We start from the raw sequence: 72089 nt of genomic DNA, 5'->3' as shown, positions 1-72089 counted from the left end.
TCCTGCTCCTCCCCCCTTCTCTCTCTCTCTCTCTCTGTCTCCTCTAAAATAAAAAAAAATAAAAAAAAAAGAAAGTACTAAAATAAAATGCAAAACCTTCTATTCATCAGACAGTAATAAAAAAGACCAACTATGCTTCCAGATAAGGACTCAAATTAGAAACCCAGAAAAAAATGTGAAAAAGTTTAAGACAAGCGTTAGTTCCTAGACCAATCCAAATGGCTTTCTAGTTATCTAAGGAACGTTTCCACATCATAATTAAAAAACTCAACTGTATTAACTTGACTATACTCTAAGCCTACAGCAATGCAATTTTAGACTGTATTATCTGTTAAACCAAGGCAATTGTCCAAACTGAAACTTACTTTAAAATGTGTATATACTGGCATTCAAAATCATGTTACAAGTGAATTACACATCATCTGTCTCTAAATGACATATCTTTACTATAAGGTTTCTGGATATTGTCTGGAAATAAGTTATAGTGAGGATGCACCATAATTGTGAGTGTACTGTGGTAGCAAGAAAATTATGTAGCCTATGAATGTGGGTTTAATAATTCCTTTTAAAAATGTTAACACAAAAATTACTTATAACAGTATGTAACTACACTTACTAAACAAAAAAAAGACTAAGTAGTAAGTAACCTAGTAAATGAAATGGGTCTGACCCTCACTAGCTAAATTCTGTACTACCTTTCTGTAGTAAGTTACCACACCTCATTGCCTTCTCAATCATCCTACATTTCCACATTGAAACTGCTACTTTATAACTACCTAGCAAAAATGTCCTAATCTTTTATAGATTGAAAACTAGCATGACTTCTAAAGTAGCTTTCCGGAGCTCTAAAAAAGTCCTTAATTATACCTGACCTGCTTAAACTAAAATTTGGATAGCTCAAAGGTTACCAGTGAATAAGTTAGCTATAACCCCTCTGAAATAAGAAACATTCTTTAAGGAGGAAAAAATCAGCCATGGTTTTAAAAAGAAATACCTAAATTCTTTGACTTTTTTTAAAAAAGAAATTTATATTCTTCCAAGCAGCATATATTTCTAATGTTAAACCTTTACCATATTCAATTATACACACCAATGGAGAGATGCAAGCAACAAAACAAAGTATACTTGTTTTTCTCTTTCTCTTTAAGGTTTGTCTTAAAATGCAATATATCTGATAGTAAGGGAAGGAAAAATAAAGGTAGGGGAGAAAGCTGTCTGAGGATTTTGTTTGCTTCAAATCATACATAAGCAAGGCAGATAAAGCAAATTTAATAAACATCCACCGCAGTAAACCCCTTACATTTCTTGGTTTAGAATTAACATTCAGCATCTTCAATTATAAAATGTAGAAACTTTAGTCACAGAGTTAAGAAGGATTATATAAGCTATAATTTCAAACATTAAAATTATTTTAAGTTGGAAAATGACTGAGTCCTCATCTAATATCTTGTATTTTTAAATCAAGTATTGCCACTCACCACAAAATCATTTCATTAACTAAAAATTTAGCATCACAATGTTTTCATGAAATATTTTCAAAAAAGGTATGGCCCAGATATGGCCACAACCTATGGGAGCCCTATTGACTGTAGTTACTCTCTTAAGCCTTTAAACATTCTTATGAATTTAATATACATATATACATACATATACCACACTAAGCCAGATGTTTCAAAGAATCAGGAATTCTGCCACACTACCATAATTATAGATCCTGAGTCTAGTCAACTATAAATGCAAAGTATACTGCTACAATGTGTACATAGAGAATGTGAAAGGCAGGCACAATAAGAAAAAAAAAGGCTTTAATGATAGTGAATGTAGAGTGAAGGAAAAAAACTTACCAGTTTAACAGCCTCCTGAGCTGCTTCTTTTGTACAAAAAGTGACAAACGCATAACCTCTATTGAGACCTGTGAGTGGATCCATCATTAGACGAAGATCCCATATAGGTCCAGCTTTCTCAAATAATGGAACAAGTTCATCCTCAAATAGATCTCTTGGGATCTTCCCCACAAATATCTGTTAATTAAATATGAAGCAAAAACCATGGAGAGTTTCTTTAGGAAACCAGACACCTGCCCATTTACTACAAAAAGTAAAAGTTTTTAGTTTCTTTACCTCAGTGCCAACAGAAGGCTGCTGACCTGAATAAACGGAATCTGGAGGTGGTCCCCCATACTTCCTCTGCCCAGTGGTCACATCAAGTGTGTAGCCTGTTCTTTCCAAGAGTGCCTTGAAGAATTCAAATGTTATTAATATATTTAATTCACAAGACCATACCTACACAGCAATTAAAAATCAAAATCAATCTTGTTCAAAATTTTCCATTAATCTTGGCAACATTCTAACAAACAGGTTTCTGGTGTCTGTTTTAGAATTTCCCTTTTAATGTACACTTGTAATAGCCTGAATTTATAATGAAAAATTTCAGGACGCTGTTCAAATTATTTGCTCTCTCTTAATTATTGAGTACTGCTTAGTGAACAACAGGAAACTTATATTAACCCATCAACAACTTTAAACGCACAGTGTATGTATCTATTCCGCTTATACCTTCCAAAATATGGAACCTAGTTTGGTTGAGTTTAATTCTCTCCTGCAAGAGGAGCTGGATAAGTCTGGCTTTTTACCCAATAAATTCCCTGTACCTCACACTTCAAGGTACACATTGTTATTGTGGACATTTCACAAACCTTTATAGAAATTATACTCATCAAACTTAAGTCCAGAAACTTAGAAGCTACAACTTAGAAAAACAACCTCTTATTCATTTGATATTCAAGTACTATGATTCACATGATAGCATGGATCATTCAGACAAAATAAGAGCCAAAATGAAATTAAAAACTATGAAATTGCAACAATGTGACATAATTTCTATATTTTTCTATCTCCCTAAAAAAAAAAAGTTAAAATTTACTCAACTCATATTTACTCAGAACATTAGCAGTTTCTCTTCATCCTTTATTATTTTTAGGGTAAGGTAAGTACTAGAAAAATAGTTCCATTAATAGTCCATGGTTAGCCTAAGGAAAAAAACTTAGGAATGATTCCCCTTCTCCACCATCTCAAAGCACAAAACAGTTTTCTAAATAATAAAACCAATCTAATATTAGCTAATAAATTCTGAAATAAAAACACACCAGGCACATAACTTATTAAAATTCAGTTAAGTGATCTGGAGTCACCTCAGTCTCTGAAAATAACCACACATTTTAAACACTTCCTACTCAAAGAACATTAATTATGAAAAAATACCATAAATGACAAAAATTCTTCCATTCCTAAACTCTAACAGAAAGGTCCACGAGGTGTTAAGCAGTCTAATGTTTAAGGGTATAATACTGGGTAACAAAAAATAAACTCAAATCTATTACTATCACATAAACTAAACCTTTAAATGACACATCTCTTTTTCCTCCCATATGTAATCCCTGTGTTTTTACTTCAATTTTTATTATGACCTCAATAATACCTGTTGTTCAATCCCTAAAAAAAAAACTTATTCCCTGTCGAACCACCTATAAAAATGCCTCTGTCTTCTTGCCATAATTTAAGTTACATTAACACTTTAAAAGCCACTCCCTTCTGCCTGACCTGTGGTAGCACAGTGGATAAAGCCTCAACCTGGAATGCTGAGGTGGCTGGTTCAAAACCCTGGGCTTGCCTGGTCAAGGCACATATGGGAGTTGCTTCCTGCTGCTCCCTCCCTTCTCACTCTCTCTCCTCTCTAAAAATAAACAAATAAATAAATAAAATAACTTTTAAAACTCTTTCAAATAAATAAAGGCCACTCCCTTCCAAAGACAGAACTGAAAGTCACACAAAAATTAGAATTATATTTCAAAAACATTCCACTGACAGCCGAAACTGTTCAAGTCTCAAATTTATGGTTGACATTAACAGCTAACTCCGTATCCAAGTTACACTCTTCCCATACCATTAACACAACACCTAACACCTAGACTGTCCTCAACTGATTTTCTTAAAACCATAACTTTTGGTTCAAGAGCAATGACAAACTGCATTCAGAGCAGGTTAAAACTAGTATGATCAGCATATTTTCTATGAACTTAACACAATTAAAAACCAACACAAAGATCATAACCTAGTTGACTTTGAAGCCATCTACTGTTTCATAGAACCTTAAAAAAACCTAGCAACTTCCACTTCTAGCTTCAATTTCCCCACTTACATTTCCATACTGCTTTTAGAAACAAACAAATTAGCCTTAATAACCTGTAATAATGAAGGGGGGGGTATCAAAATTCTAAATCCATTTTATTTGTGGGCTTGAGAATCCTAAGAAAAGCAGTCAATTGCTAAAAGTACACTCTCCACCAACACAGGGTGAACTGATCTCCTTTCATTTTGGTTCCATGTGCATTCACCTGAACTTGCTGATTTTCAAAAAGCATCTAAAGATACAGTGAATGTACTTCTCAAATCTTTTATTTAGAATACCAACAGCATAGGTTTAAACATCAGTATAGCCGAGTAACAAAAAACAGAAAAAGTTAAGAACAGTGAATTGTTTTAGAAACAAAGGCAGAAAACTTCTCAAAAAATGGCAATTAGAAAAGATAAGCAAATTATCTCATGGTCATTAATTCTTAACAACAGAAAACATTCATTTCATACTCAAGGAATGTTTACAAAAGCTATAAAACAGTTAAAAGAACTTTAAATCAGAAGGGAGCAAAATACATTTTTAAAGACATACCTTAATTTTTGCCTCATCTGGTCCTTTGCTAGAATCCGCTACTTTGGTCCCTTGTTTTTCTCTCTGCCTGTAAGTCTTCATGACTCCACATAAAAAGGCACTTTTGTTCTGAAAAGTAATTTTCCGATCCTATTTAATACTTATCTCATGTATATCTTATTAAACTTAAAGTATATCAAAACTATTCAAAACCTCTTTTTATGCTGACATTAATTATTATTACCTGAACATGAGAGAGATCACTGTCTTTAAACTGCTGAAGAACTGCCAATGCGCCGTCTTCATTGAATTCTTTTAAAGCTTCGATAGCTCTTTCATCTAAATCACTATGTGCAACCAGCCCTGGAGAAGAGAAAATTTAATTAGTTGTCAACTCTTAATATTTTTGGAAAAAGTTTTTAAAAGAAAACACCATGTTTACCAAAACAGGTAATACGTGTGCCAACTAAGTCTTCTCCCATTCCTCTTACCATCTATATAATGAAAGACACATACTGTAGCCACTCTTAACTGTACTGTGAACTAAAGGCCTCTCAACCACACTTAAGTCAATTTCTTTTATAATTTGTTCTGTGTCTAAGTCAGATAGTTCTGAACACTAAGTATTTCTACAGTAAACATATAGGCTTACAAATTCTAAAATCAACCAACAAAATACCAAGCCTGACAACTAAATCTCTGTCCATTTCAAATAACCACTAAAAAAGCAACAGCCACACCAAGACAGAAAGACTACAATCCTACAGTTACCAAATTATTTAACAAGAATCCTACTATAAAAATACCCCCAAAAGTCACATGGCCTGCTCCCAACAGTTAGCAGCTGTTGCTACCATCATATACATATCCTTCTGGTCAGCCAGCCTTTATTTACCTCCTAACCTTTCTTCCCGCCCTCTATATACAGCACACCTTAAATTCGAGTTCACAACTATCACAACAAGGCAAAACTAAACTCCAGTTCCCACACTTATTGGAAACCACAAAAAGTTGCTATTTTAGCTCAAAGCCAGAAATCCAATAAAAAAATCTCATAATTTTGCAAGTGTTAGTTCTTACCTGCAACGTAAATTTCATCTAGTTTTTCAGCAACTTTCTGTGGTAAACCAGCATCAAGCAATGTCTGAAAATTTTCTGAATGGATAACTGCAGAAGTAGTATCCATAGGCTCTTCAGTACCATTTCCATTAACATGTTCTGTAGCCATGTTTCCAGAGATCTGTTCAAACGCAATAAGCAAAATTAAACTAGGATCTTCAAAAAGGGTAGAGGACAAAATGAGAGCCCCATTCTTTCCTTTCTCTACCAATTTCTACACCAGCCAGCCTGCGCCTCCCTTTAAAGAAGCTTAAAAGTCACTATCACCTGACAAGCCGTATTTGGAGCAAGGGGCACAGGACAGAATCACTTAAGTTTTTCTTTAGCACCACCCCTGACTCACCTGCTAACACTCCCTAGGAAAAACCACATTACAAATGGAGCCCAATCAGCACGAGGACCATCGAGCGTGCCACATGCAGCTGTGCCCATACATAGACTGAGGTGTGTGTGTGTGCGAATAAAGCAAAGCTGGGCTTTTCCCTCTCAAAGGTAAACCCCTGAAGTGCGCGCTTTTCCCGCCTGCCGCTTATACATCAGTAGCAACAGCCAGCGAAGAACAAAGCGCTCACACAAGATACCTTCCCACCACCCAATTTCTCCACCCTTCACCCCCGCATCCCAAAGCCCGCCCCCGGCTCCGCACCCAGAGCGGCAACCTCGCCGCTAAGGCCACCAGGGGTCCATTAGAAACACGTGCTCTGCGCCTTCAAATGTCCTACAACTTCCTCCAACGGAAACCCACCGAGTCCCAGGCCGAGACGACCGTCACTGGCTCCCAACATCAACCTGAAGCCGCGGGCTGAGTTCCCGGAAAGCATCAGCAGCAAGACCTCACCCCTTAACACCGAGGCCGCGTCGGCGCCAGGCCACAGGCTCTCCCCGCCACCCCCATTCCCCCGCCCAGCGCCGCCGTCTCCGCCGTGACACATGGCTCTCCGCCCCGGGCGCCGGCGACCCCCGGCCGCCCGCCCGCCTGCCTGCCCCGCCAAGTCGCAAGCCGCGGCGCGAGGTGCAAGCCCCCACCTCTCCCTTCCGAACAGTGACCCCAGTGCTCCGGCCACCTGTCCCATCCCCGGACTGGGGCAGACAAGCGGCGGCGTGAGGGCGTTCCGCGAACTGCCCGACGCCGACCGGACTGCGAATACCACCCAAGCCCGCCTCCCGGCTGCGGGACGGGACCGGCTCCTCTCCGCCCACTCCCGCGCCGCGGCGACAGCCACGACAGCACCAACTCCGCCGCCGCCGCGAGCGGTCCGCGCGGGCCACGGGGCCGCCTCCTCCCTAGAGCGCCGCAGACAAAGCCCGAAAGGAGGCAGCACATGGAGTAGAGGAGGAAGTGGCGGCGCGGGCCGCGGCCTACTCCCAAGCAGCCTCAGTCAACGTGCTCCTTTCCTCCTTGGAATCCATTTTCCAGAAAAGCCGGTTTCTCCTCACACCGCCCTCCCCCAACTCACTCCACAATGTCACGGAGCTCCCCTCCCAGACCCGAGCCCGGGCGGTCGTTACCTCCCCGTTGGGCTGCGGCGGAGGAATCCTGTCCGAGGAGATCGGGTTGCGGGAAACGCGTGCTCGCTGCCCCCTGTGTCCAGCGCGAGTGGAGCTGTTGTAAAATGGCGGCCGAAGCTCACGCCGCTGGCAGCAAACCCGATCCAGTTCCACTCGCCTCCGAGCGCGCTCCCTGTGCGCGCGCGCCCCCGCGTGACCCCCCCCCCCGTTCCCTCCCCTCCCTCGCGCGTCCGCTCCTCTCAATCACTCCCTCAGCCCCTTCCCTCCCCCAGCTCCTCCTTCTCCCCCTACCACTACCTCCACCACCACCAGCCTCCGTCCGCTTTCTGCTCTTGGCCTTTCTTCTTCCCCTCCCTGCCTCCTTTCCTCCACCGCTCCCACTCCCGTCTGCGGCCGCTCAGGTATGACAGGCCGCCTTTCCCCTCCTCGCTCGCACGCTCGCTTGCTCACTCCCTCCCTTCCTCGCTCTCTCGGCCCCGTCTCCCAGTCCCTGCCGAGTCTGCTCCTCTCTTTCTCTCTCCCGCGCTGACGTGACGACGTAGCCTACGCCTCGGAACGCGCGCCTGCGGGCTACGCCCCCACGCCCCACCGCCTCGCTAGCTCCTCACTCCCGAGGGGAGCTACAAGACCCCGCCCTTCCGCTCCGGCGGCGGCGGCGGCGGCGGCGGCGGAGGGGATGCGAGTGAATGAAAGGCCCGCCCCTTCCCCTCTGGACACTCCTCCTCTGCTCCTCTCCAGGCTGGGCGGGGCGGCCGGCTCAGCGTGTCCCACTCGTTCTCCTTTGTCAGGAGACAGGCTTCTTCCCACCCCGCCCCACCCCACACCCTCCGCAGCGACTCGCGCCCGGCACCCGCACTGAGCGCACGCCCTCCCGCCGCATCCTCGGTCCCGGTCCCTTGCTAGCGAGGTACTGCATGGTGGGCTCGGAACGCGACCGCAGCTCCCCGGGAGACACCCACCGGCTGTGCGCGCCGGGCCCCCGCCCCAGCGCCGCGGTCGCGTAGCCGTTCCAGGCAGTGTCCACGCCGCCGCCGCCCTGCGCCCTCCTCGCTCGGGAAGCTGCAGGCGCACGTGTCCCCCGGGGCGGGGCGAGGCAGACAATGGGGTGGCGGGGGAGGGGAGCGGTACCGAGACCCGCGGACCTTAGGTCAACCTGACCCGGGGGACTCCAGTGCGGGAGTCGCTCCAGGGAGACCCGGTCTCCCCTGGTGGACAATAGGACCTCCCGGGGCTCCACGCTGCTTCCCTTTCACAAGAACCTTGGGTAGAGGGAGGGGCGTCCGAGGCTTCTACGAGGAAATCCCGGCTGCTTTTGAGTGGGAATGGGGCTGGATCCGGCGAAGCGAGGAGCAGCTCCCGTTTTGGGATGATATGAAGGCCAGATTTGGAAGCGAAACTGCCCGGTGAAGAGTTGTGCAATACTCCATTTCAGTCCCTGGCCTTTTAAGCAGTTAAGGGCTTTCTCATAACACAGTTTGAGCAACTTGAAGCCACACAAAGCTGCATGTAGGGCAGCTGTGAAGAACATAGATGTTACTTTTCAAAAATTTGGCAACTAAATCGTATGTGAAGTGACATTTCCTTTGAACCGCTTTACTAGTTACAAGAGAGACAAGACAAAGGCATTTGAATTTAAGACGCGATATGGATACTAATTTCATCCAGTGCAGCTCTACTGAAAAATAGAAACTGCCCTATTAATTTAAAAACAAGCTTACTTTTAAGAGCTCACTGGTTACCTAAATAAATTCTATGCTATGACAACAGATTGGTGGTTGGAGAAGAAATTTGGTGAGTACTCTTCAAAGTGTCTAAGCACATAAAATGCCAGATTATTTTCATAGGTTATTGGATCAAAACATGAAATACTTGACCAAGTACTAACTACACAACGTATTTAGTAAGCATCTGGTATCTCCACTACCTAAAATCACTAACATACTGTACCTGCTTTAGCAACAATTTAACTCAAAATCCAAAAGTCATAGATGTTACAAGTGAAAAATAGCTAAAATATTTAATTTTTTTAATTTTTATTTGTTGATTTTTTAGAGAGAGAGAAAGAGAATATCAATTTGTTGTTTCATCCATGTTTGCATTCATTGGTTCATTCCTGTATGTGGCCTGACCAGGGATCCAACCCACAACCTTGGCATATTAGCTGGAAGCTCTAATCAATGGAGCTAATCAGCCAGGGCAAAAAAAAAAAAGAAATGTTTAATAGAAAAATCTGATAAGGTGCTGGCCAAGTGGCTAAGTGGATAGTCACCCAGCATGCATATGTCCCAGGTTCCATCCCCAGTCAGGACACAAATGAGAAGCTACCATCATCTGCTTCTCTTCCCTCCCTCTCCCCCTGCTCTCTCTCTTCATGCAGCCAGTAGTTCAATTGATTCAAGAGTAGGTGCTCACACTTGTGTGTGTGTGTGTGTGTGTGTCTCTCTCTCTCTCTCTCTCTCTGATGGATTCCCATCAGGGTGCCTGTGGGAATCTATCGCCCCTCTTCTCACTTAAAAAATATATACGATAAAATAAAGTGATCCTGCAGATTAAAGAAGGAAAATAATAGATTTGAATAATTCAATGCTTTTTATTTAGACCTTGGGGAATCAATGTTCTTTAAAGAAGAAAAAAAGTGCTTCTACCTTGAGGCAATGTTATCTACCAGATGACCAAAGACTCCTACTAAAGAAAATTTTCTAGCTCTAATTCCTTTGTCAAACCACCTCTAGACCTTTATTTGGGCTTTCAGGCACTCCAAGTCAACATCTTTAAAAACTGAGCACATGATCTTCCTCTAATCTTTCCTCCAGATCCCATCTCAATAAACATCACCCACTTGCATCCAGCAGCAGTACCTGTAATCCAGAGAGTTATCCAGGATACTGCCTTCTCCCACAATGCCATGTCAGTTAATGAAGTCCTATTCATTTTGTGTCCCCAATATATTTTCACTTCTCTCTTTGTTGCAACCAGGGAACGAGGCACCGTCATTTACCATCTTGAACTAATGATAATTTCTCCTGAGTCATCAGTTTTACAGTTTTCCTAATCTGTTCAAAACTCAAGTGTCTCTGTCTCTCTGTCTCTGTGGTTCTCTCTCTCCCTCCTCTTTCTTCTTCCCCCAAATAAGACTCTATGGAGCAGCTACTTAAAACCATTCATTTGGCCTGACCTGTGGTGGCGCAGTGGATAAAGTGTCGACCTGGAAATGCTGAGGTCGCCAGTTCAAAACCCTGGGCTTGCCTGGTCAAGGCACATATGGGAGTTGATGCTTCCAGCTCCTCCCCACCTTCTCTCTCTGTCTCTCCTCTCTCCCTCTCTGTCTCTCTCTCTCCCTTTCTCTCTCCTCTCTAAAATGAATAAATAAAAAATTAAAAAAAAAAAAAAAAAAACATTCATTTGCTTATGATTCTACTTAAATCAAAAGCCAAATCTTTAACTAGATCAACAAAAACCTCCATGATCTGTCCCACCCATATCCCCAGCCACATCTCAGCCGCTATCCCAGTTTCAGCTGGCCTTCCTTCAGTTCTATCTTTTCTTAGGTTTGCACACACTGGAGTCCTCAATGGAGAAGCTGACGCCCTGAGCAGGCCTGAGAAAAAAAGCAATCAACCATCCTCTCCATTTGACACCTTTTAAATGGAGAAAAAAAAGTGTAATTTTCCTCCTGATGTACAGAACTTATTCCAGGCTTGACTCCTAGAATTACTACTATTACTGAAACATGGGGAATTCCTAATAATACTTAAAAAAAATAGCCAAACTAGTGGATTGATTCACTTAGTATACTCACACTGGGATAAACTGAAATGTGTGTATGAAGGATCTGGCACAAGACAGGTGTTCTATGAGTATGTTCTTCCTTAATCCTGTTAGTACCTAGCACAGGATGTGATGGTTAGTAAATATTTGCTGAATAATAAGCTGAGACCCAAACAGTCTTGGTTCTAATCCCAGATCTGCTACTAATTGATAGTGTGAGCTTAGATAAATCATTTCACTTCTTGGAATCTCTATTTACTCATCTATAGAAGAGCATTGAAACAATTTTTAAGATACCTTCTAGCTAGAATATTTTACAATGTATAAAAATTTTTTTCAAACTCTCTCTGGGCTTCTCATTTTGACACTTAAGATGGTCCCCATTTAAATCCTAACTTCCCTTTGTAGCAAAATAGCCTGCTCTTCTCATTATATGGACCCTTGCTCCAAACAAAAGTAGGAGCAATAACAAATATCGATAATATGTGACATTGATATCATCCCCATCAAGAATGTAAAGAATGTGACATATTCACTGTTAGTGAGAAGATAATTTTTTACAAGATAATTTGGCAAACTACTTGTCACAGTATTGTTTGTAGTGTGTGTATGTGTGTCTCTGTGTGTAAAAATAAATATAATCCAGTAATAGGGGACTGGCTGAATAAATTATAATTAATCCATATAGTAGATTATTCAGGAGCCTTTGAAAAGAAGGAAGTAGTTCTTGATGTCCTAACATAGAAAGATATTGAGGTTATATTCTTAGATTCTTTTAAAATGCCACCTACAGAACAATCTAGAATCTTTCATTTACTCATTCAATTGAGCACCTTCCATGTACCAAGCTCCATGGTATGCACTAGGTTTGCAATGATGTATGTCAAGATAGACATAGGTGATCCCCAACTCATGAAGCTGTGTGTATATGTATAACCAGGTATGCATGGTTATAAAGATTTTGTTTCTACAGAAAACAATTACAGTTAGAATATGGGGTAGAGGGAGGCCATCACTTTTTAATTCATTCATTTTGGTGATATTTAACTTGTTATAATAAATATTTATTTTAAAAGTTAATTATTTATATACCACATTACTGTTTTTCTATCCCTGTTACCTTTGAAATAGTGAAAAGTTGGAGACCTGTTGAGTTGCAATCAATGGAAAGCAGGCATACAAGCATGCCTATTTGGAATTTTGCTTATCATCCAAAATTCTTCTACCTTCTCAAAGGTAGAAGATTAAAAATACCATATCTTCCTCTTTTTTGTTTGTTTTTTGTTTGTTGTTGTTTTTTTTTATGTGCCTTGACCGCGGGTCTTCAGCAGACCAAGTAACCCCTTGCTTGAGCCAGCGACGTTGGGCTCAAGCAGATGAGCCCTCGCTCAAGCTGGCGACCTCGGGGTCTCGAACCTGGGTCTTCCACATCCCAGTCCAACACTCTATCCACTGCGCCACCGCCTGGTCAGGCCTCTTTTTTTATATATATTTTCTAACTTTATGTAATTATTGTATATTAATGACATAATGAGGAGAGACCCCTAGAAATAATGTGAGAAAAATCCACAATACACCATTATTCTTTCCTAAGACCCATAAAAACAACACCTAGAGTTAAAAGAGACTGTGGAAGTCATACTCCAATCATCCTATTAATAAAGTTTTGAAGCACCTCTCACATCTTATTTTCATAGTCATTTAGAGGTTGATGTGTTAAAATTGAGGCTTCTGCTCTTCAAAGACCCTGCTAAGAATATGAAAAGAAAAGCTACAGACTGGGAGAGAAATGTTTGCAAAACACCTATCTGTTAAAGGACTAGTGTCCAAAATATACAAACTTGAAAAGTTAAAACCCAACAGCCTGACCTGTGGTGGTGCAGTGGATAAAGCATCGACATGGAACACTGAGGTCACCAGTTTGAAACCCTGGGCTTGCCTGGTCAAGGCACATACGGGAGTTGATGCTTCCTGCTCCTTCCCTTCTCTCTCGCTCTCTCTTTCTCCTCTCTAAAATGAATAAGTAAAAAAATTAAAAATTAAAAAAATAACAAAGGAAAACAGCCTTGGCCGGATAGCTCTGTTGGTTAGAGCATCATTCAATCCCTGATCAGAGCAAATACAGAAACAGATTGATATTTCTATCTATCTACTACTCTCTCTAAAAACAATAAATAAATTTTAAAAAACCAACAATAAGAAATCAATGCAATTTTTAAATATGAGCAAAAAATCTGAACAGACACCTCACCAAAGAAAATGTACAGAAGGCAAATAAACCTGAAAAGATGCTCAACATTATATATCATTAGGAATTGCAAATTAAAATAGTGAATTACACACTTATTGTGGCCAAAATCTAAAACATCTGAGACTAAATGCTAGTGTGAATATGGAGAAACATGAACTCTTATTGCTAGTGGGAGTACAAAGTGGTACAGCCACTTTGGAAAACAGTTTGGCAGTTTTTACAAAACTAAACATACTCTTACCTTGTGGTTCAACAGGTGCATTTCTTGATATTTACTCAAATGAGTTGAAAACTTAAGTACACACACGCACATACATGCGCACACACACCTACCTATACATGGATGCTTGTAGCAATTTTCTTCATAATTGCCAAAACCTAGCAGCAACCAAGAGGTCCTTCAGTAGGTGAATGTATAAACAAACTTTGGTATCTATATAATGGAATATTATTCAGTGCTATCAAGAAATGATCTATCACACCATAAAAAGAAATGAAGGAATCTTAAGTGCATGTTGCTAAGTGAGAGAAGCCAATCTGAACAGGCTACACACTATGACTGCAACTATAAGACATTCTGGAAAAGGTAAACTATGAAGGCAATAAAAATCATTGGGCCCTGGTTGGTTGGCTCAGTGGTAGAGCGTCGGCCTGGCGTGCAGGAGTCCTGGGTTCGATTCCTGGCCAGGGCACACAGGAGAGGCACCCATCTGCTCCACCCCCCCTTCCTCTCTGTCTCTCTCTTCCCCTCCCACAGCCAAGGCTCTGTTGGAGCAAAGTTTGCCCAGGCACTGAGGATGACTCTGTGGCCTCTGCCTCAGGGGCTAGAATGGCTCTGGTTGCAACAAAGCGTCGCCCCAGATGGGCAGAACATTGCCCCCTGGTGGGCGTGCCGGGTGGATCCCAGTCAGGCGCATGCTAGAGTCTGTCTGACTGTCTCCCTGTTTCCAACTTCAGAAAAATACAAAAAAAAAAAAAAATAATTGGTTCTTAGGGGTTCAGGGAGTGGGAGAAAGGGAGGGAGGGATATATAGGTGGAACATGGGGAATTTTTAGGGCAATAAAACATTCTGTATGTTGAATATGTGTCTTTGTTTATTTGTCAAAACCCATAAAATGAACATCATAAAGAGTGAACCCTAATGTAAACTATGGACTTAATAATAATATATTGGTTTGTCAGTTGTAACAAATGTATGTGCTAATGCACAATGTTTTGGGGTGGTTTTTTTTTGTATTTTTCTGAAGTTGGAAATGGGGAGGCAGTCAGACAGACTCCTGCATGCATCCCACCGGGATCCTCCCAGCAGGCCCACCAGGGGGCAATGCTCTGCCCATCTGGAGCGTTGCTCTGTTGCATCCAGAGCCATTCTAGTGCCTGAGGCAGAGGCCCCAGAGCCATCCTCAGCACCCGGGCAAACTTTGCTCCAATGGAGCCTCGGCTGCGGGAGGGGAAGAGAGAGACAGAGAGGAAGGAGAGGGGGAGGGGTGGAGAAGCAGATGGGCACTTCTCCTGTGTGCCCTGGCCGGAAATCAAACCGGGACTCCTGCACACCAGGCCAACACTCTACCACTGAGCCAACCGGCCAGGGCTACAATGTTATTAATAGAGGAAACTGGGAAAAGGAGGACTGGGGGAGAAGTTACAAACTACTTTCTGCTCATTTTTCTTAAACCCAAAAATGTCTTAGATATAAAACCTATTGCCCTGGCCAGTTAGCTCAGTTGGTTAGAGCATTGTCCTGATACTCAAAGGTTGAAAGTTAGATCCCTGGTCTGGGCACCTAAAAGAATTAACCAATGAATGTATAAATAAGTGGAGCAACAAATTAATCTCTTTTTTTCTCTCTATAAAAAATCAGCAAAAATTTAAAAAATAAAATTTGTTAATGAAGCCTGACCTGTGGTGGTGCAGTGGATAAAGCGTCGACTTGGAAATGCTGAGGTCGCGGGTTCGAAACCCTGGGCTTGCCTGGTCAAGGCACATATGGGAGTTGATGCTTCCTGCTCCTTCCTCCTCTCTCTCTCTCTTTCTCTCTCTCTCTCTCTCTTTCACTCTCTCCTCTCTAAAAAAATTTTTAAAAAAATCTATTTGAGCCTGACCTGTGGTGGCGCAGTGGATAAAGCGTTGACCTGGAATGCTGAGGTTGTCGGTTCAAAACCCTGGGCTTGCCCGGTCAAGGCACATATGGGAGTTGAAGCTTCCTGCTCCTCCCCCCTTCTCTCTCTCTCTCTCTCAATCTCTCTCTCCTCTAAAATGAATAAATAAAATAAAAATAATTTTAAAAAAAATCTATTTGAAATGCTAGACATTTTTCTGTTGCTCTTAGATTATTTAATTTTTATTTTTAGTTATTTATTGATTTTGAGAGTTCATGTATTAGGCTTGGACAGTAAAACAAGGAAAGGCTCTGGACAGAAGAAGCAATAGAAGAGAGCCTAGGCAGGGCTCCTTTGGCTAGCTGGAGAGTCAGAAAAAAGAGGCCTTGGAGACCCGTTCAGGGAGTTAGCCCAGGAGGAGCTGCTGTTGCCCATTGCTCTCCTGGTTACAAGTCTCATGGGGATCCTTCGAGTTCAGGAGGTGCATGCCTGAGAGGGGAGAAAGGTGTGGGTGTGCTCCTGAGAGGGAAAGCGCACTTAGATTTTTTTTTTTTAATTAGGAGTTCTGTTTCATTTTGGCTGTCTACATTATAACTTTTTTTTTTTTTTTCATTTTTCCGAAGCTGGAAACGGGGAGGCAGTCAGACAGATTCCCGCATGCGCCCGACCGGGATCCACCCGGCATGCCCACCAGGGGGCGATGTTCTGCCCCTCTGGGGCGTCACTCTGTTGCATCCAGAGCCATTCTAGTGCCTGAGGCAGAGGCCACAGAGCCATCCCCAGCACCCGGGCCATCCCCGCTCCAATGGAGCCTGGGCTGCGGGAGGGGAAGAGAGAGACAGAGAGGAAGGAGAGGGGGAGGGGTGGAGAAGCAGATGGGCACTTCTCCTGTGTGCCCTGGCCGGGAATCGAACCCGGGACTCCTGCACACCAGGCCGACACTCCACCGCTGAGCCAACCGGCCAGGGCCTACATTTTAACTTTTAAAAGGAAAATTGATTACTTAAATTACAAGAAGCCACAGAGTTTACACAAATAACTACAAAAAGAACAAGTATATTATGGCTCTAGCCAGCTACCTTGGCTGGTCAGGGCATCAACCCAAAGTGCAGAGGTTGCCAGTTCAATCCTCGATCAAGGCACATACAGGAACAGATTCATGCTCCTGTCTCTCTCTCTCTCTCTCCATCTCTTCCTCTCTCACTAAAATCAATCAATAAAATTTTTTTTTAAAAGAACAAGGATTGTGTAAACAAACCCAAACAATGGTTTTATTAGAGTATTCCCACTCTACTCTGAATAAAGTCCTAGAATAAAAGCAACCTTTGGTTGTTCATATTTTAAAGACTAATCATGGAAAAAAAAAAAAGAATAATCATTATTTTATTGCATATGTCCATCATGGTGCATTTCAAATACTTTCCTAGGGTTAACTTACTCAAAACCCCCATTAAGGGAACAGCCTAAGCTGCCACATTTTTCTCAATCCTTGCCTTACCACTACTAATTGGACAATCATCATATACCAGACCATACCTAAAGAAGGACCAAAGATAGAATCAGTGTCATGAAGAAGAAGTAAGAGCTGGGGTATGAAAGTTTATGTCAATCTAAAATTATAAGGAAGCAAAAACCATAAGGAGAAACTAAGAATCCATTCACTATATTCATCATCCAACAAATATGTTTTGAGCATCATTACATACTAGGCACTTAATTAAGCACTAGATGAATATAGCAGAAATGTCTTTTGACTTCATGGAGATCACAGCTAAGTGATAAAAAGTAAAATAGGTAAACAAATTATTTATAAAATGCGATAAATACAAAGAAGAAATTAACATAGTAAAGTGTTACAGAAAACTGGGAGGATTTAGTTTGGTCAAGAAAGGCCTTTCTGCCTGACCAGGCGGTGGCGCAGAGGATAGAGCGTCGGACTGGGACGCTGAAGACCCAGGTTCGAGACCCCGAGCTCACCAGCTTGAGCGTAGGCTCATCTGGTTTGAGCAAGGCTCACTAGCTTGAACCCAAGGTCTCTGGCTCGAGTAAGGGGTTACTTGGTCTGCTGTAGCCCCCTGGTCAAGGCACATATGAGAAATCAATCAGTGAACAACTAAGGTGTCACAACGAAGAATTGATGCTTCTCATCTCTCTCCCTTCCTGTCTGTCACTATCTGTCCCTCTGTCTGACTGTCACAAAAAAATAAAATAAAATAATAATAAAAAAAAAAAGAAAGGCCTTTCTGAGGAAGTGATATTTAAACCAAAATCTGAAGGAATGAAGCAAGGAAAGTGAGGAATAAAACAGAGCTTCAAGATCATTTCAGGCACAATGAATAGTATGTGTGAAAAACATGAGAGGAGATAGCTTTGCCTTTCTTTAAAAAAAGCCAGTGTGGCTAAAGCAAATTTGGTAAGAGAAAGATTGGCAAAGATGGGTTCGAAGAAAACGGCAGAAGCCATATTATGTAGGACTAGGTGAGTAAGTGCAATAGAAAGTCATTGAAAATTTTTACATGTTTAAAATTGTTATTTTAGAAGCAAAATAGATAGTGGGGATTAATGATGGAAATGAAACCAGGTAAGAAATAGGAGTTACTTGGACTAGTGTGTTGCAGAGGAAATAGAAGTGGACATAGTCAATGTGTATTTTGAACCTAGTTTGCAAGGACTTAGTGATGGGCTGAAATAGGGAGTTAAGGGGATAATTGATGGATGTTGGTGCCTTTTACTGAATTGAGGGAGAGTGAGAGGCTAACAATTTTTTTTTGTATTTTTCCGAAGTTAGATGAGGGGAGGCAGTCAGACAGACTCTCGCATACAACCGACCCAGATCCACCCGGCATGCCCACCAGGGGACGATGCTCTGCCCATCTGGGCCATTGCTCTAATGCCAGAGCCATTCTAGTGCCTGAGGCAGAGGCCATGGAGCCGTCCTCAGCACCCGGGCCAACTTTGCTTCAATGGAGCCTTGGCTGCGGGAGGGGAAGAGAGAGATAGAGAGGAAGGAGAGGGGGAGGGGTGGAGAAGCAGATGGGCACTTCTCCTGTGTGCCCTGACTGGGAATCGAACCCCAGACGTCCACATAGCAGGCTGACACTCTACCGTTGAGCCAACTGGCCAGGGCCGAGAGGCTAACAATTTTTAAGAGTGCATCAGTTAGGAATCAATTGAGGAAGCAAAACTACCATGAGTATTCTGGAATAAAGAGTTTACTATGGGAATAAGTGTTTATGCCTGACCAGGCAGGCACAGTGGATAGTGTCAGACTGGGACACGGAGGACCCAGATTCAAAACCCCGAGGTCACTGGCTTGAGTGTGGGCTCATCTGGTTTGAGCAAAGCTCACCAGCTTGAGTCCAAGGTCGCTGGCTTGAGCAAGGGGTCACTCACTCTGCTGTAGCCCCCTGGTCAAGGCACATATGAGAAATCAATCAATGAACAACTAAGGAGCCGCAATGAAGAATTGATGCTTCTCATCTCTCTCCCTTCCTGTCTGTCTGTCCCTATCTGTCCTTCTCTCTGTCTCTCTCTGTCACACACACACAAAAAAAGAAATGGACAGGAATGTTATATATTTTTCATGGACATAGATAAAAGTGCAGTGATTACCAGGGGGAAGGGAAGGGTAGAGAGGGAGAGGGGTGGGGGAAGGGGAGGGGCTTAAAGAGAAACAAAATAGCCTGACCAGGCGGTGGCGCAGTGGATAGAGCATCAGACTGGGATGCGGAAGGACCCAGGTTCGAGACCTCAAGGTCACCAGCTTGAGTGCGGGCTCATCTGGTTTGAGCAAGGCTCACCAGCTTGGACCCAAGGTCGCTGGCTCGAGCAAGGGGTTGCTCAGTCTGCTGAAGGCCCGCGATCAAGGCACATGTGAGAAAGCTATCAATGAACAACTATGGTGTTGCAACGCACAATGAAAAACTAATGATTGATGCTTCTCATCTCTCTCCATTCCTGTCTGTCCCTGTCTATCCCTCTCTCTGACTCTCTCTCTGTCTCTGTAAAAAAATAAATAAATAAAATTTTTTTAAAAATTAAAAAAAAAGAGAAACAAAACATAGGGTGACAGAGGATGATTTGACTTTGGGTGATGGGTATACAGCATAATCGACTGTCCAAATGATGCAGAGATGTATTCTCTAAGTCTATGTACTCTGGTTGACCAATGTCACCCTGCTAAATTAGTCTAAATAAAAAAAATAAAAAAAAAAGAGTTTATATGATGAGAGAAGCTCAGGAAGCAGTGGTCCAAAAATGGAAAGTTGGAGAATTAGACCTGAGTCACTAACCAATGCACCTGAGGGCTGGGTGAATTAGAGGCCTTGCAGGGGAATCTGGAAAGCTGGGCACATCCAGTTGTTGTGGTGGGACCTTGAAGGAGAGCTGGTGGAAAGCTTTATGGAAGGCTGTTCTGTGGCTGGTGGCAGGCCTGGAGTCAGTGTTGGTTAGCAGGGCTGACGGGAAAAAAGAGCTAAATACAGACCAGAGCAGAGAGAGAGAGAGAGAGAGATCAAGCTGAAACCCACCTCTGCATATTTTTTCTCTATATTTAAACAAGTTCAAACATTGCGTTTTTTTAAAATCTAGAACCTATTGCACTTACTCACCCAGTCCTACATAATATAGCTTTTCCCAATTTCTCCGAACTCATATTTGCCAACCTCTCTAATACCATAGTCACCACATGTGAGTATGTTTTTTGTTTTGTTTGGTTTGGTTTTTAGCCAGGGGAGACCATGAATACAGTCCCACACTACCACACATTATGCAGTCGAGTTTCCCACATTTGGGGATATCACCGGGGTCAGCACACTGGAGTGCAATGGATTAGCCTCACTCTGGGAAAACCACCATTGTGATCATGGTATCTCCCCTGTCAGGTAAGTATCATATGTGGCTTCTTAATTTAAATTAAGATGAAATAAAACAATATGTAGTTCCTCAGTCACACTAGCCACCTATCAAGTGTTCAATAGCCACATATGGCTAATGATTCCGGTAATGGACAGCATCGACACAGAACACTTGCATCACTGCGGAAAGCTCTACTGAACAGCAGAGATCAAAGAACAATCCACTTACATTTTCAGTTGTCTTGTTACAAAAAGTATTTGAATGGATGCAATCAGTGAGGTAGAAGATTAGGAAGAGAACAAGGACAAGAATCTAAGGTCTGTGCTCTGGCAAAGTTCAATACATAGGGAATGAGTCAAGGAGGAGCCACCTGTAAAGAAGTGTGAGATGGAATAGCCCGAGAAGATTCAAGAGAGTGTAATGTTTCAGAAAAGAGCAATTTATTTAAAAAGGAGCAAACGATCAACTATGTTGAATGAATTCAGTAAAGAGTTTGAGTTAAGACTGGAATAGAGCCTGACCAGGCGGTGGCGCAGTGGATACAGCATTGGACTGGGGTGCCGAGGACCCAGGTGCGAGACCCGGAGGTTGCCAGCTTGAGCGCGGGCTCTTGTGGTTTGAGCAAAGTTTACCAGCTTGGACCCAAGGTTGCTGGCTCGAGCAAGGAGTTACTTGGTCTGCTGTAGCCCCACAGTCAAGGCACATATGAGAAAGCAATCAATGAACAACTAAGGTGTCGCAAGGAAAAACTAATGACTGATGCTTCTCATCTCTCTCCGTTTCTGTCTGTCTGTCCCTATCTATCCCTCTCACTGACTCTCTCTGTCTCTTTAAAAAAAAAAAAAAGACTGGAATAGAAAAGTGATCTTAAAATGAGCAGTTTCAGTAGGGACATGAGAGTGATAGGTTAGAATGGGATAAGGGAACATTAAGAGGGGAAGTGGAAGCAGCTTACTAGGAATGCTCTTTCAAGACCTTTGAGAGAGGGCCCAGAGAAATGGGTGATTACTTAAAAGAGATGTGGGTTCAGGATGGGTATTTTTGGTCTTGTTTTGTTTTTTAAGATGGGAGAAGCATATTTACATACCGCTATGTAAAGAAAAAGGTTGAGGATGCAGAAGAGAGAGGAGTTGAATAAAGGAATAAGGTTTTTGAGAAGACATGAATGAAGAGAATAAATGTAACTATTAAAGAGAAAAGGACTAGATCATCAGAAAGCAGGAGAAAAATACAGCAAATATTTAGAGATGGGCAAAGCTAGTTTGAGGAAGATCACACACACAGCAAGAGAAGAGACACAAAGTTGTCAGCCATTTGAACTGCTAGCATGCTCTTGTCCCTCCCCCTACAGTTCCCATGAGTGCTGATTGGACAATATTTCATCGCTCAGTCTCAGATTCCTTACTTCCCCCTTAATGCCCAGCTCTTTCCATATATCCTAAAAGTAATACTGTTTTTATTTGGCTAAATTGAGATCCTTGATCTAGCACAAAGGGCTCAATTAAAATATTCTCATTTAAAATTCAATGATTTATAGAAGTCAGTTGCATTATTGTGTCTATTTCTTCATTACAGCTGATAAAATGTGACAAAATTGACTAGTTCTTCTCACCTTGTATATGCATAGTGATTAGTGAAGTGATAGAAAAGTGTGAGGAGCCTGACCTGTGGTGGCGCAGTGGATAAAGCATAGGCCTGGAATGCTGAGGTTGCCGGTTCAAAACCCTGGGCTTGCCCGGTCAAGGCACATATGGGAGCTGAAGCTTCCTGCTCCTCCCCCCTTCTTTCTCTCTCTCTCTCTCCTCTAAAATGAATAAATAAATAAATAAACTTAAAAAAAAAATCAAATGCTTTTTAAAAAAAAGAAAAGTGTGAGGAAATAAAAGTCTTAGGGAACTGGATCATAGAATCTTTTAAGAAGAGAAAGATAATTATATAGTTTTTCAAACTATTACTTTATATATCTTCAGTCCCTTTTTTATTTTAAATATATTTTATTATAAAAATAATATACATTCCAAATAAAAGTTCAAGTGTTACATAAATATATAAAATAGAAGTAAAATATCCCATAAACTCATTGCAAAAGATGATTAGTATATAAAAGTACAAATGGTATATATGTCTCCAGATACTAATATTACATTCATATATTTGAAAATAGTGGTTTTGTTTCATATCATATATATAAAATTTTATTAATAAAACTTGCTTTTTAAATTTAATATGCATATTTTGGACACTTTTACCTATGGTCTCATCATTAATTATTGCAATGTTATACTCTTACAATAATATACTCATGCTTCAGCCTGACTAAGTGGTAGTGCAGTGAATAGAGTGGCAGACTGGGATATGAAGGACCCAGATTCAAAACCTGGAGGTTGCCGGCTTGAGCGCAGGCTCATCCAGCTTAAGCGCGGGCTCACCAGCTTGAGCGAGGGGTCACTAGCTTGAGCATGGAATCATAGACATGACCCCCTGGTCGCTGGCTTGAGCCCAAGTCACTGACTTGAAACCCAAAGTCACTGGCTTGACCCTAAGGTTGCTGGCTTGAGCAAGGGGTCACTCACTCTGCTCTAGCCCCTGGGTCAAGGCACATATGAGAAAGCAATCAATGAACATCTCAGGTGCCACAACTATGAGTTGATGCTTCTCATCTTTTTTCCTTCCTGCCTGTCTGTCCCTTTCTCACTGTCAAAAAAAAAAAATACATATATATATACTCACACTTCAATTGACATATAATTTTAACATCTAAAGATATCATAAAAATTTTTTACTACAAGTAATATCTAGAATACTTGTCTAGGTTCAGTTATTAAAAATATACCTAGTGCGCCTTACCAGGCAGTGGCGCAGTGGATAGAGCGTCGGACTGGGATGCGGAGGACCCAGGTTTGAGACCCCAAGGTCGCCAGCTTGAGCGCAGGCTCATCTGGTTTGAGCAAAGCTCACTAGCTTGGTTGGACTCAAGGTTGCTGGCTCGGGCAAGGGGTCACTCGGTCTGCTGAAGGCCCACAGTTAAGGCACATATGAGAAAGCAATCAATGAACAACTAAGGTGTCGCAATGAAAAACTGATGATTGATGCTTCTTATCTCTCTCTGTTCCTGTCTGTCTGTCCCTGTCTATCCCTCTCTCTGACTTTCACTCTGTCCCTGTAAAAAAAAAAAAATATATATATATATACATACACACACACACACACACACACACAAGAAAGCCCGGCAGTCATACGAAATGACCGCTGTTCTAGATATTATAAATTGTAATTAAAATGATTTGTGCAAAGGTGTCTGCTAATTCAAACTGAATTACCCAGGGCAGGCGGCGAGGACGCCCCTTTGCTTAGTGCCCCACGGGGTTTCCCCCTTCTACTTGCTTAATTGCTTAAAGTAGAGTGCAATGAAGGAAATCACTGGCGGTACATTTCTTAAGAGCCACCGCTAGCTCAATAAATAAAGGTGATTTAAATAATAAAATGTTAATTCACATGTCAAAGATCTCTGTGTACACAACATTTCTTGTGTAGATCTTTCCATCATTTTTAAGCTCACCATGCAGAGGACCATCAATTATTTTAAATTTTATGTCCGTTCTTTCACGAACTCTTAAACAGGCAACATAAAGTTGACCGTGTCCAAATGCAGGCTCAGGTAAAAAAAATGCCAACACGCTTAAGTGTTTGGCTCTGAGACTTATTGATGGTCATAGCAAAGGCAAGTTTTACAGGAAATTGTCTACGTCTCAATTGAAACAGCAACCCTGTTTGAGATGGAGCCAAATCAATTCTTGGAATGACATGTATTTCACCTTTAGAGGAGCCAGTCAAAGACTTAGCTATTATGACATTAATTTTCAATTGGAGAACCTCTAAAGAAATTATGTTAAGACGTAGTTTTTATGTAAAACAGATGATTGACAATGCAAACAAATGTTCACCTTCCCCCTGACCCGCTCAATTTGCGTTCAGCCGTGGCAACTTCACCCCATTGGCTAGTACAGTTACGTAAGCAACCAATAAGCTATCAGCGACAGACACTTAAGCCGCATATTATATATATATATAATCTACAGGAAAGTTCTGTCTGTTTTTGGAATAAAACAAAATACAAATTTTTCTTACCATCAATAAACTTTATTAAATAATAGATTTCCACACCAATCCTATCTTCCAAATATGGTCCAAAATGGTCTGCTGAGCTGAATTAAGCCTTTCTGCCATCTCCGATGTTGTCAGAAAAGGATCTTGCTCCAACATGGTCTTAACAACATCGTCATCGATCAAAGATGGTCGCCCAGAACATGGCTTATCAGAAAGGTCAAAATCACTTGTTTCAAATTTTTTGAACCACCTTCTGCATGTCCTATCAGAAACTGTACCTTTACCAAACACTTTCGATAAATTTCTACATGCTTCTTCCTTGTTGAAATTCGTATACAATACAGTGGCGTAAATGAACTTTATCAGTAGCCATGGGTACACCATCGCTTCACACATAAGACTAACGTGAATCAACTTTGTTTTAGTTAATTTGCTACATCAGTATGTATACATTAAGTGATAAAAATAGAGAGGCATACTTACCTGGCAGGGGAGATACCATGATCACGAAAAATAGAGAGGCACACATGCGCCAAATAAACGTGCTTACGTGTTGAAACTTGTGATAGAAACGGACAGAACTTTCCAGTAGACCTTTTATATATACCTAGTGCTGGCTGGATAGTTCAGATGTTTAGAGCTTTGTCCCAAAACACAAAGGTTGTGGGTTTCTCAGTCAGGAAACATACAGGAACAGGTCAATGTTTCTGTTTCTCTCTTTCTCTCTACTTCTCTCTAAAATCAATAAATAAAAAATTTTGCCTCACCTGTGGTGCTTTTTGGCGCAGTGTATACAGTGTTGACCTGGAATGCTGAAGTTGCCAGTTTGAAACACTGAGCTTGCCTGGTCAAATCACATATGGGAGTTGATGCTTCCTGCTCCTCCCACCCCCCTTCTCTCTCTCTCTTTCTTTCTTTCTCCGCTCTTTCTAAAAATGAATAAAATCTAAAATACATACATAAATAAATAAATAAATAGTTTTTAAAAGATGCCAACAGCCCTGGCTGGTTGGCTCAGTGGTAGAGCGTCGGCCTGGCGTGCGGGAGTCCTGGGTTCGATTCCTGGCCAGGGCACACAGGAGAAGCGCCCATCTGCTTCTCCACCCCTCCCCCTCTCCTTCCTCTCTGTCTCTCTCTTCCCCTCCCACAGCCAAGGCTCCATTGGAGCAAAGTTTGCTCGGGCACTGAGGATGGCTCTGTGGCCTCTGCCTCAGGCGCTAGAATGGCTCTGATTGCGGAAGAGCGACGCCCCAAGATGGGCAGAGCATTGCCCCCTGTTGGGCATGCCGGGTGGATCCCAGTCGGGCACATGCTGGAGTCTGACTGCCTCCCCATTTCCAACTTCAGAAAAAAAAAAAAAAAAGATGCCAACAATGGCCTGACCAGGTGGTGGCACAGTGGATAGAGTGTTGGCCTAGGATGCAGAGGACTCAGGTTCAAAACCCCAAGATCACCAGCTTGAGTGTGGACTCATCTGGCTTGAGCACAGGCTCAACAGCTTGAGTATGGTATCATCAATATGACCCCATGGTTGCTTACTTGAGCCCAAAGATCTCTGGCTTGAAGCTCAAGGTTGCTGGCTTGAGCAAAAGGTCACTGGCTCTGCTGTAGCCCCCAAGTCATGGAACATATGAGGAAGAAATCAATGAACAACGAAGATGCCGCAACTACGAGTTGATGCTTTTTTTAAAATTTATTCTTCTTATTATTTTTATTCATTCATTTTTAGAGAGAGAGTAGAGAGAAAGAGAGAGAGAGAGAAGAAGGGGAGGAGCAGGAAGCATCAACTCCTGTATGTGCCTTGACCAGGGAGGCCCGGGGTTTTGAACCGGCGACCTCAGCATTTTCCAGGTTGATGCTTTATCCACTGCATTACCACAAGTCAGGCAAGTTGATACTTTTTATCTCTCTCCCTTCCTGTCTGTCTGTCCCTACCTGTCCCGCTCTCTGTTTCTCTCCCTGTGTCTGCCTCTCTTGCTTAAAAAAAAATGCAAACAATGCCTTTGTTATATAAAAAGTAAATAAGTAAATAAAAATATATCAAAATGACAAGCCTTGTTCACATTACTGATATTCTCTGATTTGAAATAATGGTAATATATATGACCACATGGTCATTGTTTGCACATAAATTCAGAAATGCCTTGAATTCTTTTGAAGTCAGCATTTAACAGTTCAGTCTTCTACGTGCTAAAGATGATATGTAATATGTAACAGCAGGTTTTTATCTTAATTCCAAAATCAAAGCCAAGTTTCAATGTAATACTTACAGCAAACTGTATAGACTATAGCCAAAGCTTTATTTAAAGACAAATTTATAATTATATACATGTTTCCACTTTGGAAAAATGTAGAATGAAAATAAATGAATAAATGCCTGCCCTGTGGTGGCACAGTGGATAAAGCTCTACCTGGAACACAGAGGTCACTGGTTTGAAGCCCTGGGCTTGCCCAGTCAAGGCACATATGGGAGTTGATGCTCCCTGCTCCTGCCCCCTTCTTTCTCTCTCTCTTTCTCTAAAATGAATAAATAAAATCTTTAAAGAAAAGAAAATAAATGAACAAGACAACATTCCAATTATAAAAAAAGAAAAATGAAATACAAAGTGTAATTTTAAAAAGAAAAAATGGGGAAAACAAAAAATTAATTGAAAAACAAGAGAAAAATGTAATTGATTTATATACTTCAGAACTATCTTTTCTTTTAAATGCAAACAAATGTCAGACAGTGTAATTGGGGAAAGAGTGTGAAAACACAGTTCAGAAAATTAGAATGATAATAGAATGACCATGATTAATTTTTAAATCTTTTTTTTTAATTCATTGAGGGGACAGGAGCAGAGACAAACTCCCGCCTATAACCAGGATCCACCCGGTAAGCCCACTACAAGGTGATGCTCTGCCTATCTGGGGCGTTGCTCCTTTGCTCACCAACCAAACTATTCTTAGTCCCTGAGGCAAAGGCCATGGAACCATCCTCAGAGCCTGGGGCCAATTTACTCCAATTAAGCCAAGACTGCAGGAGGAAAGAGATAGTTGGATGGATGGATGGATAGATAGATAGATAGATGATATATTGCTCACAAATATTAGGGGATATTTCAAAATGAGTATGAACAGATAAAAAAAGAAACATTTGATTTTTTTTTTAAACAAGAACATCAGAAAAGCAAATGACATGTCAAAGAAAATTGTTTGATTATACAAATGAGATGCAAAACCAACTTTTATTTCATTGGTGAAAATGCACTATACAAAAGGCTGAAAGTACTGGAGTAGCTGCATGTTCCTTGATCCCCTAATTTTTGTGAGCAGTGTAGATGGATAGAGAGAAGTGAGAGGGGAAGAGGTGGAGAAGCAGATGGGTGCTTCTCCTTTGTGCTCTGACCAAGAATTGAACCCGGGACATCCACATGCCAGGCCAACACTCTACCACTGAACCAACTGGCCAGGGATAAAATAATTTTATGTAATACTTCATACTACTTTCTGGATATGAATGTGAAAATATTGATAAAATTAAAAATTTCTGGGAAAGCATGTTATTAAAAGTAAGTGAAGTAAAAAATAGATGGAGACTAAAAACTATGGGAGTACTTGCAAAAGATGTTAAAGAATTAACTACTAATGGGTTTTGGGCCTGGATAATTTGAAGGTTTTTTTCCATGGAAAATATAATTATCGTGTTATATAAAGTGTTACATAAAATAGAAAAATATGGACATTTTCTTAGTTCATTTAAAAAAATCAGCATAAGCTCTGATATAAAATCTTACACAACGTGTACACAGACACATAGACACACAAATTCAGACCCATTTCCATTATTAAAAGAAACGTAAAAACCCTAATTAAAATAAATACTTGCAAACAAAAACAAGTACTTGCAAGTTAATTAAAAAAAAATTTTTTTTTAATTTATTATTGATTTTAGCAAGAGAGGGAAAGAGACAGGAACATTGATCTGTTCCTGTATGTGCCCTGACTGGGGATTGAATCAGCAACTTCTGCACCAACTTAGCTATCCAGCCAGGACTAATTTTTTTTTATTTAAATAATTTTGCTGAAGTGAGAAGCAGGGAGACAGAGAGACAGACTCTCCCGCATGCACCTGACTGGGATCCACCCAGTATGTCCACCAGGGGGCGATGTTCTGCCCACCTGGGTTGTTGCTCTGTTGCAGCTGGAGCCATTCTAGCGCCTGAGGCAGAGGCCATAGAGCCATCCTCAGCACCCGGGCCAACTTTGCTCCAATGGAGCCTTGGCTGTGGGAGGAGAAGAGAGAGACAGAGAAAAAGGAGAGGGGGAAGGGTGGAGAAGGAGATGAGTGCCTCTCCTGTGTGCCCTGGCTGGGAATTGAATCTGGGACTCCCACACACCGGGCTGACCCTCTACCACTGAGCAAACCAGCCAGGGCAAGCCAGGACTAAATTTCACAATTTGTTATAAAATATATTACAGTATATCCCCAAACACCTGATCTAATACATCACATCAATAGCTCAAAGAACCTGACCAGGTGATAGTGCAGTAAATAGAGCATTTACCTGGGACATTGAGGACCCAGGTTGGAAACCCTGAGGTCACTGGCTTGAGTGTGGGTTCACCAGCTTGAGCGCGAGGTCATTGGCTCTTGAGCGTAGGATCATAGACGTGACCCCACAGTCACATGCTTGAACCCAAGGTCGCTGGCTTGAGCAAGAGGTCACTGGCTCAGCTACAGCTCCCCAGTCAAGGTACGTTTGAGAAAGCAATCAATGAACAATTAAAATGCTGCAACTATGAGTTGATGCTTCTTATCTCTCTCCCTTCCTATCTGTCTTTCTCTCTCTCTCTCTCTCTCTCGCTAAAAAAAAAAAAAGTAGTTCAAACGGAGTAAGCTATATATTCATTTAGATAGATGCTAAAAAGGCATCTGATAAAATTAAATTTACTTTTTTTTTTTTTTTAACAGAGAGAGAGAGTCAGAGTGAGGGATAGACAGGAACGGAGAGATGAGAAGCATCAATCATTAGTATTTTGTTGTGCATTGCAACATCTTAGTTGTTCATTGATTGCTTTCTCATATGTGCCTTGACCACGGGCCTTCAGCAGACCGAGTAACCCCTTGCTGGAGCTAGAGACCTTGGGTCCAAGCTGGTAAGCTTTTTTTGCTCAAACCAGATGAGCCCGCGCTCAAGCTGGTGACCTCGGAGTCTCGATCCTAGGTCCTCAGCATCCCAGTCCGACGCTCTATCCACTGTGCCACCGCCTGGTCAGGCTACTTTTTTTTTTTTTTTAATTCAGTCAGCCTTATTTAGGGTTCTTCCTTTCTGTCTGTCTTTCTATCTCTCTCTGTGTGTCAATAGTTCCTAAATAGATTTAGGACAATAAACATCTGGAAATTAATATAGCAACATATGTGAAGAGCTTTAAAATAATCATATTTGTTGATCCAGTATAATTTTGCTTCTAGGGCTTTATGCTAAGAAAATAATCATAGACCTTAAAAACATTTAAGGAAAAAGGGAGGTATATATAATAGTGTAATATGCTTTACATAGAAAATAGAAAATATATATTTTAATTTAATGCAACCTCAGTTCGATCCCTGGTTCAGGACACATACAGGAACAAATTGATGTTCTTGCCTCTCTCTCTCTCTCTCTCTCTCTCTCTTCCTCTCTCTCTAAAATAAATAAAATAAAATAAAAGTACATTTAATGCAACTTTATTTATTGAGCACTTGTTATATGCTAGATTCTATTTCCAGCAGTAGAAACACAGATGAACAAAATAGTCGTTCCTTCACTCAGAAGACCAAAACTCAGCTGAGCAGTTATTTTTATTTATTTATTTATTTATTTTTTTACAGAGCCAGAGATAGACAGGGACAGACAGACAGGAACGGAGAGAGATGAGAAGCATCCATCATCAGTTTCTCGTTGCGCGTTGCGACTTCTTAGTTGTTCATTGATTGCTTTCTCACATGTGCCTTGACCGAGGGCCTTCAGCAGACCGAGTAATCCCCTGCTGGAGCCAGCGACCTTGAGTCTAAGCTGGTGAGCTCTTTGCTTAAGCCAGATGAGCCCGCGCTCAAGCTGGTGACCTCGGGGTCTCGAACCTGGGTCCTTCCGCATCCCAGTCCGATGCTCTATCCACTGCGCCACCACCTGGTCAGGCTGAGCAGTTATTTAACATGGTGATTAGTTCAAAGATAAGGGAAAGAATGCTGTTGAAGCCCTTAGAAATAGTGACTCACCTAGCCTGACCAGGCGGTGGTGCAGTGGATAGAGTGTCGGACTACAATGCGGACGACCCAGGTTCGAGACCCCGAGGTTGCCAGCTTGAGCATGGGCTCATCTGGTTTGAGCAAAGCTCACCAGCTTGGACCCAAGGTCGCTGGCTCGAGCAAGGGGTTACTCGGTCTGCTGAAGGCCTGCGGTCAAGGCACATATGAGAAAGCAATCAATGAACAACTAATGTGTTGCAACGTGAAACGAAAAACAATGATTGAAGCTTCTCATCTCTCTGTCCTTGTCTATCCCTCTCTCTGACTCTCTCTCTGTCTCTGAAAAAAAGAAATAGTGACTCACCTAGACTTAAAAGTCAGAGAAGGTTTCCCGAGGAGGTGAGGCATACACTGGGTTGTCAACACTGCCTAGGTGCTAAGGGATTCCTTAAGATTCTATGCTGGGTCCTTTTCTTTTCTTGCTTTATACACTCTTTCTAAGCAATCTCTTTCATTTCTATGGCTTTAGTCACAATCTATATGTGTATCACTTCTAAATCAATAACTCTGGTTCATGACCATCACTACCATGTGATACATATACCTCAAACTGAACATTTTTTGTTTCCTTTCCATCCCTCCATTCCAGTTTTTTCTCTAGCATTCCCAGTACAGAAAATGGCATTTTCATTTCTCCCATTACCAAAGCCAGACTCAGACGCATTCTTTTTTTTTTTTCTAGACTCATTCTTAATTCCTCTCTTCCTTTTTTTCTCTATAATCATGCAATCTATATACGCTACTGGGCTGGCAGCTCAAACGTTCAAATATTTCTTGAAACCATCCACTTTCCTCCGTTTTCAAAACTACTCCTTTAGTGTCAGTCACCATTCTCTCTCACTTTGATTATCGAACTACCTTCTTTATTGGTCTTCTTGCCTCCGGTGTTGCTCTCAGGGCCAGTTTCAGGGGCAGATGACCTGTGCAGTTGCACAGGGCCCTGCACTCAAAAGAGCCCCTCGCTTGATGTTATGCTCTGTTGTCACATTCTTGCAATTATTAATATTTTTATCTTTGAACGAGTGTTTTTGTAAGGGAAGTCCAATTGGACAAGAAAGCACGTGTGGCCTGACCAGGCAGTGGCGCAGTGGATAGAGCATCGAACTGGGATGTGGAGGACCCAGGTTCGAGACCCTGAGGTCACCAGCTTGAGCGCAGGCTCATCTGGTTTGAGCAAAACTCACCAGCTTGGACCCAAGGTCGCTGGCTCGAGCAAGGGGTTACTCTGTCTGCTGAAGGTCCGCGGTCAAGGCACATATGAGAAAGCAATCAATGAACAACTAAGGTGTCACAACGAAAAACTGATGATTGATGCTTCTCATCTTTCTCAGTTCCTCTCTGTCTGTCCCTATCTGTCCCTCTCTCTATCTCTGTAAAAAAAAAAAAAGAAAGCATGTGTGTGAATTAAGGAGATAAATGCAATATGCATGTCTGCCATTTCTTGTTATTATGTGAAAGAAGCATCTTCTAAAGAGTCTGAGAAGGAGCAGTTAGAAATGTGTGAAAAATATAAGAGAGAGGCCCTGGCCGGTTGGCTCAGCGGTAGAGCGTCGCTGGCGTGCGGGGGACCCGGGTTCGATTCCCGGCCAGGGCACATAGGAGAAGCGCCCATTTGCTTCTCCACCCCCCCTCCTTCCTCTCTGTCTCTCTCTTCCCCTCCCGCAGCTGAGGCTCCATTGGAGCAAAGATGGCCCGGGCGCTGGGGATGGCTCCTTGGCCTCTGCCCCAGGCGCTAGAGTGGCTCTGGCCGCGGCAGAGCGACGCCCCAGAGGGGCAGAGCATCGCCCCCTGGTGGGCAGAGCGTCGCCCCTGGTGGGCGTGCCGGGTGGATCCCGGTCGGGCGCATGCGGGAGTCTGTCTGACTGTCTCTCCCCGTTTCCAGCTTTAGAAAAATAAAAAAAAAAAAAAAAAAAAAAAAAAAAAAAAAAATATATATATATATATATATATATATATATATATATATATATATATATATATATATGAGAGAATAATGTTATAAGACACCAAAGAAAAAGAGTATTTCAGGCAGGAGGAAACAGTCATCAAGGTCAGATGCTGCTGAGAGGTCAAGCAAGAAGGGAACTCAAAGCTCCATTGGATTTAGTAACAAGGTCATCTGGTAACTTTGGAAAGGGCAAATTTAGTGGAATGAAGAGGACAAAGGTGAGAATGCAAAAGGGCTGAAGTGAGGAAATCAATATCTGAAGAGAGTTATAGACAAATATTTCAAGAAATGTGGCTGTAGAAGAGGAACAACAGATAACCCATTAGTTAGAAAGGGACATTAAAGTAAGGAATATTTTAATTTTTGTGTGAAGAGATACAGGACACTTAAAGTTAGGAGGATCCAAAAAGAGAGAGAGAAGTTGAAAATAGAGGAGAAAGAAGGGATTATCTTTATACTTAGGTTTTTAAGAGGGCACGTAAGCTTCAAGAACAAGGGCAGGAGTCATTGTTTTGTTCACTATTTTGTGTCTAGACAGTATATTTGTTTCCTAGGGCTGGTGTAACAAGCTGTACCACTGAGGTATAGTTGGTGGTAGCACAAACTGGGTGGCTTAAAACAACAAATTTATTCTCTCACAGTTCTGGAGGCTAGAAGTCTGAAATCAAGGTCACACTCCCTCTGAAACCTTCTTTGCTTCTTTTTAGCTTCTGGTGCTATGTAGGCAATCTTTGGCTTGCAACTGTATAACTCTAATTCTCTCTGTATTTCTATCTTTACGTGGTCATCTTCTTATAAGGACACCAGTCATATGGATTTAGGAGCCCACCCTAATCTGGTATGACTTTACCTTAACTAATTATGCCTGCAAGAACTCTATTTCCAAATGAGGTCACACCTGAGATACTGGAGGTTAGGACTTCAATATATCTTTTTTTTTTTGGAGGGGGACATAATTCAGTCCATAACAAAGATAAGAAATCTTGAATGAATGAATGTAATTTGAAGAACTGAGGGAGGAATTTGCCTTAGACCAGAGGAGGGACACCATTCCATTATAGTGAGAGGGAAGAAAGAATAGTGAATACAAATAATGGCTGGTGTAAGGAAACTGTGTCATCTGAAATCTTCAAAATTCTCCATGAAGAGGGAGGTGAAAAGAGGTAGGGGAGGGCTCTGCTGTGTGATTCTGCTGCAAGGCAGATGGTAGGGTTCATTCATAGTTGGAGTTTTGCCAGGTAGTAGCCAAAGGAAGACAATAAAGATGAAGGAGTTGGGAACATTGGCATGAGAGGGCCACTGGTAAGTCTTGAAATTAGGCTAGATAGGAAGAGAAGTTAAAGACAAGTGGGTTTTTTATTTTTAATTTTTATTTATTGATGCTTAGAGAGAGAGAAAGGGAGAGAAACAGAGAGAGAGAGAGAGAGAGAGAGAGAGACATCAATTCATTGTTTCATTTATTCATGCCATCATGATTGATTTCTATGGCACCCTGACGGGGGATCAAACCCACAACCTCGGCATGTTGGGATGATATTCTAACTGAGCTAAATGGCCAGGGCCTGGAGCTTCTTAATTATTGTGCTACGGAGTACTTGGCCACTCTGATACAGACTATGGACCTCTTCTCAAAAAATATTTTAAATGCATAAACCAAAATATATAGGAGTACATATAATAAACCATACGATAAAATATACTATCGTTGTCAAAACATTTAAACAAATCAAATGTGTGCTACAGTAATATATATGTATTACAATCTGGATGTTTGTGTACCCCCAGAGCTCACATGTTGAAATTCTAACACCAATGTGATGGTATTAGATGGTTGAGCTTTTGGGAGCTGATTAGGTCATGAGGGTGAAGTCTACATGAATGGAGTTAGTGCTTTTATTTATTTTTAAAATATTTTATTAATTAAAAAAAATTTTTCAGAGAGAGAGAGGGATAGACAGGGACAGACCTACAGGAACGGAGAGAGATGAGAAGCATCAATCATTAGATTTTTTATTGCGCGTTGCAACACCTTAGTTGTTCATTGATTGCTTTCTCATATGTGCCTTGACCACGGGCCTTCAGCAGACCGAGTAACCCCTTGCTGGAGCCAGCAACCTTGGGTTCAAGCTGGTGGGCTTTTTGCTCAAACCAGATGAGCCCGCGCTCAATCTGGCGACCTCGGGGTCTCGAACCTGGGTCCTCTGCATCCCAGTCCAATGCTCTATCCACTGCGCCACCACCTGGTCAGGCTATTAAAATATTTTATTTATTGATTTTACAGAGAGAGGAGAGAGAGGGATGGGGAGTGAGAAGTATCAACTCATGGTTGCTTCACTTTAGTTGTTCACTGATTGATTCATTGTTGTATGTGCCTTGACTTAGCAAGCCCAGTGTTTCAAATCAGGGACCTCAGCATTCCAGGTTGGTGCTCTGTCCACTGCGCCACCACAGGTCAGGCTGGAATTAGTGCTTTTATTAAAAAGACCCCACAGAGCTCCCTTAACCCTTCCACTGTATGAGGAAGATACAAAAGAAATCTTTGACTAAGAAGAGAGCCCTCACTGAACCATGCTGTACTCTGATTTTAGACTTATATCCTCCCAAAGTGTGAGAAATAAATTTGCTGTTTATAAGCTACTTTTATATAGTACTTTGTTATAGCAGCCCTAATTGACTAAGATAATGTGCCTCTTTGCATTAAAAAACAAGGTCTAGTGGCAGGCTTTTAAAAATCATAATTTCCAGATAGAAATAAAAATAAATGAAAAATTTAAGTATTTATATGTGACATGAACTGTAATGTATATGAAAATAGCTACATTTTCTATTGGTAGCAAAGCCACAGACACTGTTAATCACCCTGTAGTATATTGCTCACTTTTATTATTGAAAGAAATGCTAAATTTCAGTTAGTGCTTAGTGAAAATATATAGGTTTTTCCTTTCTTTTTTTTTTTTTTGTATTTTTCTGAAGTTGGAAATGGGGAGGCAGTCAGACAGACTCCCGCATGCGCCCGACCAGGATCCATCTGTTACGCCCACCAGAGGGCGATGCTCTGCCCATCTGGGGCGATGCTCTGTTGCAACCAGAGCCATTCTAGCTCCTGAGGCAGAAGCCACAGAGCCATCCTCAGCGCCTGGGCCAACTTTGCCCCAATGGAGCCTTGGCTGCCGGAGAGGAAGAGACAGACAGAGAGGAAGGAGAGGGGGAGGGGTGGAGAAGCAGATGGGCGCTTCTCCTGTGTGCCCTGGCCAGGAATCGAACCGGGACTCCTGCACGCCAGGCCGACGCTCTACCACTGAGCCAACCGGCCAAGGCTTATAGGTTTTTCTTTATCCAAGTTTATAGACTCCCTGAATTCTATCCATGAATACTTGGAGGCCAGTGGCTCCCAGGTAAGAATGCTGTGTGTGGAGGAAGAAAGTAGAAGAAGTCAAAGAACTGATAAGCCAAATTGTTTGGACATTGACATGTGGACATTGGAGACAGATGATATAGACTAGGACAGAAAACTTGGCCCCCAAAGTTTTCAAAATTAATAAGGACAAGTAATTGGAAAGTTGGAAAATAATAGCCTTTAGGCAGGACAAAGAGTGGCAAACCAGGTGGGATAAACATGAAAAAATCAGGTGGTTGTACATAAAGATGGAGGAATAATTGTCAAGAGTATCAGTGGGGAGGCCCTGGCTGGTTGGCTCAGTGGTAGAGCGTCGGCCTGGCATGCAGGAGTCCCAGGTTCAATTCCTGGCCAGGGCACACAGGAGAAGTGCCCATCTGCTTCTCCACCCCTCCCCCCCTCCTTCCTCTCTGTCTCTATCTTCCCCTCCCACAGCCAAGGCTCCATTGGAGCAAAGTTGGCCCGGGTGCTGAGGATGGCTCTGTGGCCTCTGCCTCAGGTGCTAGAATGGCTCTGGTTGCAACAGAGCGTCGCCCCAGATGGGCAGAGCATCGCCCTCGGGTAGGCGTGCCGGGTGGATCCCGTTTGGGCGCATGCGGGAGTCTGTCTGACTGCCTCCCCATTTCCAACTTCAGAAAAATACAAAAAACAAAAACAAAAAAAAAAGAGTATCAGTGGGGAGACAAAGAAGATAATGACTGTAACTCCACCGCTGAGGAACATAATTTAAGAAGGCTGCAAAGGGAAACAGTGCCCTCAAGGGAAGACCAGATTTTAATTAGGACAACATGGTAGATGTAATGCACAAAAATACAGTTCAGGATGTGTGGTGGTTTCTTACCTCTGTAGACTGGGCAGTAGAAAAGTTTGGGAGAGAGGCCACCTACTTGAGTATTATGTACTAGAATGGCTGCAAAAGGATGTGAGAAGATAGCATATCGTTTAATTATTTTTTTTCCAATCTGTATATCTTTTATTTTTCTTATCTTTTTCTATTAGTTAATTTTAATGGGGTGACATTGCTCAATCAGGGTACATAGGTTCAGAGAAAACATCTCCAGGTTATTTTGACATTTGATTATGTTGCATACCCATCACCCAAAGTAAATTGTCTTCCATCACCTTCTATCTTGTTTTCTTCCATTGAATTCTTGATTGATAGTATAAACATACTATCCAGAGATAAGCAGTATAGTATTACCATTTGGAATATTTATTGTAAAATTTGTCATCATGATAAAATTCAGAGCTATCAAATTTTCTATTCTTAGGGAGTTCGTTAAATAATTATTGACTATCCATAAAAATAAAATGTTCTCAGTGTTGCAAATAAGAATAATGAGTAGAAGAATTTTTAATGGCACTGATTTGCCTGTATAGAATATTAAATTATAAAAACAGAATAATAAACTACATACAGTATAATTAAATTTGATTAAAGCTTATCTCTGTATAGAAAAATACATAAAAATTTTAACAATAGTTATCACTAAATGGTGCAATTAAGAGTTTAATTTTGTTCATAATATCTTCCTTATTTTATATTTGTATAAAATATATTTTTATTAAGATTTTATTTATTGATTTTTAGAGAGAAAAAGGCAAAAGGGAGAAGTGGGAAGCATCAACTCATAATAGCTGCTTCTCTTTTGTACCTTGACCAGGCAAGCTCGGGATTCTGATTCAGCAACCTCAGTATTCCATGTCGACGCTTTATCCACTGTGCCATCACAAGTCAGCGTATAAAATATATTTTTATACTTTTTTCAGGTCAGGATATAACTTTTTTATTTTTTAATAGGTAAGAAAGAAAAACAAAAATATAGCCTTTGGGAAATTAGATACTTAAACACCCAAAAACCTTATGCCTAAAATTAAAAATGTATATTTTACTTACTCTGGAAGTTTGTGTTCTACAGGTTATTCTTTATTTATGTTAAAAAATAATAAATAATTTAAATACCAATTAAATTAATAAAAAATTGCATAGGAGATAGTTTCTTATATAATATTTGGATTTCACTGTATATAAGTTTAACTTTGTACTAAGAATGTTCAAGAATATTTGAAGTTTTATTTTTTTCAAATTGTTTTGAAGTTTTTTTTTTTGTTTGTTTGTTTTTTGTATTTTTCTGAAGCTGGAAACGGGGAGAGACAGTCAGACAGACTCCCGCATGCGCCCGACCGGGATCCACCTGGCATGTCCACCAGGGGCGATGCTCTGCCCACCAGGGGGCGATGCTCTGCCCCTCCGGGGCGTTGCTCTGTTGTGACCAGAGCCACTCTAGCGCCTGGGGCAGAGGCCAAGGAGCCATCCCCAGCGCCCGGGCCATCTTTGCTCCAATGGAGCCTTGGCTGTGGGAGGGGAAGAGAGAGACAGAGAGGAAGAAGAGGGGGAGGGGTGGAGAAGCAGATGGGCGCTTCTCCTGTGTGCCCTGGCCGGGAATCGAACCCGGGACTTCCGCACGCCAGGCTGACGATCTACCACTGAGCCAACCGGCCAGGGCCTGTTTTGAAGTTTTATTATATGAAGTATCTAGTAACCATAAATCTTGAATAAACATTAAGGTGATATTGGGCTTATTGTACTTCCTGAGATATGACTGTTTAGCAAGATAGACAATAATACTATCAGCAAGATAGTATTATTATCATTAGTTGATAAAAGTGTTTAAAGTGTTTGTAACAAACTCACTTTCCAAGATGCCACTGAAGCTGAAGTAATAAATCCCATGTTATTTTCTTCATGTCAATAATTAGCTTTTCTAGAGTTTTGTTTGTTAGACTCACCTGAGGAATTCTTTTTGGGAAGATGGATTAGACATCTTGCAGACATGTGACATTTTTGTGTGAGAATGTGAGAATGAAGAATGGTAATATCTTAGGGCAGGGGTCCCCAAACTTTTTACACAGGGGGCCAGTTCACTGTCCCTCAGACGCTTGGAGGGCTGGACTATAAAAAAAACTATGGCCTGACCAGGTGGTGGTGCAGTGGATAGAGCGTCGGACTGGGATGCAGAAGAACCCAGGTTCGAGACCCCGAGGTCGCCAGCTTGAGCGCGGGCTCATCTGGCTTGAGCAAAGAGCTCACCAGCTTAGACCCAAGGTCGCTGGCTCCAGCAGGGGGTTACTCGGTCTGCTGAAGGCCCACGGTCAAGGCACATGTGAGAAAGCAATCAATGAACAACTAAGAAGTCGCAACGCGCAACGAGAAACTGATGATTGATGCTTCTCATCTCTCTCCGTTCCTGTCTGTCTGTCCCTGTCCATCTCTGCCTCTGTAAAAAAAACAAAAACAAACAAAAAAAAAACTATGAACAAATCCTTATGCACACTGCACATATTTTAAAGTAAAAAAACAAAACAGGAACAAATACAATATTTAAAATAAAGAACAAGTAAATTTAAATCAACAAACTGACCAGTATTTCAATGGGAACTATGAGCCTGCTTTTGGCTAATGAGATGGTCAATGTCCGGTTCCATATTTGTCACTGCTAGCCGTAACAAGTGATATGACGCGCTTCTGGAGCCGTGATGCGTGCGCTCTGCCTCACCGGAAGTAGTACTGTACGTGAGCGATGCTGAGCTTTGCGGTGCCGCCACATACAGTGCTCCTCTCACTGACCACCAATGAAAGAGGTGCCCCTTCCAGAAGTGCGGTGGGGGCCGGATAAATGGCCTCAGGGGGCCGCATGCAGCCTGCGGGCCGTAGTTTGGGGACCCCTGTCTTAGGGTAAATGTATTATCTTTATTGGAAAAAATTATTTAAAGCATATTTCTGGTGGAAAATATATCTTTAGCCTGACCTGTGCTGTTGCAGTGGATAAAGCATCAACCTGGAATGCTGTGGTCACCAGTTCAAAACCTCAGGCTTGCCTGGTCAAGGCACATATGGGAGTTGATGCTTCCTGCTCCTCCCTTCCTCTTTCTTTCTCCTCTCTCTAAAATGAATAAATTTAAAAAAAGAAACTATATCGGCCTGACCTGTGGTGGCGCAGTGGATGGGGCGTCGACCTGGAATGCTGAGGTCACCGGTTCAAAACCCTGGGCTTGCCTGGTCAAGGCACGTATGGGAGTTGATGCTTCCTTCTCCTCCTCCCCTTCTCTCTCTCTCTCTCTCTGTCTCTCTTCTCTAAAATGAATAAATAAAATAATAATTAAAAAAAAAAGAAACTATATCTTTAAGTAGCAGTATGTTGTTCATATGACCCCACAATATCTAATTAGCCACTTACACTCAGGTTGCCTCTGTTGTTTATTTTAGCAGCCATTGATAATTGTTGCTTAGATACATTAATTCATTAGGTACTACAAAATGGTGATATTCTGTCAATCTTTTTCAGTTATTAATTGGGATGTATCAATAGAGAGAAACTTTCTCACCATCTATTTGATTTTCTGTTACTACAGTTGGTGCTGGAAAGTCCTTTTATTGCCAGTTCTGAAATTGATAAGTTGGTTTTCCAGCATCCTCCCTCTAACAGCATCAATATCAGGGGTTTTTGTGGGTTTTTTTTTAAGGTATCATTATGAATGTATAGATTCAAACATACTTTATGTATTTCAACCTATTGTAATTATTATCCTTAATAGCCAAATTTTCCACCTTTGGAAAGTAGGAAATGTTGCAAGTTGGCTCCTGAGGTTTTTTAAGACAACTCTAGCAGTTTTTGATAATTTCCTTCTCTCTGCTATATAGCAAGATGCACCAGGCTCATCTTAAATGTTTATTTCCTAATATCTATAGTCAGTTATTTTTTCAATGAGCTTGGTTTCCTTTTAATGGTAAATGGTGAGGACCACAATCTGGGTTCTAGGGTTAGGGCTCACAGGTTTTGATGTATCTGAATCATAACTTCAAGTGTCTGTTTATTCTTTTACAGTGGTTCCCATTTTACTCAGAGCAAGAATCCTTTCAATGACATATAAGGCCCTACATGATCTGCAGGCCCTGTTTCTTCTCTTAGCTTATCACACAGGCTCTGGTATTTGGGCCACTGCCATGGGAATGCCCTGTTCCAAGATAGGTGCATAGCTCAATCCCTCTGTAAGCCTTTGCTTATCTTACCTTCTCATGGAAACCTATCCTGTTAACTCCAGTTAAAATCACAGCCCTACTTACTTCCCCAAACCCACGACCAATCTCTTGTTTTATTTATTTTCATATCACTTCTCATTTTTTCATATACTTTATAATTTATCTATTTATTATGTAGCATTCTTCTGCTAAAATGTAAGCTCCACAAGGGCAGGGATTTTGGTCATTGGTTCACTGCTGTATCTTCAGCGCTTAGGACAGTACCTGTACATGGCAGCTATTCCACATCTATTTGTTCAGTGAATAAACAAATGAAAGCTTAGAATATTTCTGAATTATCACACTCTTAACCTGTCAGTGTGGCTCAATGTCCAAAGGAAAAGATTTAATTTAAAGCAAACATTCATCAAGAAACATCTGTCAAGAGACTGAGCTATATCCAGATCTGTGGAGACAAGTCCATGAATTACAAAACTGTCCTGACATTTCTGTGTATGTGGTCAGACTCAGACCAAAGTCTGTACATTCACCTTTTAGAAATAAATGCAATACAAGCTGAGGGTTCTCATCAGCAATGAATGCAAAAAAAAAAAATGAGAATTGAGATGTACCCTAAAGAATACACCTTACAATTGTCTGAGAGAAGCTGCTAATCAACTATTAGCAACCATTCCCAAACTGTACTTTTGTATAAAAATAGCTCATTGAAGTTTTTGGCTTGTGTTTTTATTACTGTGAAAGTACATATTTTAAATACGTGGGCACCATATCATTAATTAAACAATTGACATACTGCCATAGCAGAGCTAGGACTAATCTAAGATTCAAATTTGTCTGGGTTCTTGAGGCTGAGCCTTCCAGGTTTTTAGGATGAACTGCAGAGTAAAAGCCCACTAGGAAGTGACAAGAGATGGGGTAGATGAGAAGGATAGAAAAGTACTCAACCCAAGCCTGACCCCGGAGAACAGGTCTCAGTGCCATGGAAAAATGTCTGTGAAAAAAAAGGTGGAAGGGTCAGTTTTCTGAGGGGCTGTGAGAGGGGAGGTGCAAGCAATGTTCCACAGAATTCTGCTTTATGAGGCATAGCACCAGGAGGATTTGAGAAGCCAACATTGGACCATGATAAAAGTCAGCACCAGCCCGGGCTGGTTAGCTCAGTTGGTTGAGTGTCCTCCTGAAATGTAAAGATTGTGGGTTTGATCCCTGGTCAGGGCGCACATGGGAAGTAACCAAACTGAAGAATGCACGACTGAGTGGAACAACAAATGAATGCTTCCTTCTCTCATCCTTCTCTCTCCCTTCCTCTCTCTGTTTCTATTTTTAAAAAGCACCAAAGGAGACTTTGATGTTCAGTGAGAGTCATGGCATGCGTGGTGGTACACAAACAAGGAGCCACAGTACTAGGCAGAGTATCAGGAAGGACTTCATATAAGGCCTATTTGTGAATCCATGTGAGATACTCTAATGGGGACAACAGAACTCTCCAAAAAAATTATATAGGGGTTACAGCCCTGTGTCAACAGATGAGTAGTTAGCCAGTACAGTTTAACCCTTTGAGTACTACGAATGTTCATATATGTCCTCATGCCTCCTGACCATCCAGAGTATAATTGTAACAAAATTTTTATTTAAAAAACGTGTAAGGCGGCCCTGGCCGGTTTGCTCAGTGGTAGAGCGTCGGCCTGGCGTGCAGGAGTCCCGGGTTTGATTCCTGGCCAGGGCACACAGGAGAAGCACCCATCTGCTTCTCCACCCCTTCCCCTCTCCTTCCTCTCTGTCTCTCTCTTCCCCTCCCACAGCCAAGGCTCCATTGGAGCAAGGTTGGCCCGGGCACTGAGGATGGTTCCATGGCCTCTGCCTCAGGCGCTAGAATGGCTCTGGTTGCGACAGAGCAAGGCCCCAGATGGGCAGAGCATCGCCCCTGAGTGGGCATGCCGGGTGGATCCCGGTCGGGCACATGCGGGAGTCTGACTGCCTCCCCGTTTCCAACTTCAGAAAAAAAAAAAATGTGTAAGGCAACATTGAAAAAAGGCAAATGTATGTTCTTCTTGTTTCCATAAGTTGGTTATCAAACAAACCTGATTTTAAGTTAATAAAAATGTAACTGGGACTAATTTTATTTTTTGAAAAAAAACTCACTCCCTGGGGTCAGCGAGCATGAAAAAGACTCACGACTCAAAGGGTTAATGTGATCTTATCCATTCCCAGAGATTAATGAATTCCAAGGAAATTTAAGTTTTCACTGGGGAAAAAATGGGGCACCACCTACACTATCAGTGGATTGAGAAATGGATTGAGAGAGGGGTAGAAAATGTTGGTTATCATATTGATTTTTTTTTTTGTATTTTTCTGAAGTTGGAAACAGGGAGGCAGTCAGATAGACTCCTGCATGCGCCCGACTGGGACCCACCTGGCATGCCCACCAGGGGGCGATGCTCTGCCCATCTAGGGCGTTGCTCTGTTGCATCCAGAGCCATTCTAGCACCTGAGGCAGAGGCCACAGAGCCATCCCCAGCGCCCAGGCCAACTTTGCTCCAATGGAGCCTTGGCTGTGGGAGGGGAAGAGAGAGACAGAGAGAAAGGAGAGGGGCAGGGGTGGAGAAGCAGATGGGTGTTTCTCCTGTGTGCTCTAGCCAGGAATCGAACCTGGGACTCCTGCATGCCAGGCCGACGCTCTACCACTGAGCCAACTGGCCAGTGCCTCATATTAATAACCCATATTAACTAGCTGGGTTATTTTGGGCAAGTCAAGAATCTGAATTTAGACTTGGAAAGGACTTTGAAGTTGATTAGGATGGGAGTCTATGATATGAAACCAGTATATTCTTTTTTTTTTTTTTTTTTTTTTAGAGAGGAAAGAGAGAGAGAAAGAAGGCAGGGAGGAGCAAGAAGCATCAACTTCCATATGTGCCTTGACCAGGCAAGTCCAGGGTTTCAAACTGGCAACCTCAGCATTCCAGGTCAACATTTTATCCACTGTGCCACCACAGGTCAGGCAGAACCAGTATATTCTTAATGGTAAGTTCATTTTTGGGTTGAGTTGCGGTTTGCCTCTTTTTATTTATTATATTGACTTTCTTTGTGAGAAACACTATTGATCTCCTTCTAGAGAAATACTAAACTACTCCTCTGGGGATGGTATTTAGTGGGTAGGAACACCATCCCTCTCTCTCTCTCTTTTTTTTTTAAATTTTTTTAATTTTAATTTATTATGTTAACATGGATTCAAGTGTCCCACTCAATATAACACCCTCGCCCCCTTCTTGTGTCCCCCATTATACCCTCTTTGCCCCCTCCCCCTAACTCCCTTCCCCTCTTTCCTCTGGGATTTGCTGTCCTGTTATCTGTATCTATGTGTTATGTATATATAATTTCACTAATCCCTTCACCTTCTCTGATCCCCTCCCTTCATCTCCCTTCCTTCTGACAGCTGTCCCTTTGCTCTCTGTGACCCCACCTCTGCCTCTATTCCGTTCCTCAGTTCACTTTGTTCATTAGATTCCACATGTTAAGTGAGATCATGATATTTGTCTTTTTTGCCTGGCTTATTTCACTGAGCATAATAATCTCCAGGTCCATCCATACTGTCGCAAAAGGTAAGATTTCCTTCTTTTTCACGGCTGCACAGTATTCCATTGTGTATATGTACCACAGCTTTTTAAGCCACTCATCCACTGACAGACACTTGGGCTATTTCCAGATCTAGGCTACTGTAAACAATGCTGCAATACATATGGGGGTGCATTTCTTCTTTTGAATCAGTGATTTGGTGTGGGAGACAGGCTGTAAACTGACGAAATCCTTACAGCCTAGGGCTTAGTTTAAGACTAAGCTCTTCTCCAGCCTTCTAATACTAAGATCTTTTCAACACCCTTCTCAAGCCTAAGCTTTTCCCCACACCCTTGACTGTTGCATGATGTGGGATGGTGCACTCTTATGAGGAATCCCATTTATGCCTTAGATAAGTGGCTTTGTATCAGAGACTTCCTTATTTGTATATTGGCTTAAAGGTTTTAATTGTCTACGCTATATAATAAAGCAAACCAGGGGCTCTCTCTCTCTGATCTTGCCATCAGCATTGCAGAGGCCTCGCATCCCATCCTCTTTTCTCGGTGAGTCTATTTTCTTAATTCTGCACCGTTCTCCCTCAGGACCTGAAATTACTAGCTGCGCTGGTTCGCAGCAATTTGGTATTCTTAGGATATGTTCCTAAAAGTGGGATAGCTGGGTCAAAAGGCAGTTTCATTTTTAATTTTTTGAGGAAATGCATACTGTTTTCCACAGTGGCTGCACAAGTCTGCATTCCCACCAGCAGTGCAGGAGGGTTCCCTTTTCTCCACACCCTTGCCAGCACTTGTTGTGTGTTGATTTGTTAATGAGTGCTATTCTGACAGGTGTGAGGTGGTATCTCATTGTGTTTTTTTTTTTAATTTTTTTAAAATTCCTTTTAGAAAGGAGAGAGAGAGGGGGAGAGAGAGAGAGGAGAGAGAGAAGGGGGGGAGGAGCTGGAAGCATCAACTCCCATATGTGCCTTGACCAGGCAAGCCCAGGGTTTCGAACTGGCGACCTCAGCATTTCCAGGTCGACGCTTTATCCACTGCGCCACCACAGGTCAGGCCCTCATTGTGGTTTTAATTTGCATTTCTCTGATGATTAGTGACGTTGAACATTTTTTCATATGCCTATTGGCCATCCGTGTGTCCTCTTTGGAGAAGTGTCTATTCATTTCTTTTGTCCATTTTTTAATTAGATTGTTTACCTTCCTGGTGTTGAGTTTTAGAAGTTCTTTATACATTTTGGTTATTAACCCCTTATCAGATGCATTGGCGTATATGTTCTCACATTGTGAGGGAAGAACACCATTTCTTTTTTTTAAATTTAATTTTATTTTTTTATTTATTCATTTTAGAGAGGAGAGGGAGAGACAGAGAGAGAGAGAGAGAGAGGAGAGACAGAGAGAGAGAAGGGGGGGAGGAGCTGGAATCATCAACTCTCATATGTGCCTTGACCAGGCAAGCCCAGGGTTTTGAACCGGCGACCTCAGCATTTCCAGGTCAATGCTTTATCCACTGTGCCACCACAGGTCAGGCAGAACACCATCTCTTGACTTAAGACTGCCAGATTTAAAATTCCAATTGCCCCACTTTTCTATGGATCTTCATTATGTTACTTTTCTAAATCTGTTTCCTCATCTATAAAGTGGGCATAACAATAGTACCTATCACATGGTATTATTACCATTATTATTATTTTGGAGAGAGAGGCAGAGAGAAAGAGATAGACAGGAAATCGACCTGGTCCTGTATGTGCCCTGATCAGGGAGCAAACCAGCAACCTCTGCACTTCAGGACAATGCTCCAATCAATTAAGCTATCCAGCCAGGACTTAATTTTTTAACTTATTGATTGATTTTTAGAGAGATAGAGGAAGAGAGAGGGCAGGGGAAAGGGAAGCATTCATTTGTTGTTCCACTCAGTCGTGCATTCATTGGTTGGTTCTGTGTGTGCTCTGACCCAGGATCAAACCTGCAACTTTGTTGTTTTGGGACAATGCTCTTAAACAACTGAGCTAACTGGCCAGGGCCACATGGTATTATTTTTATTACTATTACTCCATATGACATACTTTCAAATATCTAAAAAATAATCATGATGCCTTACCTTTTCATTTCTTCATGTTAAATATTTTCCATTTTTATTTTTTTGAGAGATAGCAAGAGAGGGAGAGAATGACAGGAAGGGAGAGAGATGAGAAGCATCAACTCATAGTTGCAGCACTTTAGTTGTTCAATGATTGTTTCTCATCTGTGCCTTGACTTGGGGGGGGGGGTGACTCAAGCCCAGCCAGTGACCTCTTGCTCAAGCCAGTGACCTTTGGTCCCAAGCCAGCGACCATGCAATCATGTCTATAATCCCATGCTTAAGCCAGCAACCGGGGCTCATGCTGGTGATCCTGTGCTCAAACCGGATAAGCCAGTGCTCAAGCCCAAACCGGCAACTTAGGGGTTTTGAACCTGGGACCTCAGTATCCCAGGTCAATGATCTATCCACTGTGTCTCCAGTAGAGGGTTGACCTGGGATGCTAAGGTCCTAGGTTCAAAACCCCGAGGTTGCCAGCTTGAGCATAGTATCAACATGATCCCATGGCCACTGGCATATACTGCAACCTCTGTGTATCAGGATGATGCTCCAACCAACTGAGCTAGCTGGCTAGGGCCAGGTTAATTTTTTTCAGTCCTTAAAGTATTGTTTAGTATGACGTGGTTTCCAGAGTCCTTGTCTTCTTCCTTAGGATACCTCCTATGTAGTTGGTCACTGTTCTTAAATATCCAATTTAAATTAAAAGAGTATTTTAATATGCAGAGGATGATGAAATCATGCTTTCTAGTGATCTAGATCCAGCCCATATTTTAAATCTCTCAATCTTAGCATACTCACATTAAATACTAAATAATGCCTACTTTATCTACCTTCCAGGGTTACTACAGGAGACATCAAGATCAGATATGTCAAAGTACTGTGAAAAATAAAAAGAACTATAAGTGTCAGTCACCATTTTATACCAAGTTCATGAAATAGGGAAAAATAAATCATGATAGGTATAACCTATCAGTTATAAAAAATGTTATTTTAAAACTTACTGCAGCCTGACCAGGTGGTGGCGCAGTGGATAGAGTCAGACTGGGACGTGGAGGACCCAGGTTTGAAACTCCGAGGTTGCCAGCTTGAGCGTGGGCTCATCTGGTTTGAGAAAGGCTCACCAGCTTGAGCCCAAGGTCGCTGGCTTGAGCAAGGGGTCACTCGCTCTGCTGTAGCCCCCTAGGCAAGGAACATATGAGAAAGCAATCAATGAGAAACTAAGGTGCCACAACGAAGAACTGATGCTTCTCATGTCTCTCCCTTCCTATCTGTCTGTCCCTATCTGTCCATCTCTCTGTCTCTGTCACAAAAAAAAACACCAAAAAAAAGCTTATTGCAGTGTTATTTATTTATTTATTTATTTATTTATTTATTTATTTATTTATTTAATTTGTTTTAAGTGAGAGGAAGGGAGATACTGAGACAGACTCCTGCATGTGCCCCAACTGGGATCCACCCATCTGGGACTGATGGTCGAATCAACCAAGCTATCTTCAGCACGTGGGGCGAAGGCTTGAACCAATTGAGCCACTGGCTGCGAGAGAGGAAGAGAGAGAGAAGGGGGAGAGGGAGGGAAGAAAAGCACATAGTTGTTTCTCATGTGTTCCCTGACCAGGGATCAAACCCAGTACATCCACATGCTGGCCGCTGGCCTAATGCTCTATTCACTGAGCCAACTGGCCAGGGCCACTTACTGCAATCTTAATGTTCATATAGAAAAAGGAAATTTTATACTGTGAAATATTTAGTAAGACCAAATAATTTTTTGTTATATGAAGTAGTTATGAAAAGAACTCATTTCACTTGTTAAAATGTTTTTCCTATGAAGCATAAGACTTCTATGATAGTTTGATCCAGTTTCAATGTAATAAATACAAACCTAAAGGGAAAATATATAAAGCCAGAGAGATTCTATTGTATGAGCTTTAAAAATTTTTTTATTGATTTTAAAGAGAGAATAAGAGAGAGACAAAAACAATGATTAGTTCCTGTATGTGCCCTGACTGGGATTGAACCAGCAACCTCTACCAGGTGTCCCAAATTACGGCCTGGCCTGCAGGCTGCATGTGACCCCCTGAGGCCATTTATCCGCCCCCCCGCCACACTTCCGGAAGGGGCACCTCTTTCATTGGTGGTCAGTGAGAGGAGCACTGTATGTGGCGGCCCTCCAATGATCTGAGGGACAGTGAACTGGCCCCCTGTGTAAAAAGTTTGGGGACCTCTGCTTGGGATGATGCTCCAACCAACCAAACTATCTGGCCAGGGCTTGCATGGGCTTTTAAAAAATTATTACTGTATTTTGCCTCACCAGCAGCAGTGGCACAGTGAATAAAGTGTCGGCCTGGGATGCTGAGGACCCAGGTTCCAAAACCCAAGGTTGCTGGCTACAGCACAGGTTCATCTGGAGTAAGCGCTGGCTCACTAGCTTGAATGTGGGGTCACTAGCTTGAGTGTGGAAACATAGAAGTGACCCATGGTCGCTGGCTTGAGCCCAAAAGTCTGTGGCTTAAAGCCCAAGGTTGCTAGCTTGAAGCTAAGGTTGAGGCTTGAGCTAGGGGTCACTGGCTTGGCTGGAGCCCTCCGGTCATGGCACATGAGTAAACACTAGTTGTTCAACTAGTGTGACACAACTGAGTTGATGCGTCTCATCTCTCTCCCTTCCTGTCTCTCTTGCTAAAAAAAAAAAAAATTATAATTATTTAGCCAAATATGAACTCCCAAAATTATAGCAGTGACCATTTATCCTTTGCTTCTGTTATAGTCTGTTAGAGCTGCCACAGCAAAATACTATAAATCAGCTTGCTTAAACAATAGACATTAATTTTCTCATGGTACTGGAGACTGGACAGTCCACGATCAAGGTAGGTTTTATTGAGACCTTTTTATTTTAAAATTTATCAATTTATTGTTAACATGGATTCAAGTGCCCCACTCAATATAACTCCCTCACCCCCACTACCTACCCCTTTGCCCCCTCCCCATAACTCCCTCCCTCCTTCCCTTTGGGATTTGCTGTCCTCTTATCTGTATCTATGTGTTATGTATATATAATTTCACTAATCCCTTGAGACCTGTTGGTTTGGTTTGTAGGTGGCTGCCATCACACTGTGGGCTCATATGGTCTTTTCTTAGAGGACACTCATCCTATTGGATTATGACATCATTTAACGTTAATTACTTCCTTTGAGGCTCCATCTTCAAATACAATCACACTGGGGTTGAGTGATATGAACATATGAATTTGGGGAAGACAGCTGTTCAGTCCAGGAGAGCTTCCAACTTTTCTCATTTATCTTTTGGAGAACTTAAATCACACCATAATTGCCCACTCTACATATACATTGAATTCCATTTATTTACCTAATTTTATACATTATCTTCCCATGGTACACCTTATCTTTGTTATTACCTATGACAGTTCTCTGGCACTGTTATTTTGTTTTTGTTTCCTAATCTGCCTGGATCTCAAGGTCAGTAACTTTAAAAAACTTGAGTCTACATTCTTGATTTTCTTAGCCCATCATTGCACTGCCTCTCCTGGCTAGTTAATCCCTAATTTTGTACTAATCCACTGATCTGCTTTCTCCTCCAGGCAGGTAAACCCTATAGCAGGGGTCCTCAAACTATGGCCCGCGGTCCACATCCGGAAGGGGCACCTCTTTCATTGGTGGTCAGTGAGAGGAGCATAGTTCCCATTGAAATACTGGTCAGTTTGTTGATTTAAATTTACTTGTTCTTTATTTTAAATGTTATATTTGTTCCCGTTTTGCTTTTTTACTTTAAAATAAGATATGTGCAGTGTGCATAGGGATTTGTTCATAGTTTTTTTTATAGTCCGGCCCTCCAATGGTCTGAGGGACAGTGAACTGGCCCCCTGTGTAAAAAGTTTGGGGACCTCTGCCCTATAGGAAACTGGTGAATAATTCTGATTAATATTAAAATTGGTATTTTCAGCCTCAGCAGTTTAGCACTGCAAGGCAAATCCTGTAAATCTGTCTGTAGTTACTTCCATTTCTTTAAGTCCAGTGTCTGATGAAAACCTTTATCATACTTCCAAATTCATCTCATTCTGTCCTGAAAACCACTTTGCCTGATACTTTACCAAGTTCTCAGAAATTAACAATGCTTTGTATTAAATCCAATACAATCTCCCGCCCCATCACCCAAGCAATTATTTGCTTAGCTCTCATCTTTTTCATTTCAGAACTCCCTTGACTTTCAATCTAGTTTTTGTTCTAGATACAGCAGTTGGATTTGACAGATTTCTGTTTCCCAATATTTGTCCCTTGGCACGAAGCAATCTCCAGGATTTGAACTAAACCTGGAACATCCTTCTTTTGGAATGTTCCAGGACTTAACTCTTGGACCACTTCTCCTCTCTATTTATATGTACTCCCTTGGTGAGCTCGTCTAATATTATGGCTTTAAATATACCATCCACATGCTGGTGACTCCCAATTTTATTTCTCCAGCTCATACCTGTTCACTGAAACTCCAGATTTCTATATTTAACTCAATCTCATTTGAAATTTTGCCATCTGAAACTTAACATGTTCAAAATCAAGCCTCTATAAGAGAACACTTTTGGGAGAGATGGACAGTCATTATCTTGATTGTGGTAATAATTCACTGAATGCATCCAAGGAAAAACTCATCAAACTGTGTACTTAAAAATGTACAATTTACTGTATACCAATTACATTAAATAGGAGGGACAAGGGCACATCGTTTCCTGACTTCAGTAAAGTGATGAACTGCATTTATAAATATTACTTTTTTCAAATATCTGAAATGCTTTTTCCATTGTTAATACTCTTGTGAAGAGCACTAGAATCAAGTTCCCAAATAGGTTGAATTATACTGTACCTGACTTGGGATTCTGAAATTAAATCCTTATTTCCTGTTAGAACTCAGCCACATTGGTGTGCCAGGAGCTCAATAGTGGACAAGTGGTAAGCGGAGGCCAGGACTTGAAAAACTTCATGGCACACTTGTTTTAATCTTAATTTTTTGTACATACCCAAATACACAGTCGGCGAGGTGGAGTAAGGCCAGATAGTTTGCAATATTCAGTGAGACAATTTAAGTACTATGCTTTAAGTACTGTTTGGACCTAAAACAGTACTTAAACTTTCAGGGGGAAAAAAAGAGACGGGAAGGAGGTTCCTACCCCCAGGAGGAAAAACTGGCAAAGATAAGCAGACTATCCTAGCAGCCTGGGATTCAAAGAGGCCAACTTGAAAACTGCCTTAACCATGATGCCTGTCCTGTGGGGGTTGAGTGGATGAGGTATCTACCTGAAATGCTGAGGTCAACAGTTGGAAAACCCTTGGGGCTTGCCAGATCAAGGCACAAGCAACAAGCAACTATGAGTTGATGTTTCCTGCACGTGCCCTCCACCCCCCAATCAATAAAATCTTAAAAGAAAAAACCACATGAAAACAGCCAAAAGCTTTCACAGGCTGAGCAAACACGGATTATGGAGCATATAATCAGTTCAGAGGGCATTTGATTGAGAAGCCAAGTGCAGCAGGATATTAGATTTCTGGCAATGAAACTAATTTTAGAAAGCACCAAATGGTAGGTTTGAGCCAACTGAACTTTTTTTTTCCCCCAGAGACCGTCAGAGAGGGATAGACAGACAGGAACGGAGAGAGAAGCATCAATCAGTTTTCACTGCAACACCTTAGTTGTTCATTGATTGATCTCCATGTGCCTTGACTGGGGTGCTATAGCAGACTGAGCAACCCCCTGCTGGAGCCAGCGACCCTGGGCTCAAGCTGGCGATTCCCGGGTCTCAAACCTGGGTCCTCCGTGTCCCAGTCCAACACTCTGTCCACTGCGCCACTGCCTGGTCAGATACCCAGCTAACAATTTATGGTCCCTGTCCTTAAGTACTAGTCGCCTGTTTTATTACCCAGATAAATCAGCAATAAACCTGAAAGCTATGAACCTAACAGAAAGAACATTGCTGTGTGAAATGAAAAATTCCATTCATGTGTGTACCTAATAGGTTTAAACCAGGGGTTGGGCCTGATCAGGCGGTGGTGCAGTGGATAGAGCGTCGGACTGGGATGCAGAGGACCCAGGTTCGAGACCCCGAGGTCGCCAGCTTGAGCGCGGCCTCATCTGGCTTGAGCAAGGGGTTACTCGCTGAAGGCCCACGGTCAAGGCACATATGAGAAAGCAATCAGTGAACAACTAAGGTGTTGCAACGAGAAACTGATGATTGATGCTTCTCATCTCTCTTTGTTCCTATCCATCCCTCTCTCTAACTCTCTCTGTCCCTGTAAAATAAATAATTTTTAAACCAGGGGTTGGGAACCTTTTTGGCTGAGCCATACAATGACCTGTGTACATTATGCATCATCCAATAAAAATTTGTTGTCCCAGAGGCCAGCTGTGATTGGCTCCAGCCACCCACAACCATGAACATGAGTGGTAGGAGATGGATTGATTGTACTGTATGAGAATGTTACATATTTTTAGAGGCAGACAGACAGGAATGGAGAGATGAGAAGCATCAATCATTAGCTTTTCATTTAGCATTGTTAACACCTTAATTGTTCAATGATTGTTTTATTTACATGCCTTGCCTGTGGGCCTTCAGCAGACTGAGTAACCCCTTGGCTCGAGCCAGCAACTTTGGGCTCAAGCTGGTGACCTAGGGGTCTCGAATCTGGGTCTTCTGCACCCCAGTCTGAAGCCTCTATCCACTGTGCCACCACCCGGTCAGGCTGTTTTATATTTTTTAACATTAAAGATTTTTCTGTGAGCCAGATGCAGCCATCAAAAGAACCACATCTGTCTCGCAAGCCATAGGTTCCCGACCCCTGGTTTAAACCAACTATAATTTTAAAGCTGATATATATTTAACTTTGTACCTTTCTGCACCCAACTCATTTCTTGCTCAGGTGTAGACCCTGCAATCAATAGGGCTAAGTATAACAAACCCTTGTTCAAAAACATTAGTAAGGTACCTTTGAACATTTCAGCCTTACCCTCCCCACTTATCACAGGTTCTGGATCATACTATCTTCCCTGTTTCTTATGCCTAAATGTATCTTCCTCATATTGGAGTTAGCTGAATCACAAATTCATCTGTTTAATCTTCAGAGACATTTTAATTATTCCTGTCCCACAGTCCTTTGTGATCTCTACACTTTGCTTTTCTATCTTTTTTTTTTTTTTCATTTTTCTGAAGCTGGAAACAGGGAGAGACAGTCCGACAGACTCCCGCATGCGCCCGACCGGGATCCACCCGGCACGCCCACCAGGGGCGATGCTCTGCCCATCCTGGGCGTCGCCATATTGCGACCAGAGCCACTCTAGTGCCTGAGGCAGAGGCCACAGAGCCATCCCCAGCGCCCAGGCCATCTTTGCTCCAATGGAGCCTCGGCTGCGGGAGGGGAAGAGAGACAGAGAGGAAAGCGCGGCGGAGGGGTGGAGAAGCAAATGGGCGCTTCTCCTGTGTGCCCTGGCCGGGAATCGAACCCGTGTCCTCCGCATGCTAGGTACACTTTGCTTTTGACTTTCCTTGACATTTTATACTAACACTTAGAAAACAGGAAACATTTTACAGCTGACCTCTTGGGTAGAACCTAGGTGCAGTGCAATAAATGCACATCACCAGTTTTATCTGGATTTTATCAACTAAGGAATTGTAACATTACAAGAATGATTTGGAGGAAAAGGAGCAAAACCAGAACTGTAGGAAAGGTCAACGGGATCATTTTCTTTCACAACTTTGCCTTGTTTTGAAGTTATGTTTGCCAGGTCTGACAAAGGGTAGACGATTTTGCCTCAAAGTTTTGTGCAGGATCCCCATTAGTCTTTTATCATTCATTGTTCACTTAAAATTCACTGTACAGACTGACCTGTGGTGGTACAGAGGATTAAGCATCGACTTGGAATGTTGAGGTTGCTAGTTTGAAACCCTGGGCTTGCCCAGTCAAAGCACATATGAGAAGCAACTACAAAGAGTGGCTGCTTCCTGCCCTCTCCCCCAATCAAAAAAATTTTACTGTACCTGGAAGTTAAGAGTGCCTAGGCATTTAAGTTAGTGAAGGAAACATTTTACAAAGCAAGTTTCAAATAGAGCAGGACAAGGGGGATTGAAGGGTGGAGAATGTAATTTAGCCCTGGCTGGTGGCTCAATGAATAGAGCATCAGCCCAGTGTATGAATATCCTGGGTTCTATTCTCAATCACTGCACACAGAAGCAACCATCTGCTTCTTCCCTTTTCTCCCTCTCCCTCCAGTAGCCAGTGGCTGTTGGCTTGGGCATGGCCCCAGGTGCTCAGGATAACTATGTTGGAGTACATTAGCCTCAAGCACTAAAAACAGCTCAGTACTAGAGTATGGCCCCAGACTGAGGCTGAAGGTGGACCATAAGGTGCATACCGGACTCTGCCTCACTATCTCCCCTCCTCTGACCGAAAAAAAGGGAAAAAAACAAATGCAACTAATAAGGTTACATTTCCAGAGATCCACTTTATACACTCATACTACTTGGGGGAAATTCCCTATTTGCCTAGGCATTCAGCTATGCCTTTTCTGGGCTGCATGGGCTCAAAACTGAATTCTTTTCACTAGGGCAAGAAAACATATTACTTAGGAAAAAGATAATACATGGAGAAAAAAATTTGTTTTGACTATGTTTAAATACAGGCTTGGGAACAACTTATTCATGCAGTTATTTAAGGAAAATGATCATGCATGTGGACCTAATCATCTTGGTTAGATCAGATGCTATAACTATTCACTAAATACCTTCTACACAATGTCTGACTACATCTAACCCAGATTATTTTCAGTGACCTTCCTTGTGACCCTTAACTGCTACGCCATGCTCTCTTCATTCTCATCACTAGTTTTCTGCTTAAACATTCTTTCAAATCACAACTACAGGAGATTATCTTTTAATTGAGGCAGACAGACTCACATTTGCCCTTATTGCGATCCAACCTGGAAAGCCCCCTACAGGGCAATGCTCTGCCTATCTGAGGCTGCTACTCTGTTGCTCAGCAACCAAGGTTATTTCCACAACTAAGGTAAGGCCATGGAAGCACTCAGTAAAGGGCTAACTCGCTCAAATCATTTGAGTCACGGCTATGGGACAGAAGGAGAGGGGGAGAGAGAGAAGGGGTAGAAAGTAGAAGCCTCTCCTGTGTGCCCTGACTGGGAATTGAACCTGGGACTTTCTCATACCCAACGACACTCTACTGCTGAGCCAACCAGCCAGGGCCAAGACTAAATATTCTATGGTTCAGTTAATTGGAGTGGTCACTTTGATGCCTGGTATTCCCCTACCCCAAAATAGGCCCCATCTCTTCATGTTGTCCTCATCTCCATTAAACAGCATAAACTTGTTAGCTTTAATTATAATTATCCATTTTAAATTTAAAGAGGTGACAAAAGGTAAGACACTGATCCAGATTATTTGATTACAAGCTACTTAACTGGAAAAAAAAATCCATCAAAAATGCTTAGTTTTCTGTATGAGATGGTGGTTCAGAATCTATTTGCAAAATTAAAAATATATAGTTCATCTTGATCTGAGTTTTCTTTCCATGTCCATAAAATGAAGAGCTTTTCCTGATCACCAGTTTTCCATATAACAGTCAGGTAAATCTTGCAACACTAGCCCTAGAAAAGGAAAACATTTCAGATTTGCAAAACTCAACATCAGAACTTATTTAAAATTTATCTTAAAAAACGCTACCGTTCTTAAATGGTTTATCTCAGAAGCCAGATCCGTATTAAGTGTTTTTCAACAGAAATTCAGTTTGGGATAGGATCATCATGGATAAGACCACAGACACAACAACAGTAACTGTTAAGCAAAAGATTTCCACTTACTGAAACGTCACAGCAATTGGCCTCTTAACAGGCAGACAGCGACCCCCACTGTTGGCAAAGGAAAAAACCCCAAAAAACAGTTGTGAGGTAGCAGTTTTTCCTATGCAGGCAACAAAAATTTATTTCATTTTTGCATATTGGTCTTATCTCAGAAGCCGAATCCGTATATGCTTTTCTTCAGGTAATCAGCTTCGGGATAGGTTTCATCATTGATTAGACCATAAACCAAAGCAACCGTAAGAGGCAAGTTCTATATTAGAAATAGTTTAGCAGACCTTATAAGCAACACAACTTACTTCAAAATGAAGCCGGCAGTCAGTGACATCCATAGCTTCATTAGTACTCATCAACCCCCAGGGTACTGTTCAAGGATAAAAAAATAACTTTCATTTATTCTACATATGGCCAAAATATATGCTGAATCAAAATATTAGTCCAACACGTACCTGGTGAGATTTTCAGGTTTTAGCCAGGTAATTTTGCAGTAGGTGTTTTGGAATTTCCCTTTTCATCTAATAAAGAAACAAATTTCAAATGATGCTCATCTTTTATCCCTGTAAATCAACAGGTTTATCTCTCCAGTTTAAGAACTAAACTCTCAACCTTACCTTAACATCTTCACGTAACAGCTCCGTTACACCGAGCGCCATTGTTCCTGCGGGGCATTAGTGGAATAAAAACGAAGCACTCTGGCGGAATAGAGTTCAAGGTTTTCAGTGCTAAATACCTCTTCCCCTTCAATAATCTGTTTTGCCCACAGTGCCATCTGGCCACAATACAACTCATTTCTCGGCAAAATCAGGAGCTGCCCATTTTGAAATAACCGTTGCATCTGGCGACGGAATGAACTCGCCTTCGTAACAAAAGCCTCTTGCTCTTAAGGTAAAACTCACTCCTCGGCCTCAGTCCTGGGAAAGTGGTTTTCTCGCCGCGGCTCAGGCCCAGCCAGCGGCTGCTCGAGTTTGGTAACCAGGCCTGGCGCAGCGCCGCAGGCCATCGGCAGCAGCCTCCTCAAGCGTAAGCTCGAAGCCTGCTGCCAGCACGACTCAGGGACACGTGGCGGTTCAGCCGCGTCGTTCCCACACGCGAGTTCTCAACGTGCAACATTCTGGGCTCACTCAAATCTGTAAATCTCTTCACAGTACTGCTATCTCCAACTCCAGCCCGCGCCACCAGAGCTCCCTCGGATTCTCGCCGCGAGGCCTACTCACCGACGAGGTAGAGACGACTCCAAAGTCCCGACGCAAAAGAGCGTGCTACGCCCCCAGCAGTTCCCTATATAGTCTTTCTCGAGTCAGCCCGAGGCCGCCCCTCCCTCTCACACCCATTGGACGCCAGAGAGACGGGGGCGCGGCCGTTTCCTGGGGAAGAGAGCCGGAGCGCGCGCTGGGGCTCTTTCCTTTTGGGGGCTCGTTCCGGGGCGTGGGGCGCGTCCCGCCCGCCCTCCGCGCGCCCGCCCAGTCCCCAGCGCGCGCTCGCTGGCGCAAGGCTTTCTGTCCCTTCGGAGTCGGGCTCTACGTGGCGCGGGAGTGGCGCCAGAATTCAAACGAACAGGCGCGGATGGAGGCAAGGCGACTGCCTGCCGCGAGCCAAGTCCGCCCTGGACCGACTGGGACAGCTCAGGATTGCGAGTGAGCTTGAGTTTTGCAGCGTAGGGCGGCCTCAGCTTGTGATCCATTCGACAAGTTCGGTCGGCTAGTTGGCTGGCGTCTGCACGGAGTTGATGCCCAGCGGCCGCTGCACACCCGAAAATAGAAAGTGGCAGGTAGAAATGCTCGAGTGTAGAAAGTGTGTGAAAGCGCGTCTCTGGTCCACAACGAGGATACCGCACTTGCGGAGAGCTGCCTGCCGCGGGGCCCACCCCACCTTGGGCTGCCGATGGTCGGGCGCTGTTGTTACACTCTATATTCAGCACAGAATTCTTCCTGAGACAGCAAACCTGAGAGGTAAATATTCCGTTTGGCAGAGGAGAAAACAGGGCTAAAGCAGCCAAGTAATTTGCCTGAATGCACAGAACTGAGAAGCTTTGCTATTAAATCCTTTGTATTAAGTTCATTATAATGAATGCAGGAGGAAGATTAATTTGAGAACGATTGCAAAATACTTTATCCAATAACAAAAAAATTCTATAGCAATAGTGTATTAGTATGTGCAAGTAAATATATGTCTATAGGCACGCAAGCACGTATGACATTTGAATCGTTCAGCATTGCTTTCTTAGCGTTTATTACTATTCTGGTTTTATCTAAGAAACACATGGTTTTGTGCACCCTTCTTTTTCTTTTTAATTTTTAGCACTTTCTTTTTTAAAAAAAGTATTGATTTGGGGCCTGGCGTGCAAGGGGTCCCAGGTTCGATTCCCGGCCAGGGCACACAGGAGAAGCGCCCATCTGCTTCTCCACCCCTCCCCCTCTCCTTCCTCTCTGTCTCTCTCTTCCCCTCCCACAGCAAGGCTCCATTGGAGCAAAGATGGCCCGGGCGCTGGGGATGGCTCCTTGGCCTCTGCCCCAGGCACTAGAGTGGCTCTGGTCGCAATGGAGCTATCCCCCCCCCCCCAGGGGCAGAGCATCGCTCCCTGGTGGGCAGAGCGTGCCCCCTGGTGGGCATGCCGGGTGGATCCCGGTCCGGCGCATGCAGGAGTCTGTCTGACTCTCTCTCCCCGTTTCCAGCTTCAGAAAAATACAAAAAAAAAAACAAAACACAAAAAAACAAAACAAAACAAAAACATTTTTGTTACATTTTTTGAGTTATGCTTTTTAGAATTTGTAAAAAAGAGGGGTTAAAAAAAACGACAAAAAAGTTATCTTTTTATATATATAGATACATTCTTAGTAAGATTTAGTAAATTCGGCAGGTCCTGGCGCGAACGTGTTAAGTTTTTTCATTCTTGTGTTTATGAGAAACATGAGCCTGATGTGTCCTAGCTATTTCTTCAATGTTTGGGCATATATTTGAAAGGCAAACTCTCATTTCCTCATCAATACATTGAAGAATTCCTCTCTTTTTACTCTTAATTGTGTTGAGTGCAGAAAACCCCCACCATACACATCATCTTAACTTTACACCAAACAATGGATAGAAGAAACTTGCCTCCAGTCTTTCCAGGGAACATGGAGGGTAGTGTAAACAATTCAGCACCACAGCTTAATAGCCTTTTACAATCTAATCAGGCAAGTGAGGTGGGGGGTTGGGCAGACTCAGCTTATAGGCAATTCCCCACACCTCTGTCCCTCAAAAATCTAAACTCCAAAAAGTCCCCAACATGCACATATTTCTCTGGAATGCCATAGGGCACATCTGGAAATCTTCTAGGGTGCACCAGTGTGCCCTGGCACACACTTTGAGAACCACTGGTATATGGGGACATTGCTCTAACCAACTGAGCTACCCTGCCAGGGCTGTATTGGCTCTTTAGAAAATTAAAATGAAGACCAAATTCCAGAATAAAAGTGAAAAGCAAATTTCTATAACAGGAACCAAGTGATGAGGAATTTACTTGGTTTGACATTATATAGGGTTTTAGATATCATTTACATTTACAATGTAAATTTGCATATTGCTCAAAATAATTAAAATAATACAGATGGATATGAAAAGCAAATTAAAAGTTCCTTTCCATATTACTGGAAATCTTCTCTCCATATTAACAATAACTACTATTAACAGTTTGTGAAACTTTCTATGCATCTACTGATGCTTGTTGGCTTATGATGATGTTACATTGCAAGTAACCCATCTGTAAGGTGAAAACATCTTTTTTTTTTTTTTTTTAGTGATGTGGGAACATGCTGTGGAAACTTGCAGAGCTAGAATAACAGACAGCGAGGTGCCCTAGGGCAAAAGCTCTGAGGGGGTGAGAGTCCAAGGGCCTCTCTGACCCCACACTGGAGACAGTGCTGCTGGAAACAACAAAACAGCAGGATAAGATTTAGCAGCAAAAAATGTTTAGACTCTCAGAACAGAAGTTAGAAGTCAGCATGTTCCTTGCCTTTTACTTCCCTCCTGAAAACTTCTTTCTGCTTCCTTGAGTTATTTGTACTTGCTAATAAATATCTGAGTAAGGCTGGGGACAGGGCTTCAGTCCTTTGGTCAGCTGACCAGGACTGTTGCCTTCCTTAAGCCTCTTGGTGCATTTCTGGTCTCTGAGTAGTTTTTGTTGTTGGGACAAAGTGAGAGAAAGGGAGATAGAGAGACAGACTCCCACATGCTCCCCAAACGGGATCCACCCAGCAGTGCCTGTCTGAGGCCAATGCTCAAATCAGCCAGCTGTCCTCAGCGCCTGAGGCAGATGCTCGGACTAACTGAGCTATCCTCAGTGCCCAGGGCCAGCATTCGGACCAAGTGAGCCACTGGCTGCAAGAGAGGAAAAGAAGAGGGAAGGGAAGAAAAGCAGATGGTCACTTCTCATTTGTGCTCTGACTGGGGATTGAACCTGGACCTGGAACATCTACACACCAGGCTGACACTATACACTGAGCCAACTGGCCAGGGCCAAAACAACTTTAAAAAAAAATGTTTTTCTTTAAAAATTTTTAAAGTTTATTGATTTTAGGGGAGGATACATAGCGATATAAATATAATGAGAGAGACAGAGAGAGAGAAAAACGTCAATCCGTTGCTCTACCTATCCACGCACTCGCTTGTTGATTCCTATTTGTTCCTTGACCAGAATGGAACCCTCAACCTTGGCCTATGGGGAAGGCGCTCTAACCAACTGAGCTACCCAGCCAGGGCAGTTGAAAATATCTTAAATAGAAAATGCAGGCCCTGGCCGGTTGGCTCAGCGGTAGAGCGTCGGCCTGGTGTGCGGGGGACCCAGGTTCAATTCCCGGCCAGGGCACATAGGAGAAGCGCCCATTTGCTTCTCCACCCCCGCCCCCCTCCTTCCTCTCTGTCTCTCTCTTCCCCTCCCGCAGCCAAGGCTCCATTGGAGCAAAGATGGCCCGGGCGCTGGGGATGGCTCCTTGGCCTCTGCCTCAGGCGCTAGAGTGGCTCTGGTCGTGGCAGAGCGACGCCCCTGAGGGGCAGAGCATCGCCCCCTGGTGGGCAGAGCGTTGCCCCTGGAGGGCGTGCCGGGTGGATCCCGGTTGGGCGCATGCGGGAGTCTGTCTGACTGTCTCTCCCCGTTTCCAGCTTCAGAAAAATACAAAAAAAAAAAAAAAAAAATGCATTTAATACACCTAACCTACCTAACAGCATAGTTCAGCCTACCCTGCCTTAAATGTGCTCAGAACACTTACATTAGCCTACTATTGGGGGCAAAATTATCTAATACAATGAATACAGCGTAGAGTATTGGTTGTTTACCCCTTGTGCTTGACTGGGAGCTGTAGCTTGCTTGCTGCTGCTGGCCAGTATCAGGAGTGAGTATCCTACCACATATCGCTAGCCTGGGAAAAGATCAAAATTCTGGATTCTGACCACTTCTGCACCATTGTAAATTCAAAACTTCATCATTAAGTTGGGAACCATTTGTACAAATACATGTTTATATTTTTTCACATATAAATAAGATCTATATACATCTTTGTAACTTGCTTTGTCCCTTCATAAATGTCACCAACATCTTTCCATATAAAGGCATACAGATGATTCTTCTTGTTCCTAGCCTGCAGAGCATTAAATTGGATATATCAATTTATTTCATCATTTTCCAATTTTTCACTATAACAGTGCTAAATTATAAATATGTCATAGTGAGCTGGTGATATATATATCAATTTCTAGAAGTGAGTCAAAGGTTATGTACACTTTGATTTGTGAAAGATATTGCCTAATTTCTCCTAGCTTCCTTCCACTTCCACCAACTGGTTGTATTGTGATTATATTTGGAAGTGTGTTTGCTAATTGAAAAACAGATACTACTGTAATGGGATGGTAATTATTACATAATTGAAATTGAGAATGATTATTCTCTTTGTTATCTTTGAATTACTGTTTGCTGTGCTGAACACCATCAAAATCATCTGGTCAAAGCCATATAAAACAACGAAGTAAGTCAGGCAGAGAAAGACAAATATATGATCTCATATGTGGAATCTAATGAACAAAGTGAACTGAGGAACGGAATAGAGGCAGAAGTGGGGTCACAGAGAGCAGAGGGACAGCTGTCAGAGGGAAGGGAGATGAGGGGATGGGATCAGAGAAGGTGAAGGGATTAGTGAGATTATATATACATAACACATAGATACAGATAATAGGACAGCAAATCCCAAAGGGAAGGGGGGAGGGAGTTAGGAGGAGGAGGACAAAGGGGGGTAATGGGGGACAAGGAGGTTTATAGTGTGTGGGACACTTGAATCCATATTAACACATTAAATTAAAATTAATAATAATAAAAAAAACCAACAATGGCTTCATGGTGACTTAGCAATTGAATTACTTGGAGAGCTGATTTCTGAGCCCTAACTTGGAAGTACTAAAGCAGAATCTCCAGAAGTGGTACCTGGGAAACTTTTTTTTTTTTTTTTTGAGAGAGAGAGAGAGAGACAGGAAGGGAGAGAGATAAGAATCAACTCATAGTTGGGGCACTTTAGTTGTGCACTGATTGTTTTTCATATGTTCCTTGACCTGGGGGCTGTAGCCTAGCCAGTGACCCCTTGATCAAGCCTACGACCTTGGGCTCAAGCCAGCAACCATGGGGTCATGTCTATGATCCCATGCTTAAGCCTGTGACCTCGGAGTTTCAAACCTGAGACCTCAGCATCCAAGGTCAACGCTCCATCCACTGGACCACACAAGTGAGGCGTGAAACTTTATTTATTTTACTTGTTGATTTCAGAGAGAGAGGAAGGGAGAAAGAGAGACAGAAACATCAATCTGTTTCTGTATGTGCCCTGACCAAGGATCCAACCAGCAGCCTTTGCAAATCAGGATGATGCTGTAACCAACTAGGCTATTTGGCCAAGGCTGGACTTGAAACATTTTAATTTTTTTTTTTTTTTCGTATTTTTCTGAAGCTGGAAACGGGGAGAGACAGTCAGACAGACTCCCGCATGCGCCCGACCGGGATCCACCCTGCACGCCCACCAGGGGCGATGCTCTGCCCACCAGGGGGCGATGCTCTGTCCCTCCGGGGCGTCGCTCTGCGGGGACCAGAGCCACTCCAGCGCCTGGGGCAGAGGCCAAGGAGCCATCCCCAGCGCCCGGGCCATCTTTGCTCCAATGGAGCCTTGGCTGCGGGAGGGGAAGAGAGAGACAGAGAGGAAGAAGGGGAGGGGGTGGAGAAGCAAATGGGCGCTTCTCCTATGTGCCCTGGCCGGGAATCAAACCCTTGTCCCCCGCACGCCAGGCTGACGCTCTACCGCTGAGCCAACCGGCCAAGGCTGGACTTGAAACATTTTAAACAAACATCTGGGCAGTGCTGTTTAACAGAAATATGATATGAATCATAAATGTGAGTTCCTTATGTAATTTTAAATTTGCCAGTAGCCACATTTTTTCCAAAAGTTAAAATTAATTTTAATACATTTTATTTAACCCAATATAACAGAAATAGTTTCACTTCAATATAGAATGAATATGTTATTGAGATATTTTACTTTCCTTTTTTTGTACTCAGTCCTTAAAATCTGATCGTAGTTTATACTCACAGCACATCTCACTTTGACTTTCAACTTTTCTATTGCCACATGGATGGTGGCTACTGTATTGGAGAATAGAGGTCCAGGGTGATTCATAAGCATATAGAAGTTTGAGAACCACTGTGTTAGTTAGGATAAGTGGAGTGCTGCACCCTTGACACATAGTTCAGTCTTTTTGAACAAACATTCATACTTCTTTTAACTAATATACTAATAACTCTAACAAATGCAATGTGAAATAAAGTGAATCTGGAGCTTGATTATTAACAACACTGCTCTCCAGTGAACATGGGTGATGACTGTGAAGCCATTGCACAACTCATTCAAGACGTTTATCTCTTCAAGGAGCAGAAAAACATACTGGGGGATGAAGCCATCAGTCATGGCTCCCCCACCTAAAACAGTCAGGCAAATTGGTACCAAATATTTGAAGAGATGTAAGAATGCTCTTATAGAGATCAGAACTAAAACTGAAAGTTTCCTGAGGGCCCTGGCCAGATAACTTGGTTGGCTAGAACATCATCCTGATATACAGAGGTTGCCAGTTTGATTCCTGGTCAGGACACATACAAGAACAGATGGATGTTTCTGTCTGTCTGCCTGTCTCTCTCTTTAAAAGCAATAAATTAAAAAAATGTTTAAGGTGAATTTATAAAAGTATCCTTGAGAAATTTAGCATAATGAAAATAAATTTTCATATTTTATAACAAACATCCAGATAAGATCATCATTTTAGTAATTTTTTAGAAGAAATGTTCACTGAGCCCTTGATTCATGCAATGTGCTTTGGTGAAAGATAATATAAATACACAAAGTCCTTGCCTCTCTGAAAGGGTTTATAGCTTAGTAAGAAGTATCCATCCAACTGTAGACACTTACTTTAAAAATTAGATAGTCATTTTTTAATCTTTTGGGTAAAGTCGTACTGTGAACCAAATAATGTTTTGGAAGTGTTTGGGGAACAAAGATTAAAAGCAGAGTTTAGAAATGAGTACAGTCATTTATATGAGATATTGTGAGGGACACCACTATAATTTTGGCCATGGAAAAGGAAGGCAGGAAAGAGAAGAGCATATAATGAGAATTTATGTGCTGTTAGGTTCTTGTATGCATTGGATCATTCAAAAACAATTCTGGTATCTATTTTTAACCTTATATTACAGATGAGGAAAGTGAGGCATAGAGATCTCAGTCAACTAACATCCATGTCTTTTGACTTATAATCACATCATTAGAACATGACATTGCTGTGCTGAAGGAAGAACTGGTAGTATATGATGAGGAACTTCAGGGGAAGAGAAGAAGTGTAATGGAGACGATCAGCCAAGACAATGGTAGTTCGTTGCCAGGAAGAGGGAAGTAAAAAATTACTGATTTGGGAACAACGGGGGGAAAATGATCGGTTTTGGTTATTATATGTGGAGTGGAACTTGCAGTTATGTTTGTCCAGTGGACCATCAGAAATGTAGAACTTCCCTGGCCGGTTGGCTCAGCGGTAGAGCGTTGGCCTGGTGTGCGGGGGACCTGGGTTCGATTCCCGGCCAGGGCACATAGGAGAAGCACCCATTTGCTTTTCCACCCCCCCCTCCTTCCTCTCTGTCTCTCTCTTCCCCTCCTGCAGCTAGGGCTCCATTGGAGCAAAGATGGCCCAGGCGCTGGGGATGGCTCCTTGGCCTCTGCCCCAGGCGCTAGAGTGGTTCTGGTCCCGGCAGAGCGTCGCCCCTGGTGGGCATGCCGGGTAGATCCCGGTTGGGCACATGTGGGAGTCTGACTGTCTTTCCCCGTTTTCAGCTTCAGAAAAATACAAAAAAAAAAAAAAAAGAAAGAAAGAAATGTAGAACTGAAGACCCAAAGAAAAGTCAGAAGAAATCATGAAGTGGGCACAGATGAGTATGGGGAAAAAAGAAAAAAGGCCAGCAGCAGCGAATTAGAATTAGTACCACACTGTGTGCAGATATCCTGCAGTAGACCACCTTTGAAAACATAGACAATGTATCTGGTTGGTTGATGAATGCATGAGAAAAAAGTTCGCTATTACAACTTTTGGTTAAATCGTGGGAAAAATATGTATGCCACATTATGTATTGTAAGCGAATTAACTTAACCAAAAGCAGGGGAAAAATCAACCATCAAAAATAAGAATTATCTGATAAGGGGTTAATATCCAAAATGTATAAAAAACTCATAAAACTCAATAGCAAAACAAAACAAAACAAAAACAATCCAATTTAAAAAATGCGCAAAGGACCTAAGTAGACACTTCTCCAAAGAAAACATACAGATAGCCAACAGGTACATGAAAGTGCTCCACATCACCAATCATCTGGAAATGCAAATCAAAACCAGATATCACTTTACACATGTTAGAATGGTTGTTATAAAAAAGACAAGAGATAAAAAGTGCTAGTGAGGATGTGGAGAAAAGGGAACCCTTGTGCACTATTAATGGGAAAGGGAATTGGTGCAACTATTATGGAAAACAGTATGGAGGTTCCTTAAAAAATTTTAAGCCTGGGGCCCTGGCCATTTGGTCCAGCGGTAGAGCATCAGACCGGTGTGTGGAGGTCCTGGTTCAATTCCTGGTCAGGGCACACAGGAGAAGTGCCCATCTGCTTCTCCACCCTTCTCCCTCTCCTTCCTTACTATCTCTCTTCCAGTCCTGCAGCCAAGGCTCTATTGGAGCAAAGTTGGCCAGGGTGCTGAGAACGGCTCCTTCTGCAAGGGAGCAATATCCCAGATGGGCAGAGCATCGCCCCCTGGAGGACATGCCGGGTGGATCCTGGTCAGGTGCATGCGAGAGTATGTCTGACTGCCTCCCTGCTTCTAACTTTGGAAAAATTAAATAAAAAAATTTTTTTTTAAGCCTGACCTGTTGGTGCACAGTGAATGAAGTGTCGACCTGAAATACTGAGATTGCGGGTTTAAAATCCTGGGCTTGTCTGGTCAAGGCACACACAGGATGGTCAAGGCACATACAGGAAGCAACTACTACCATGCTTCCCACTCCTCCCCACCTTTCTATCTCTCTTCTCTCTAAAATCAATAAAAAAATCTTAAAAAAATAGAACTATCATATAATCTTCAAATTCCACTTCTAAGTAGTTATCTGAAAACGAACACTTTAATTTGAAATGATTTATGCACCCTATGTTTATTGTAGCATTATGTACAATAGCCAAGACATGGAAACAAGAACCAAAGTGTTCACTGATGGCTGAATGGATAAAGAAAATGTGAATATATATGTAATATTATTTAGTCATAAAAAATATTCCTGCCCTGGCTGGTTGGCTCAGTGGTAGAGCATCGGCCTGGCGTGCAGAAGTTCCGGGTTCGATTCCCGGCCAGGGCACACAGGAGAAGCGCCCATCTGCTTCTCCACCCCTCCCTCTCTCCTTCCTGTCTCTCTCTTCCCCTCCCGCAGCCGAGGCTCCATTGGAGCAAAGATGGCCCGGACACTGGGGATGGCTCCTTGGCCTCTGCCCCAGGCGCTAGAGTGGCTCTGGTCGCAACAGAGCGACGCCCCTGAGGGGCAGAGTATCGCCCCCTGGTGGGCAGAGCGTCACCCCCTGGTGGGCGTGCCGGGTGGATCCCAGTCGGGCGCATGCGGGAGTCTGTCTGACTGTCTCTCCCCATTTCTAGCTTCAGAAAAAAAAAAATATTCCCATTTGTGACATGGGTGAAATTTTGGGCATTATGCTATGTGAAAGAACTCAAAGAAAGACAAATACCATGTGATCTCCCTTATATGTGGAATTTAAAAAACAAAAAGAAATAAACAAGCTGATCAATACAGTGCACAGAGTGGTAGTTACCCGAGGCAGTGGGTGGGATTTGGGGAAAATGCGTGAAGGGGATCAAAAGGTATAGACTTCCAGTTATGAAATAAATAATGAAAATGTAATGTACAGCATGACAACTATAGTTAGTAATATATATATATACTATATATAGTTAGTAATATATATATACTATATATAGTGTGTGTGTGTATATATATATATATAAAACAATATATATTGTTTTTTTTCTGAAGAGAGACTCCTCCTGCATGTGCCTGACCAGCTTCACCCGGCATGCCCACTAGGGGGTGATGCTCTGCCCATCTGGGGAGTTGTTCTGTTGCAACCAGAGCCATTCTAGTGCCTGAGGCAGAGGCCATGGAGCCATCCTCAGTGCTTGGGCCAACTTTGCTCCAATGGAGCCTTGGTTGCGGGAGGGGAAGAGAGAGATAGAGAGAAAGGAGAGGATATAGGGTGGAGAAGCAGATGGGTGCTTTTCCTGCATGTCCTGCCAGGAATCAAACCCAGGACATCCACATGCCAGGCCAATGCTCTACCACTGAGCCAACCAGCCAGGGTAGTTAGTAACATGTGAAAGTTACTAAGAGAGTAAGTCTTAAAAGTTCTTAACACAAGATCAATAAAATTCTGTAACTATATATGGTGATGGATGTTAACTAGACTCATTGTGGTGATTATTTCACAGTACATATGAATATTGATTCAATGTATGTCAATTATATGTCAATTAAAAATAATAAAAAATAGGCTCTGGCCGGTTGGCTCAGTGGTTGAGCGTCGGCCTGGCATGCAGGAGTCCTGGGTTCGATTCCCGGCCAGGGCACACAGGAGAAGCGCCCATCTGCTTCTCCACCCCTCCCCCCCTCCTTCCTCTCTGTCTCTCTCTTCCCCTCCTGCAGCCAAGGCTCCATTGGAGCAAAGTTTCCCCGGGCGCTGAGGATGACTCTGTGGCCTCTGCCTCAGGTGCTAGAATGGCTCTGATTGCGGCAGAGCGACGCCCCAGATGGGCAGAGCATCGCCCCCTGGTGGGCGTGCTGGGTGGATCCCGGTTGGGCGCATGTGGAAGTCTGTCTGACTGCCTCCCCGTTTCCAGCTTCGGAAAAATACAAAAAAAAAAAAAAATAAAAAAATTAAAAATAATAAAAAATAAAACTATATAAAAGTTCAAGAATCTTACCTTTTTTTTTTTTTTTTTTTTTTTTAAGCTTAAGAACTTAAATTTTATTTTATTTTTCAGAAATTCACTTCTGTATACAAATTGATATATATCAATACGGGCATTTGGAAATAGATTAGGGAAGTTAAATCCCAGAGACACTTTTAGAGTAGACTTGACAAGATTTAGAGATTAACTAAAGGCCAACCATTTTCAAGACATGCATTCAGACTTGTCTTCGCCTCTCTTCGTTCTTGGTTCTTCAGGAAATCCTTAATCTGAAGAATCTTACCTCTTCGTATATTTTATTTTCTAGTGTCCAAACTGGACTGGTCAGTAAACTCAAGTTTGATTGCAGGACACACAACTGTGAATTGAAGAAAATCTTATGAATACTTCATGAAATCATAAAATGTTAAGTTCTTGAAACAGTAAAGAGCTAAATTAGGGGGAAATCACATATATGTGAAAATGTCAAGGAGAAAATTTGATACATGAGTCTGAAGAGGAGAGTTCTGGGATTGAGTATCATTGGTATGAGTAAGGTATTTAAAGCATGAAGTTAATCATCAGTGAGAAAAGAGTATAAAAAAGATGAGAAGGCCCAGGACAGAGCCTTGGAGCTCTGCAAACTTAGTGTTCCAGTGGAGAAGGAAGTGCCAGCAAAGGAGACCCCTCAAGGGGAAAAACTATTGCCATGATTTTATCCTCTTGAGATATATATATTTAGCAACAGAGAGACATAGAGAGAGACAGGAAGGGAGAGAGATGAGAAGCATCAACTCATAGCTGCGGCACTTTAGTTGTTCATTGATTACTTCTCGTACTTGCTTTGACCGGGGCTCCAGCTGAGCCAGTGACCCCTGCTTAAGCCAGTGACCCTGTGTTCAAGCTGGTGAGCCTGTGCTCCAGCCAGAAGAGCCCATGTTTAAGCCAGTAACTTTGGTGTTTTGAACCCTGGTCTTCAGCATCCCAGGTTGACGCTCTCTATCCACTGCGCCACCACCAGTCAGGCATCTGTTGTGATACCTTTAAGAAATCTATAATAGCTGTTTGTTATCTAGCTGTTTATCAGTTAGAGATGTTTGAAATTCCTTAAAACCAGAGTTTAAAATATATACATAACACATGGCTGTATATTATGATGAAAGTCTTGACACAAACATTCAGATCATAGCAGCTATGTATCGATATACCAACCCTGGACTGTTCTATTTTGTTTAAGGCATTTTTTAAAAGTCATCCTTAATTAGAGTTTTCTCATGTGCAGCTAAAGCTAATCCTAACTGATCTAAAGGGAAATTATACAAACAAGATAAAGATTTTCAACATATACGTATTATTCCGTTGAGAATTAGGATATCTGTTTGAGCAAATCCAATATCTGGATAGAAAAACTAAAGAACAGTAGTATAAACAGAGGTGGATTAAGGTTGGTTGAAGCCCTGGGTGCAGAAGAAAATATTGGGCCTCTTAAAAAAAAGAGAGAAACAGAGAAAATAAAAAAATATATTAACCATATTTTTAAATATATTAACCATATTTTTAAATAAAAAAAAATATTATGTACCAGTAATGTTAAAATTGCACATATGAAACCAAACTTTGTGTCCTTAGAAAAAAGTGAAAAGTTGTTTTTTTTTGGCAGGGCCCTTCAGAAGTTGGGGCTCAGGGCGTGTTCCTGGTATGCCTGCCGTCAAATCTGCCTCTGAGTACAAGCTGTAACTTTTTGGCACTTCAGGAAAGCCATGTGGAGACAAATCTGATGGAGATTTTTCTTAGAGTATTTTGTAAATTAAGAGCTAGTTTACTGATTTTTATTTAGTTAAAAAGTAGAAATAGGATGTCTGTGCAGATCCCATTGTATTTTTTTATTATGTCATGTTTCAAGCGCCATTCTTATTGAAAACTTAGATGAAGCTACTACTTTGGTTCATTATACCCAGCAAAGTAACTGCATGTCTCCTTATCCAAGAAGACTTAACTTTTTATAAAAGTCTGAGTTGCAATTGTTACCTAGAAGCAAATTAAAAAGTCTTTTTATTTATTTTTTAAAATTCTCTGCATCCCAGTCCGATGCTCTATCCACTGCGCCACCGTCAGGCTAAAAAGTTTTTTTTTATTAATGATTGATTTTAGAGGGAGAGGAAGGAGGAGAGAAAGAGAGAGAGACAGGAACATAGATCTATGCCCGTATATGTCCTGACTGGGGATTGAACCAGCAATCTCTGTGACTTAAGGACAAAGCTCTAACCAACAGAGCCAGAGTTAAAAAGTCTTTCTGGCAAGAGAAACCAAAGGTTTGGCTACCTGTCTAGAATAGAGTAGGGAAAAATACCTTCAGCTGAGAGAGTAAATGAATACATCAATGTATTATCCTGTCATGTGTCTTTGTATAATATTATGTTTTTCATCATTTCTTTCTTTGCTTTTATATAGTTCCCTTTGTCATTATTTTTTTAAAATTTATTTATTTATTATTATTTTTTTTTACAGGGACAGAGAGAGAGTCAGACAGGAACGGAGAGAGATGAGAAGCATCAATCATCAGTTTTTCGTTGCAACACCTTAGTTGTTCATTAATTGCTTTCTCATATGTGCCTTGACCGCGGGCCTTCAGCAGACTGAGTAACCCCTTGCTTGAGCCAGTGACCTTGGGTCCAAGCTGGTGAGCTTTTTTTCTCAAGCCAGATGAGCCGCACTCAAGCTGGAGACCTCGGGGTCTCGAACCTGGGTCCTCTACATCCCAGTCTGACTCTCTATCCACTGTGCCACCGCCTGATCAGGCCCCTTTGTCATTATTTTTCAAGATATGTTCCTTAGTATCTTAATTCTTCCCTGCTGAAATATATACTTTTGTTAAGTATGAAATTTGACAACTATGACAGTTTGAGTACATGATGCTTCAGGTCTTATGTATTCTCCATTTCAGTTTGTGTTTGATACTTAAAATTTCTAATTCTTTATCAAACATT

General features: G+C 42.3%; 1 protein-coding gene, 1 long non-coding RNA gene and 3 other non-coding genes across 8 annotated transcripts in view; all 5 read right to left on the bottom strand.

Annotated features, from left to right (window-relative positions):
* Positions 1 to 7535, bottom strand: part of SYNCRIP (synaptotagmin binding cytoplasmic RNA interacting protein) — a 34252-nt gene extending 26717 nt beyond the window's left edge. For 2 of the 4 annotated variants that reach the window (XM_066358917.1, XM_066358918.1), the window contains exons 1-6: positions 7333 to 7491; positions 5785 to 5944; positions 4949 to 5067; positions 4726 to 4833; positions 2121 to 2234; positions 1845 to 2021 (exon numbers count right to left, since the gene is read on the bottom strand). In XM_066358917.1, the coding sequence (XP_066215014.1) occupies positions 1845 to 2021; positions 2121 to 2234; positions 4726 to 4833; positions 4949 to 5067; positions 5785 to 5932 (666 nt within the window). In that variant the 5' untranslated portion in view covers positions 5933 to 5944; positions 7333 to 7491. Of the gene's footprint in view, positions 1 to 1844; positions 2022 to 2120; positions 2235 to 4725; positions 4834 to 4948; positions 5068 to 5784; positions 5945 to 7332 lie in introns of all 4 variants that reach the window. The other 2 variants (XM_066358921.1, XM_066358919.1) reach the window with 2 other exon arrangements.
* Positions 7536 to 20179: 12644 nt separating this feature from the next.
* LOC136390023 (U1 spliceosomal RNA) lies at positions 20180 to 20342 on the bottom strand. The gene has a single exon (XR_010748552.1). It is a non-coding gene; the product is annotated as a U1 spliceosomal RNA (small nuclear RNA).
* A 35857-nt stretch (positions 20343 to 56199) lies between these two features.
* On the bottom strand, positions 56200 to 57884 carry LOC136387444 (uncharacterized). The gene is made up of 6 exons (XR_010748120.1): positions 57784 to 57884; positions 57181 to 57261; positions 57019 to 57084; positions 56869 to 56933; positions 56573 to 56620; positions 56200 to 56359 (listed from the first exon to the last, which is right to left on the bottom strand). It is a non-coding gene; the product is annotated as an uncharacterized lncRNA (long non-coding RNA).
* On the bottom strand, positions 56452 to 56522 carry LOC136389794 (small nucleolar RNA SNORD50). The gene has a single exon (XR_010748366.1). It is a non-coding gene; the product is annotated as a small nucleolar RNA SNORD50 (small nucleolar RNA).
* On the bottom strand, positions 56718 to 56787 carry LOC136389795 (small nucleolar RNA SNORD50). Its single transcript, XR_010748367.1, has one exon. It is a non-coding gene; the product is annotated as a small nucleolar RNA SNORD50 (small nucleolar RNA).
* Positions 57885 to 72089: the final 14205 nt, after the last annotated feature.

This window comes from Saccopteryx leptura, chromosome 1, assembly GCF_036850995.1.
Source record: "Saccopteryx leptura isolate mSacLep1 chromosome 1, mSacLep1_pri_phased_curated, whole genome shotgun sequence".
NCBI lineage: Eukaryota > Metazoa > Chordata > Mammalia > Chiroptera > Emballonuridae > Saccopteryx > Saccopteryx leptura.
This window is presented reverse-complemented; position numbering and strand designations above follow the sequence as displayed.